Source organism: Chanodichthys erythropterus, chromosome 1, assembly GCF_024489055.1.
Source record: "Chanodichthys erythropterus isolate Z2021 chromosome 1, ASM2448905v1, whole genome shotgun sequence".
NCBI lineage: Eukaryota > Metazoa > Chordata > Actinopteri > Cypriniformes > Xenocyprididae > Chanodichthys > Chanodichthys erythropterus.
This window is the reverse complement of record NC_090221.1, coordinates 5,065,236-5,137,324: the sequence shown is the minus strand read 5'-3', so window position 1 is coordinate 5,137,324 and position 72,089 is coordinate 5,065,236. Positions and strand designations below refer to the sequence as shown.

The following is a 72,089-nucleotide window of genomic DNA, read 5'->3' as shown; positions in this document are numbered from 1 at the left end:
ACAAAACAGTTTACTTTGAGAAGCTAAAATGAGGATTAGCTTCAATATCATGATTCTTATAACACTTATCTTTTTTATGTTGTTGTTGTTGTTTTTTATATAAGCACAAGAAGTTTATTATAGAACACAATTCCTAGACCCGCATAAAATTACAGTCAAAAATAAAACTTATGCTGAAGTCGTTTTCTGCAGTTTGAAAAATGATTATACATGCTTGTAATCACATCTACTAACATTTTTATGTTTTTATATACATATATTTTATGTTAATATTTATAAAAATAATATAATATCTATCTATCTATCTATCTATCTATCTATCTATCTATCTATCTATCTATCTATCTATCTATCTATCTATCTATCTATCTATCTATCTATCTATCTATCTATCTATCTATCTATCTATTTATCTATCTATTGTTTGTCTGTGTCTAAGATCTGTCTGTCTGTCAGTCTATCTGTCTATCGTTCGTTCGTCTCTGTCTGTCTGTCTGTCCATCGTTTGTTCATCAGTCTATCTGTCTACCGTTCGTTCGTCTGTCTATCTGTCTATCATTCGTTCGTTCGCCTGTGTCTGTCTGTCTATCGTTTATTCGTCTGTCTGTCTATCGTTCCTTCGCCTGTGTCTGTCTGTCTGTCCATCGTTCGTTCATCAGTCTATCCGTCTATCATTTGTTCGTTCGTCTGTGTCTGTCCGTCTGTCTGTCCATCGTTCATTCATCAGTCTATCTGTCTATCATTCGTTCGTTCGTCTGTGTCTGTCTGTCTATCGTTCATTCGTCTGTGTCTGTCTATCGTTCATTCGTCTGTCTATCTGTCTGTCTATATATCGTTCGTCTTTGTCTGTCTGTCTATCTATCTGTCTGTCTATCGTCCATTCGTCTGTGTCTGTCTATCTGTCTATCGTTCGTTCGTCTGTGTCTGTCTGTCTATCTGTCTATTGTTCGTCTGTCTATCGTTCGTTCGTCTGTCTATCATTCGTTCGTCTGTCTATCTGTCTATCATTCATTCGTTCGTCTGTGTTTGTCTGTCTATCGTTCATTCGTCTGTGTCTATCTGTCTATCGGTCGTTCGTCTGTGTCTGTTTGTCTATCTGTCTATCATTCATTCGTTCGTCTGTGTTTGTCTGTCTATCGTTCATTCGTCTGTGTCTATCTGTCTATCGGTCGTTCGTCTGTGTCTGTTTGTCTATCTGTCTATCATTCATTCGTTCGTCTGTGTTTGTCTGTCTATCGTTCATTCGTCTGTGTCTATCTGTCTATCGTTCGTTCGTCTGTCTATCGTTTGTTCGTCTGTCTATCTGTCTATCATTCATTCGTTCGTCTGTGTCTGTCTGTCTATCGTTCATTCGTCTGTGTCTGTCTGTCTATCGTTCATTTGTCTGTGTCTGTCTGTCTATCGTTCGTTCGTTCGTCTATCTGTCTATCGTTCATTCATCTGTGTCTATCTGTCTATCGTTTGTTCGTCTGTCTATCTGTCCATTGTTCGTTCGTCTGTGTCTGTCTGTCTATCGTTCATTCGTCTGTGTCTGTCTGTCTATTGTTCATTTGTCTGTGTCTGTCTGTCTATCGTTCGTTCGTTCGTCTATCTGTCTATCTGTCCATTGTTCGTTCGTCTGTGTCTGTCTGTCTATCTATCTGTTTATCATTCGTTTGTCTGTGTCTGTCTGTCTATCGTTCATTCATCTGTGTCTATCTGTCTATCGTTCATTCGTCTGTCTGTCGTTTGTTCGTCTGTCTATCTGTCTATCATTCATTCGTTTGTCTGTGTTTGTCTGTCTATCGTTCATTCGTCTGTGTCTGTCTGTCTATCGTTCATTCGTCTGTGTCTGTCTGTCTATCGTTCGTTCGTTCGTTCGTCTATCTGTCTATCTGTCTATCGTTCATTCATCTGTGTCTATCTGTCTATCGTTCGTTCGTCTGTCTATCGTTTGTTCGTCTGTCTATCTGTCTATCATTCATTCGTTCATCTGTGTTTGTCTGTCTATCGTTCATTCGTCTGTGTCTGTCTGTCTATCGTTCGTTCGTTCGTTCGTCTATCTGTCTATCTGTCTATCTGTCCATTGTTCGTTCGTCTGTGTCTGTCTGTCTATCTATCTGTTTATCATTCATTTGTCTGTGTCTGTCTGTCTATCGTTCATTCGTCTGTGTCTATCTGTCTATCGTTCGTTCGTCTGTCTATCGTTTGTTCGTCTGTCTATCTGTCTATCATTCATTCGTTCGTCTGTGTCTGTCTGTCTATCTGTCCATTGTTCGTTCGTCTGTGTCTGTCTGTCTATCGTTCATTCATCTGTGTCTATCTGTCTATCGTTCGTTCGTCTGTCTATCGTTTGTTTGTCTGTCTATCTGTCTATCATTCATTCGTTCGTCTGTGTTTGTCTAACGTTCATTCGTCTGTGTCTGTCTGTCTATCGTTCGTTCGTTCGTCTATCTGTTTATCATTCGTTTGTCTGTGTCTGTCTGTCTCGTTCATTCATCTGTGTCTATCTGTCTATCGTTCGTTCGTCTGTCTGTCTCGTTTGTTCGTCTGTGTCTGTCAATCGTTCATTCGTCTGTCTGTCTGTCTATCTATCATTTGTTGTTCTGTGTCTGTCTGTCTATCTGTCTATCATTCGTTCGTCTGTGTCTGTCTGTCTATCGTTCGTTCATCTGTGTCTGTCTGTCTATCGTTCGTTCGTTCGTTCATCTGTCTATCTGTCTCGTTCATTCGTCTGTGTCTGTCTAACATTCATTCGTCTGTCTGTCTGTTTATCTATATCGTTCATTCGTCTATTTGTCTCATTCATTCGTCTGTCTCTCTGTCTGTCTATGTCTATCGTTCGTTCATCTGTGTCTGTCTGTCTATCTGTTTATCATTCGTTCGTCTGGGTCTGTCTATCTGTCTATCGTTCTTTAGTCTGTGTCTGTCTGTCGTTCATTCATCTGTGTCTGTCTGTCTATCTATCTATCTACCTATCGTTCGTTCGTTCATTCTTCTGTCTATCTGTCTCGTTCGTTCGTCTGTGTCTGTCTGTCTATCTATCTATCTATCATTCATTCGTCTGTCTGTCTGTCTATCGTCTGTCTGTCTGTATCTATCTATCTATCTATCTATCTATCTATCTATCTACTTTATCTAACGTCTGTCTGTGTCTGTCTATCGTTTGTTTGTCTGTCTGTCTGTCTATCGTCTGTCTGTGTCTATCCATCTATCTATCGTTCTATCATTGTAATATCTGTCTGTTTGCCTATCTATCGTTCATCTGTCTGTCTATCTCTATCTATCTATCTATCTATCTATCTATCTATCTATCTATCTATCTATCTATCTATCTATCTATCTATCTATCTATCTATCTATCTATCTATCTACTGTATCTAACGTCTGTCTACGTTTGTTTGTCTGTCTGTCTGTCTATCGTCTGTCTGTCTGTGTCTATCTATCTGTGTCTATCTATCTGTGTCTATCTATCTATCTATCTATCTATCTATCTATCTATCTATCTATCTATCTATCTATCTATCTATCTATCTATCTATCTATCTATCTATCTATCTATCTATCTATCTATCTATCTATCTATCTATCTATCTATCTATCTATCTATCTATCTATCTATTTTTATGCCTTTCCCTCTGACTTGTACTACAGTTTGTGTTTGGTGTGTAGCCTAGCATGGCTGCCTTGTTAGTTGGGATAGAGGTAATTTATTTATTTTTCAAAATTCATAAAGGCTGATGTGATTATTTAGTTTTGACTGTACATAATTAGCTTGAGATTATGGCATAATTTAATGTGTTTTATTAGTGTATTGTTTATGGTAATTTATTGTTCATGTACTCAAATATTGCGAGACGTTCTGCATTTGTCAATAGCACATTTGGGTCTCTAATTAGGTTGCATGGAGTTGCGAAGAAAATTGTGCGAAGATGATGACAGGCCTATCAACATATCTCTGAGGTTTATGGGTAACTTACAGTGTGAGAATGTGACTTGGATGACAAACAGAATGCCATGCATCTCAGCATGTATTAACATTCGTGCACGTGCTGCTTTTGCAAGCTGTTTTTATGGCAGTGAGGATACAACACACTCACACACTTGCACATACACAAACGACAAACAACGTGACTGTCAGGAGGTGTCTGTTTGTATCAGAGCTAAATCATTGGTTTAACTGGTTTAAAATCAATTTTCATGCAATGATTTTGAGTTTCTCTTATTACTCGCACTCACACGGGTTCAGGTGCCGGTTGTGAAGGTGTTATATGGGCTGTGTGAAATCGGGCACATTAGTCAAGGAGGCCCAACCCTCTCTCACCGGATGCCATGCATAAGGGAATTCTTTCTGATTCACACATATTCCCTCAAGCATCCCTCCATCTGAAGTCACTGAATCAGCACTATGCGGATTTAAAGGGCCCACACTTCTCAAATGGGCCTGACAGCTTCGGCTTTCATAGCTTTTTAATGTGACATTCTTGCGTCGTATTTTGTTTATTTTCTCTTCCTTTATGTCAGGACTCTCCTGGCGCTGTCGGTCCGGCTTACACACCTGCAGCGCCCCAGGGGAAGTGTATGGCTCAGACCCCACACCCCTGACACTCAACATCGAGGAAACGAGGAACACTTAGACCCGAGGAACCTTTCAAAGATCACAGAGTCTGGAGTTATTACCCGGCCGTAACAAAACACTGTCGCTGCAGTTCCGCTGCTCCACCTCAACGTCAACCAAACCTATCATCTCGAGCCAATTATCAACAAAGACAAATTGGCAGGAATTAAATTTACGGTAGAGGTTGCGTGCCACACATAAAATAAGGGAATGATGTTTAGTCTACAATCCAAATTAATGCCTGTGTTTTTGTTTTCCAGTCGTCTCCATATCAAATGAGCTTGATGGTTATACGGGATTATTCATTGTTTTTGGAATAACAGTATCTGTAGCTGTATGTACATGCTGGTCTGTTTGTGTAATGTGGCTCAAAATGGATTTGTAAAAATGTAATTTCATGCGATTTATATTCTGCCTTTTTTCCCTCGTAATTCTGAGGATTAAAGCAAGAAATCAGAAAAAAGTCAGAATGGTGGGGGGGGGGGGGGGTATCTTTTTTTTCTTCTTTTTTTTTTCAAGCTTCCATACATTTCAATATGGCAAAACATACTTTTTCAGAACATTCATTTTCCAAATATATGCCAAATATACACAAAAAAAAAAACAAGTTGGGTTGAAAATGGACAAACCCAGTGATTGGGTTGTTTTAACCCGGTGGTTGGGTTAAATGTTTGCCCAACCTGCTGGGTAGTTTTATTTAACTAAACTATTGTTTAAAAATTACTGTATTACTCGCTTAAAATGAACCCAAAATAAGTTGGAAATTAACATTTATTATATATTAATATTAATATATATTATAATATGTTTAATAAATGAATATTTATAAATTAGTTTAATGAGTAATAATAAACATTTATGAAATTGCTTATTAATAATTTTTCACATCTTGATTATTATTGTTGCTTCTAGTAATTATGTTTCTGATTTTTAATTTCCAACCTATTTTGGGTTAATTTTAAGTCAGCCATATAGTCATTTTTAAATAATAGCCGGGTTAAATAAAACTGATCAGCACATCGGGCAAACATTTAACCCAACTGCTGGGTTAAAACAACTCAGTCACTGGGTTTGTCCATTTTCAACCCAACTTGTGTTGTTTTTAACCCAGCATTTTTTAGAGTGTATGTTGTAAGCAACATATATTGCTTGGCCACTTTTTGTAGATTTTGAACATATATATATATATATATATATATATGTGAAGATTTCCATTGCAAAAACCTATAAGTGCCATCTGAAATTTTCTTCTAAAATGATAATTTTTTATCAGACTCCTATGTTTATGTTCAATTATTTCATTTTAATAGTAATGAAAGGACTTATTGATTGCCATTAAAGTGAAATTACTGAACCTAAACAGGAGTCTGATAAAAAATTATCATTTTAGAAGAAAATTTCAGATGGCACTTATAGGTTTTTGCAATGGAAATCTTCATATATATATATATATATATATATGTATATTATACATATCAGGGTTCCTACGCGGTTTGGAAAAGTATGGAAAAGTATGGAATTTGATTTGAGTAATTTCCAGGTCTGGAAAAGTATGGAAAAAAGAAATCAGAGTATGGAAAAATATTTGTGTTTCCAGACTATTGTCTCTATTCAGTTTTCTAATTTATTATACCTGCAAACTAGACACTTTACAGCGAAATTAGCTCTTTTGAATCAAAATACATAATTTATGTGAATCGTGTAGATCTGAAGAAGTTTTTTTTCAGGGCGAGCGCGTGTCTCAGGATTCTCACAAGAATCGAAAATGGGCTACTTTCCCATCGACTGGAGTGAGTCGTGATAGATCGCTGTAGCCATCTCTTCTGCTTTACTAGTTACAGCACAAAATAAACATGATTGAACATCCGAAGGAATGTTGAAATATAAAGAACTACTGAATTCTGTATCACATGCAATCGATCAATCATTGTTTCAACTGCAGAAAGGCATCAATAAAACAGCATGTAAAAATATCACATTTAGCCTACCTCAGAAAAGCCGATCAATGGCCAAAATCTCATTATTCAGCTACAAAAATGAACTTCAAGAGGAGCATTTTGCTAAATATGTGCACTATAGGCTATTGCATATTCATTGTATTTGTACTTAACATGTGTTTCGATATTAAATGTATAAATCTGTTTCATGACAGCCACCATTTAAATGTTTAGGCCTAAATAATAAAAAAAAAGAGAAAAATAATTGTCATTAAAAATTTATATAAACTTCCTTATGTGTAATTTAGCCTATATTAAAGTAGCTTGCAAATCAGTTTTAACCAATTATTATAATGATGTACCAGCTGTGGTTCCTTGTATAATTTACAGCATTAGTTGAATTTTTTTTTTCTTTGCGGAAATTTGCCATGTATTTGACCTGATAGGCCCCAAATGAATCAATATTGAATCGAAGGTAATCAAATCAAAATAAAATTTTCAAAATCAAAATTTTCAAAATCAAAATCAAGCAAGCTTCTGAATCAAAATCGCATTCAATTGTGAAATTTGTCAATTCTCAGCCATACTGTCAATAATTTATTATTATTATTATTTTTTTATTATTTTTTTTACTTGAAGGAAATGTTGGTTTTCCCATTTATGTTGTTGTCAGAGTGCACCAGAATGCTTCATTTACATGTTAAAATCACAAAAATCTTCTCTTGGGGGAGGATGCCCCCAAACCCCCCTACACATCACCTTTTACACCTCTTTTTACTTTGCAGATGTTTATAAACTTGTGAATTTCTAAAATATTTCTAAAACTGATACTGCGCTTTTGTAGACTACTCGTACTCGTAGGCTACTCTATAGAAATGTTTTGATACCAACAAATACTGACAACAGAACAGAATGGATAAATCAGAGAAGGATGTCCATGAAGTAAATGTGTCGAATTGTTAGAATGTTAAACAAATTAAATATTTACGCCTATGTAGCGAGTGGTATGGTCAGAAAGGGAAACAAAGTCACTACCCTTTTAAACAGGGCATATATTAGTACTTGTAAATTAATCCACAACAGAAGTCACACAGCAACGTAGTTTTAAGAAGAGAAGGGCCTAGACGTAAATACTAAATACAAAACTTTATTTCAACAATCAAACACTGATTTAAAAATCACTAAAAGACTGTAAGAACCCTACTACAAACATGAAGCAGAGAAAACATAGAAAAGGAGACAGAGGCTTACCAATGGCAGAAAAACGTTTGGAAGGAGGTCTGGAAATTTGAGTCTGGAAAAGTATGGAATTTTGAAATGGAAAATGTGTAGGAACCCTGATACATTTTCTTTTTTTTTTTAACCAAAAATAAAATTCTTATTGAAGCCAGTTTTGGTCGAAACTAGTCAAGATTTAGGGTAGAAAAACTGTTATACATTTAGAAATGTTTTATTGTTCTGGAAATTTTTTTTTAGGCAATAATATTTAGTCTACAATGCAAATGAATGTTTTTGCTCCTTGGCTGTGTCCGTATCAAATGAGCTTGGTGATTAAATGGGATTATTCTTTGTTTTTGGAATAACAGTATCTGTAGCTGTACATGCTGGTCTGTTTGTGTATGTGCGTATGAGCGCGATATCTTTGCATGTGCGTTTTTGCGTACGCATGTGCGATCTGCAGCAACTGGGACACCAGGCACACCAGGAACGGTCCCTTTCCCAGAGTGCCGAGCAGCAGTGCCCGCCTAGCTTTGGCACCTCAGCTGTCAGCCCGTTCTGCTGATGAGGAGAAGGTGTGGGGCGATGAAGCCGATAATGAAGGTACCATCTTGTTGTCACGACAGATTGTTTGCTCTGGGCTTTCCGAGGTGCCGGCAAGCTCCACCAAACTCCACGCCCCTTCTGCCTCGGGGCTTGGCACCTCTGCCAGGGAGAGGAAGGTATTTTTACCAAGCGTGCAACTTTCTGCACTCCTGCTCAGAGCAGCCATGTTAATATTTTGCCTAATGACTATCTATTTTGTAGATGTGCATGTGTTTTCTGTCTCCCTCGGTGTTAATAAACTGTAAGCGCACACACACAAAAGACTTTATTTTTTTCTTTGAACATTACGAGCGTGTAAAGATGGCCCTGAATTAAACTAATTTCTTTATCCGGCTGAGATTCAGATTTAGCGTTGAAATGGTTTCATGTGGGGTTTTTCGCTCTCTCTGAGGAGCTTTAGAACTGAAGACTCTGAATGGCTGTATCTGAGTGAGCCAAGACTTCAAAAGGGTGCTTTGTGGAATCTGTCAAGGATTTACCTCTAATGAGAGTTTGCCCACTTGATGAGGGACGCCCACTTCCTCTGGACTAAATGCCATATTCATTACCTGCTTGTCTCTGATATTGTGCTCTTTGTCTCTGACTTGTTGTATTGTTTATTATCTGCCACTCCAGATCAAAGTGATCTGATCTTTATGCTCTCTAAACACATAAGAATCCTTACAGAAGGGTGGAAATAGATGGAAGACAAGCTAACTAGCTCTAAAAACTAATAAAATATATGTAGACCTTGACAGAAGGGTCAAAACAGAGGAAAACTAACTAACTAGCGTGCTCGATAAAAACAGGACCCTCAAAAAAAATCTAAATCTATATCTAAATAAATAAATAATGATGCTTATTGTTCATAAAAACTCTCATATATGGATCCAAACAGAGCAAATTTAACTTACTTACTACATAATTAACTAACTAGTGATCTGATAAACACAAAAGCACCCTAGATATGGGTAGGAAGAACTAACCAAGTAAATAAATCCTAATAACTTTTAGGGCATTTATCCTACGAATGAAATGAATCATTTGAAGAAAACCATATGCAGAAGCATCTGCTTTCTGTGACTCTTAACTTGCTGAAAAGTCCAAACTCTCTCCAGAGTCTCTTGCAGCACACCAAACACTGTTTTGAAATGGAAGGGCCATCTGTCCTCCGCTCTTCCCTTGCGAGGGCTTTTCTTGGCACACAGGGATGCTCTACCTCCACCGCCGACACTCTGAAATAACTCTCTCCAGACAACTCCCAAAAGTGGTGGGATATGGACTGTGATTGGACGTTCTGTGTGTGTGAATGTGCTGAAAGTATTTGGAGAAGCATAGATCTCACACTAAATGTCACACAAAGTGAACTGCCAACATATGACTTGAAGTAAATATTTTCTCAGGCATAATTTCATGTGACCAATTAACTCCCAATCTGTTTCAGCTTTCGATGCAATAAAAGAGAGAACAATCTAAGAATATCTTCTCAAATATCTTCATTTCCTGAATCCTTTATGTCCATTCCACCTGTCACAAAAGTGAATCATCAAAGCCCTGGGGCTTTCAGAGAAAGACAGGCTTATTTAGGGACAACTAAAGGAAAGCTTTAATCTGTGTTCTTTTCAGGTCCTGAATGGTTGAGAGCTAAAGAGGCCTGTGGCAATAGGAGGCATGAATTGAATTGAATTGGATTGGATTGGACGGTCACAAACTGACCCTCTGGGTAGGTTTTAAATGAGAAAATTTTAAATAAAAAAAGTAATGAGCTATTAGCAGTCAGCCATGATTAATTTATTCAGTGAGCAATAGTGTCCAATAACGGAGATTTATTAAGCGAGTCATATTTGTGATCTGTGGTCATGTGATCTCAATGTGATCTCCCATCATGCAGTGTTATTTTAGAATTATACTAGTATTCAATTAGATTTTATTTTTTTTTTAATATTTTTTAGTTTTCATGTTTTACTAATTTTGTTATATGCTTTTGTGATATTAGTTTTAGTCATTTTAGAACAACAACTCTTGGAATAGTTTTAGCATGTTATTGAATATGGCATTGTTAAAGTATTTGGACTTGGTGGACTAGATCTGCTACACTGCTGTTGTTTATTGCTTCTGCTGTTCTGCACAGCAAGTATAGACTCGCTACTGCCAGTAGATACACAGACACGCTACTGTGAGCATGTAGATATGCTGTCGCTGCTGCATAAATAGACGTAAATTCAGTAGCAGATCTAGGCAGGTGGAGCTGGGGAGGTGGAGGGTTTCAGAGGGACTCTGATAGCGCACTTATAGCAAACACTGAACCGGCATGTATCAAACTGCCAAATCACGTCCCCCAGTGGTGAACCACTGAAATTTTGAAACACTTCTGATTTAACAAAGCCTCATTTACTGAAATCACGTGAATATGGCAGTTTGATGCACTGATTCGAAACAAAAGATTTGTAAAGCTTCATGAAGCAGTGTTTTGAAATCACTAGATATTGTTGAATAAAGTCGTTATTTTGTTTTTTTCCGCACAAAAAATATTCTTGTCACTTCATAACATTAATGTTGAACCACTGTAGTCATGTGAACTGTTTTAAAAATGTCTTTAGTAGATTTCTGTGCATTGAAATAATTATCTTGCTGTCAATGCAGGCCTCACTGAGCCATTGGATTTCATCAAAACATCTTAAACTGTGTTCTGAAGATGAACGAAGGTCTTACGGGTGTGGAACGACATGAGGGTGAGTAATTAATGACAGAATTTTCATTTCTGGGTGAACTAACCCTTTAAGAGTAGATTTAAAAATGTCCAATGAAGGAGCAGACCTCACATGATAGGGGAGACCTTTCCAAAGCTTGGGTCCAGCCACAGAAAAGGCCCGATCACTCTTTGATTTGTAGCGACAACGTGGCATCAAAGTCAAAGATCACTCCGAGGCTTTTGATTTGTTTATGTACATTGGTTGAGAGAGGACCTAACTGGATTTCAAGATCAGGGGAGGAATTTGCAGGGCAACCTAAAATTAAAAACTCTGTTTTATCCTCATTTAGCTGCGGAAAATTATTTGTCATCCACCATGAAATTATTTATGCATTTCAATAACACATCGACTGAAACAGTGGTGTCAAGCCTTACTGGAAGGTAAAACTGAGAATCGTCTGCGTAACAGTAATATGAAATGTTGTATTTCTGAAGAATGTGGGCCAAGGGGAGCATATAGAGGGGAAACAATAAAGGTCCCAAAACGGATCCCTGGGGCACACCGCACAATACAGGCGCTGATGATGAGGAAAACATCCCTAAATTTACAGAAAAAGCTCAATTCTTGAGGTAAGAAGCAAACCAAAAATAACTAAAAATAATTTGTCGCAGTTTTAGTTTTAATAAACAATAACAAAACTTCCATGAGGTGACATGAACCATATTAAACAAAGCTTTTATTAATCTACGAAGACTGGATTCTTCATCTCATGAGTGTATATTATTTTAAAATAGTTCATTCATTAATTTACGTGTTAAAACGAGGACGATACATGCGATGCACAATACATACTAAGCGCACCTTTAACTGGTCTTTCAGGGCAGGCATGTTTTCATATCACACCACATGCCATGAAAGTGATGACCAGATGAAAGGCCACGCAAACGCTGGAATGCCTACTCACCGCAGAGCTGAAGCCTAGGAAGTGATCGTTTGCGCTGCACTAATCACTCGTGATAATACAGTGAGCTCCAGTCCTGCCGCTCGTAATGAGGGAGTTGTTTTGGGAACCTGGGATGACGGCGGCTCCTGCAGGTGTCTATTGTATTCGCTCTCCATGAGAGGTTTAGGAGTGGGAGGAGTGGCGGCTAGTTTGAAAACGACCACTAGAAAAGGACCAGGCATGGATTAGCTTGTTCCCAGCAGTATGGGGCTATTTTGGAGGTAACGTCATTAGATGGCATTAAAGCGATTCACTTTTTTCCCCTTTATGCCTGAGTCTTTCCACAATAAGGGGAGGATTAGAGTAAAAGCAGCTTTAATTGACAAACCTCAATTATTGATTTGCCTTCAAAATAACGTTATCCTCCACCGCTCTTCAGTGATACCCCATATAAATGTTTAGCATTAGATCCATCTCTGTCAGGAGAGAAAACAAAGTATTGTATTCATGATGCAAAACAGCTTCTGACGTTCTGAAACCAATTGTGAATTTCTAAAATAACCATCATGTTTAGTTAGACAAAGTTGATTGTGTTTAGTAAAAGCTGTACGTGTTTGAAATCAACATTCAAAGCATTTTGCCAAAGTGTCAGGTTGTTTCATATAATGGCTTCTACTTGAAACTTTATTACCTGTCTGAAAAATTATGATTTGCCATCAGAACTGAGCCATTTTGCTCAAGTGAAGCAACTTCACCGTTCGCATAGCAGGAACAAGCAGCGCTGCACTAATGTAGCCCTTCATCTCTCTAGAGCCGCGCTGTAATTAAAGCATGATTAAGAGGCCGGGTCTGATGAATGTGTTTCTAAGTGCCCCATGCTGTGCTGCTGTTGGGCCCAGCATGGCGATTTTAATTGATTCGGGCTAATCAGTGAGCAGAATTAAAACAGTCACAGTTGTTTGGAAGAACAAGAGAGCAGGTCTGGGCACCAGGATGAGTGAAACCAGCAGAAGGCCTGATCCACGCTGGAACGGCTTTCAGCCCCGCATAAATTACAGTGGGGAGGCGCACCATTGCGCCTGGCAGTTTGGTGAGACAAATGCGAGCTGCTATTGTTTATTGTCCACAGAAATGCTCGGCAAAGAGAATGTTCTGCCTCGTTTTTATTCTTGGTTATGTCAATGTGTTGTCAGTGTGCGCCTGTACAATTTTTCTTCTTGACTGAAGAGTCGTAAATACAATGGAAATGAATTGTTCTTAAGATTGCAGTGGAGGCGATTGATTTATTAGCTTGATTGCTTTGGCAACGCACAGAAAATGTCCTATGGAGTCAGTTTAAACATTTCTAATGATTGCGGCAAGGCTGTAACCATGTCTTGAACATTGGGGGGGGGTTTAAATAAATTAAATAATTAAAGCATTAAAAGGGATTTAAGGGAATAAAGAAGAAATAAGAACAAAAAAAGAAGTTCTAGGTCTAATTATAGCCTATAGTAGTCCATTTAAACTCTTTGCAATAATATTTTATTTAAAAGTATGCACACATTTATTCTTGCTTGTATGTCAGAAATGTAACAAAACTTCCCACGGAATTGGGCTACTTTAACACTGTTGCTGTGTGTTGTTTTTCATGTCTGCGGGTTGATCCCAAATAACATGATATTTAGCCCCTGAACCCCACTAAAAACGCAGATTTTATCTGCGATTGGGCTAGTTTTGAGCAGCAATTGGGTGGATTTTTTTGTTGTGAAAACTTGGCAACCCCGGGCTCTTGTCTCATCACATTCAGTTAAGGCAGGAACACACCAAACCGTCGCCGACAAACTAATAGCGACGAAAGCAGACTGAGGGGTTGGTTCACGTCGGCAGCGTCTGGGTCCAAAGTTGCCCTGACTCGACAACCGACAACCAAGTAGCACGTCCGTTCTGCGCCTGCGTAAGATGAAATGCCTTTCCGTACCAGCAGGTGGCAGTAGCTGAACAGCCAATCAGAATGATCAGATGGCGTGATGAGCTCCGACGTCGATTCAACATGTCGAATCGGCCGAAAAAAAGGGCGATGAGGACCAACTTCAGCCGACGAAACTTAGTCTATTGACGAACAAAAACGACCGTCGGCTTGGTGTGTTCCTGCCTTTATGAATGACAACATTTAAGGGTGCCCTAGATTGTTTTTTTACAAGATGTAATATAAGTCCTAGGTGTCCCCTGAATGTGTCTGTGAAGTTTCAGCTCAAAATAGCCCATAGATTTTTTTTTATTAATTTTTTTAACTGCCTATTTTGGGGCAGCATTAACTATGCACTGATTTTTTTCAGCACGGCCCCTTTAAGAGATGCGATCCCTCTGCCCCACGAGCTCTCGACTATATATACATCGCATAAGTTCACACAGCTAATATAACCCTCAAATGGATCTTTACAAGATGTTCGTCATGCATGCTGCATGCATGCTTCGAATTATGTGAGTAAAGTATTTATTTAGATGGTTACGTTTGATTCTGTGTGAGTTTGAGGATATGCTCCGTGGCTAAAGCTAATATTACACACTGTTGGATTGATTTATAAAGAATGAAGTTGTGTTTATGAATTATACAGACTACAAGTGTTTAAAAATGAAAATAGGGACGGCTCTTGTCTCTGTGAATACAGTAAGAAACGATGGTAACTTTAACCACATTTAACAGTACATTAGCAACATGCTAATGAAACATTTAGAAAGACAATTTACAAATATCACTAAAAATATCATGATATCATGGATCTTGTCAGTTATTATTGCTCCATCTGCCATTTTTCGCAGTTGTTCTTGCTTGCTTACCTTGTCTGTGCACAGATCCAGCCGTTAATACTGCCTTTCCTTGTCTAATGCGTCGAATGGGCTGGCATTATGCAAATATTTGGGTCATACATATTAATGATCCCAACTGTTATGTAACAGTCGGTGTTATGTCGAGATCCGAGTGTTTTCCGGAAATCTTTAAAAAAAATGAGATTTACATAAGAAGGAGGAAACAATGGGGTTTGAAATTCACTGTATGTCATTTCCATGTACTGAACTCTTGTTATTCAACTATGCCAAGGTAAATTCAATTTTTGATTCTAGGGCACCTTTAAATGATTGCACATTTTCAATTCAAAATGGAGAAATTCCATTAAAAAATTGAGTAGTTTGCATTACTGTATGTTACTGTGGGTCTTTAAACAAATCCATCCTAAAACAGTTGTCAGATGTTAAACATTTAGCTACTTATATCTTACCACAAGTGTCACATTTGAATTCACACTCGTCTTCAGTGAACAATAAGCCCCGCCTTCTTTGATCTGATTGGCCATTATTTTGACATTGACGAGTTCTATTAGAATACTGAGGCAGACCAGCCTAAAAATGTAACTTTTTAAACTGTCTGTCATCCTTACAACATAAAGAGTGATGCATAATGGATTAAGAAATATCAAATATTGGGGGGGCAATTTGGCCACTTCCAATTATCGAGGAGGACTTGCCTATGGTGGTTAAGGCTCTGGATGCGGGGTTGCAGAATGTCAAGTCAAAGGAGTCTGTAAGCTCAAACCTGACAGGCTGAGGAGTCTTTAGTTGGTTTAACCCCCCTGTTGTGGCTCTAGTGTTGGCAGGGGGCCCTGCTGCTCAAGAAGAGGAAGTCCTGATGATGTCCGTGACAGCAGCCCTCAGGGCCTGGACTGGAGCCAGAGAGTCCATAATGACACGCAGTCAGATGGACCAATGACTTCACAGTACTTAAATTACAACGTTAAATCACTGGAGGGTCATCTGTGTAACACCACAGCAATCAGATAAAGTTATGTATGATGAAATGATCCTCTTTATGTTTAAAACATGGGTACGATTTACCAGGATAGGTGAACACTCACCTTTATATTGTTCCAAACCTGTATGACTTTCTTTATTTTTCACTGTAAAAAAAAAGCAATTGCATACTTTACAGTTGACAAAACCCTCTGAGTCACTAAAATTAAGATATGTGAATATTTCAAACTACATAAAACCAAAAGAATTCAAGTCAAACACTCTTCATATTGAACAATATGTTCACAGCATGCACTGCAGAATGACTACATTATACAGGTACTGCTACAGGATTATTATTTAAACTTTATTTAAACTTTTGTTGCTCATTTTTTTGTCCATACATTGAAAGTCAGTGGTCTCCAAGCTGTTTGGTTATCAACATTCTTCAAAATATCATCTTTTGTGTTCCACAGAAGAACAAAACTGACAGGGGTGAGGGAATGATGCTTTTTGGGTGAACTATGATACAGCACTAAATGACTTTGCCTATTTTAGTGAATTTGCTCTATTTGTGTCTACAGACCAGTTCGGATTATAGTTCCCCAACAAACACGGTGTACAGTAAAGACAGATGTTTTGGCTGTGAACATGTCGTCTGCAATAGATAATGGTGATCTAATGAGAGAAGCCAAGCTGGCTGTACAGATGGCCGTCCTGAGGTGGCTAAAACATCCAGTACGAAAGATGTCACAAGATCTGCCTCCAAGGCCCCTATTAGAGGAATCATACAATTAAACACCGTTTAGAAACTCACTGGTAGAGCATAGTGAACTAAAATATTACATAATTAGTATGTTTAGATTATCTAAAGATGATTCAAATTATGTTTTAGCACATAAATGAATTCAAATGTGTCCCAAAAGACTAATCGGTTTCCTGGTGGAAATTGTATATGGAGCTTTAATTGAATACACCATTTAATCCTCCTGACCCGGCTAAAAATAATCCGTGTTTTATGCTTTCTGTGAAGTAAAATTTAGAAATGATTGAAGTCAACATGAATTGCAGTTCGGAAATTAATTTACCTCTGTATTGTGATGTAGTGCAACAGGATATTAAACGGGAAAACATGCAGGTTGGGACTTGGTTTTATCCACCGGGAATTGATTGGAACAATGAATTTACTGAAACAATGCCTTAATTAGCATATTTGTTAACATTACACTCTAAAAAATGCTGGGTTAAAAACAACCCAAGTTGGGTTGAAAATGGACAAACCCAGCGATTGGGTTGTTTTAACCCAGCGGTAGGGTTAAATGTTTGCCCAACCTGCTGGGTAGTTTTATTTAACTCAACTATGTTTAAAAATTACTGTATTACTTAATTAAAATGAACCCAAAGTATGTTGGAAATGAACATTTATTAATGTTCAATGAATAATTATTAAACAATAAACATTTATTAAATTGCTTATTAATAAATTTATATTAATAAACTATTAAACTATTAAATTTATATTAATAAAATATTAAAGCTTATTAATAAACATTCACCTTTTGTCTATTATTGTTGTCTCTAATTGCATCTGGTTTTTAATTTCCCAACTATTTTGGGTTCATTTTAAGCTAGCCATATAGCAATTTTTAAATAATAGTTGGTTTAAATAAAACTACCCAGCAGGTTGGGCCATCATTTAACCCAACCGCTGGGTTAAAACAACCCAATCACTGGGTTTGTCCATTTTCAACCCAACTTGGGTTGTTTTTAACCCAGCATTTTTTAGAGTGTATCAATCAGCCCACATGGTCTATGTGACATCAATGGAAAAGGTAAATTTCAGTAACACTTTAGTATAGAGAACACATATAATGTACTGCTTATCAATAGTTAGTAAGGTAGTTGTTAAGTTTAGGTATTGGGTAGGATTAAAAATAAGGTCATGCAGAATAAGGCATTAATATGTGCTTAATAAGTACTAATAAACAGCCAATATGCATGCTAATAAGCAAGACCCTAAAATAAAGTGTTACCAATTTCTTCCCGGCAAGTAATTATATTTAAAAATATGGTAGCACTTTAGTTTAAGGTCCAATTCTCATCATTATCTAGTTGCTATTAGCATGCATATTACTAATTATAAAGCACATATTAATGCCTTATTCTGCATGACCTTATTCTACATCCCTTACCTAAACTTAACAACTACCTTACTAACTATTAATAAACACTTATTAGGAGTTTATTGAGGATAAAAAGTCATAGTTAATAGTTAACAGTGAGAATTGGACTCTAATCTAAAGTGTGACCAAAAATATTTTATGATAAAATCATCTGGTAACACTTTAGTTTAGGGTCCAATTCTCACTATTAACTAGTTTCTTATTAGCGTGCATATTACTAGGATATTGGCAGTTTATTAGTACTTACAAAGCACATATTAATGCCTTATTCTGCATGATCATATTCTACATCCATTAATCTACCCAATACCTAAACTTAAAGGGTTAGTTCACTCAAAAATGAAAATTCTGTCATTAATTACTCACTCTCATGTTGTTCCAAACCCGTAAGACCTTCGTTCATCTTCAGAACACAAATTTTGGAGCGTCAAAGGCTGTCTATGGAGGGTAAGAAAGCTCTAAGATTTTATCAAAAATATCTTGATTTGTGTTCTGAAGATGAACGAAAGTCATGTGGAACGATATGAGGGTGAGTGATTAATGACAGAATTTTCATTTTGGCTGCATTTTTACTTACTATTAATAAGCAGTAATTAGGAGTTTACTGAGGCAAAAGTCATAGTTAAACTGAGAATTGGACCCTAATCTAAAGTGTGACCTGTCATCTTTATTTATCTGTTTGGAATAAAGTGTGCACAATAAGAAAAAGAACATGTTGGTCCATTTTGATTCTCTGATGTCTTTAATAATGATCAAGACAGATGATCAAAATCACACTGGCAGTCGTTTTTCTTGCTGCAAATATGTATTTATGCCCCCCCTCTCACACCTGTACACACACACACACACACACTCCTCACCTCCCCAGTAGGTCTGTGCACTGTAACAGGCACACCTGGAGACGCTCGAGTGCTCCTTGTGTGAAGCCTGCATTATGCTAATTGTGACCCACGGGCACTGTGTGAAGGCTTGGTATAATTATCCGTGTAATTGTCTCGTATTTTGTAAAGTGCCAGATCGTTTAATTCAGGATTAACATTTCTTCACCTCCAACGGCCAAAGGCTTTACTTTGACTCAACCCCCTCCCCCCTGTTAGCAACTTCACAATATTCGTACGTTTGATTTTCACACTAGCTCTCTTTCTGTTTAGTGTGCATTAACTTATATATAGTGCTTATAATACAAGGGAGAAATCGTTTCTCTGTGTGCCCCACAATGGATGTTGATGTGTACTCTTGTCAAAGGAGATGACAGAAACGCTTTCATTTAAGGCAGCGTCAGTTTTCACATGCTTGATGCCTTAATCCCTCAACCGTTTTCTTGTGTGGCTGTTTGGGGAGAGTTTTGTCTCGCAGCCACTGTTTCCAACATGACCGGAGAAGCAACCACAAATTGAAGCCTTATTAGTCACTCACGTTGTGGTTTGTTACCGAAGCCAAATGACATTAACAATTGCTCTGACACTAAATGATGTTTAGCAGCATGTCACCTTTTACTATTGAAGTAAAACATTGTTATGATTTCTGGAAATGTCATTTTTCACTTTCTGTCTGTGATACTGAAAGGTGTGTCTTAAACTTTTAATCTAAAAGTTTGGTGTGTGGCCAAGGCCTTTGTTTCTTAATAATTTGCTGTCTATCTGTTGTGACATATACCAGTTTTACTTACATTGTCTTTTAAACAAGGCACGGCACCAACTCTTTTCTTTGTGTGAGAGACCTCACATTCCATCAATTTCTCATCAATGTCCCTTCAGGCGCAGATTGAATGATTCTTTCAAGTCTAATTATACATTGAACAATCATAGTCTATAACCCATATGTCTGGGCTCACCCATCTCCTGTCTAAAAATAATAGACGAGTTACTTTAGATTCAGCAAGAAAAAAAGAAAATTGCTTTAAAAAAACACACACATTGAATTGTTTTGTTGACTGTAAAGTCACCATGAAATGTTATTGTGAACTATTCATGCATGCATGCCTTTCAATTATTTATTTATTTATTTTACATTTTAGACCGTAATTGGATTTATTTGATTGGATAGACTTCTCTCTGGTGACCTATATGGCGGACTTCTCCAATCATTTAGTACACTTAAACTCACTTTCTTACAATCGACTGCAAGATCACATTCAGATCTGCCTTCATCCAATCAACAACTGATGCTTAGCACCAAATCCTACATTTTCTTCTTTTTGATAATACGTATTACTCGGACGTACATCACAATATAAAAGAAAAGATCTGTTGCGTCTTCTCTTTCATCATGACAGACTGATATAAATAAAATGGAAAACAATATGTAATTCCACTGCCAAATTAGATAATTACAATAAATACATTTAAAACAATTCTCACAAACAGTGTGTTTACACTGACTTTTTAATGTTTTTTAAATGTTTAATAAATGTTTTTTATTAAAAATGCAATTTGACAACTGGCCTTATGTTAAGTAACAATACTAAACAAACAAAAACTGAGGTAACATATTTCATTCATTAACATTTGTTGTCTTTAACTAAACATTATACTTTTTTAAATTCAGCAGCAGTGTTTGCGGAGTCACTGAACAACTGAAACACTGTCAGAACATTTTAGTAGGTATTTCTTTCGCATTAACGGAAGAATGCACATGCGAGAATGGCCAACCATACCAAACGGCTTCTCAAATAAGAAAAAATGTAGGACTTAATTTGTCCATGGGGAATTAATTGGATGGTTGTGGGTTGCTATTGCTGTGATATCATGTGAGTGACAGGTTGCCCCGCCCTCCCGCCAGTAAAAACATCATCAGAGAAGAGATGAGATGTCGCTGCAAGAGGGAGGGGAAGTTATTTAGGATAAAGAGTGAGGGCACATGAAAAAAAAGTACAGATAAATCATTTATAATAAATACTAAAGAGGACCTATTATGCCCCTTTTACAGGGTGTAATATAAGTCTTTGGTGTCCCCAGAATGTGTCTGTGAAGTTTCAGCTCAAAATCCCCCACAGATCATTTATTATAGCTTGACAAATTTGCCCCTATTTGGGTGTGAGCAAAAACACGCAGTTTTTGTGTGTGTCCCTTTAAATGCAAATGAGCTGCTGCTCCCGGCCCCCTTTCCAGAAGAGGGCGGAGCTTTAACAGCTCAACAACAACAAAGCTGGAGAATCTCACACAGCCAAAATGATGATTGTCAGTAACGGTGTTCATCCTTACATTGTTCAAACCGGAGTCAACACTGATGGAGAGACTCAGGAAGAAGTTACAACTTTTAAAATGAAACTGGGCTGCGTTTCCCAAAAGCATCGTAAGTTGATCGTAAAAACGATCGTACGAGTGATCTTAATATTAAGGTCTGTTTCCCAAAAGCATCGTAACTTAAGTTGCACTTGAAAATGATCGTAGATCTACGAGTGCTCAGGAGTAATCGTTAAGCCCTAAGTGCATCGTAAGAAGACAGAGTTATGAAGTCACCTACAGGACAACCGGCAGATTTCACCTTTATTCAAGTGCAATGTGTATAACATAGCTAAGGTTTTGACTGTATTCCTCTTAAATCCTCTTTGTTGTTTAATATGAAAAGAAAACGGAAGAAAATAAAAAAATAAAAATACACATGATGTCATAAATAGTGCTGATAAAACATGTACACCTGTAGAAATTGGCTAGATGAAGTACATAATTTGTACTACTGTCACCCTATATACACTTTATATAGGCTTTATATAGGCCTACCACCCATGGCCTAAAGCTCTATGAAATACTATAGGAGTTCTTCCAAGTGTTTCTGAAGTGACTGACTTTTTTCAACTATAAACTAAATTTTAAAACATAAACAAGTTTAGATATTAAATTCAAAAACACTGAATCACAGTTTGATTGATTTCACACACACACACACACACACACACACATACACACACACACACACACACACACACACACACACACACACACACACACACACATATATATATATATATATATATATATATATATATATATTAGGGCTGCACGATATATCGCATGAGATTGTCACGCGCATTTCGTCAGTAAAGCCGGTTCCCTGATTACCGTTAAATCTCCATCACCTGCTTTCAAATGGAGCGGCATTTAATAGACAGAGCCGTAGATCACTGAAAAGCCACGCAATATCGCGTTCATTATCGAAGGCGATTCATCTGCGATATGAACGCGATATTGCGTGGCTTTTCATTGAACTACGGCTCTGTCTATTAAATGCCGCTCCATTTGAAAGCAGGTGATGGCGATTTAGCGGTAATCAGGGAACCGGCTTTATTGATGAATTGCGCGTGACAATCTCATGCGATATATCGTGCAGCCCTAATATATATATATATATATATATACTATAATTAATTTAAGTTAAATATAGACACTATAGTTAATTTATGTAAGTGAGAATGACAAAATAAAGTAAACTGTGACATATTATGCCCAAAAATTCTTCATACAGTGGACTACCAGTAAAATTGATACAAATTTGGAACCAAAAATTATTCAGACACTTTGACCTGACCATGTTTTGCTAAAGTGTTATTTGAGATCTTGTCATATTTTACTACCATTTAAAAAAAAAAAAAAAAACACTATAGTGAATAATCTGTAATAATGAATGAAATGTTCAAGGTGTCTGAATAAATTGTGGTTTGACTGTGTGTGTGTATATATATGAAGACTTCAGATGCAAAAGCCTCTAAGTGCCATCTGAAATTTTCTTATAAAATGAAGTTTTATCAAGCTTGTAGGCCTATGTTTATGTTCAGTTATTTCACATTAATGGAAAAGAAAATGACCTATTAATTGCCATTAAAGTGAAATTACTGAACCTAAACATACAAGCTTGATAAAAATGCTAATTTTAGAAGAACATTTCAGACGGCACTTATAGGCTTTTGCATCTGAAGTCTTCATATATATATATATATATATATATATATATATATAGCTTAAAGAAATCGTCTGAAAATTACATCTTTGTTTAGCTCTACCTCCTCCAGAAGAACATTAATTTAATCTTTTTGAAAGGTATATTTATTTATTTATTTATTCTAAACCACATCAGGTGACGATTATTAGGTTAAACGTTAAAGGATACGATTTTATAAGGTAATATTCAGCACTTGAGAAACGGACAGCGACTCTTAAGTAGCACGTAGAGCGCGTTCTCGCGCGTTCATGTTAAGGGCATTTTTGGGAAACGCACGTGGAATTGCAGCGAGCGTTCGTAACCTCGCATGTAGAAAGCCCTCTTGAGAGCTAAGATACATCGTTATTGGGAAACCCAGCCCTGGACGTTTCTGAATGGTTAGTGGATAAATTGATGTAGTTGTTGTGGAGTTGATTCAACTCATCGACTAGCATGTGCCGTCATGTTAATATTTTGTGCAAATCCAGCGTTGAATTGACCCTTGTTTGTGAAGCAGTCCGGCATAAAATGACGACATGACAACAACACTCTACTACAACAACTCTTCCTCTTCTCTAAAGCAGCCCAACATGGCCCCGCCCCCTTTGTTGCATGTTCTCAGGGGTGGGGTTTATGTAAATGTTAGGGTTAGTGATGTCACTAACCCAGGAAGAAGCTTGTAGTCCCTACCAGCCGTTTGTTGTAGTCCTTAAACAGCGATTTCTGTAAAAGAAAATTTCTCTCTTTGCATTGAGTGTCGTAACTTTGCAGATGTTGTTTATGCTCAAACAGCAACATTACACACTGACTAAAGTTCAAAAATCATAATCAACCACCCCTTTAAAAATTCTGATTTCATGGTGATTTTAAAGTAAAAACCAGTTCTGGGTTCCCAACCCTAATCAATCATAGTATGCTATTAACATTTGTGTTTTACATCACTAGCAATTACAAAATAGCAATAAGAACATTTCTGTTTCTTATTAACATGTGAAATTGACATCTGAAAAAAGACATTTCTGGAATATACTTGAGAACGTGACATGAAAATCACTCAACCACGCAGGATTTTATTTCAACTAATCTGACAAATGAGCAGTCTAGAGCAAAATGATTAGGCCTCCAGCAAGACGAGGCAGACTCTGCTGTCTCAGGTGACAAAACTCTGACAGGCATTGAAGCACCTGACATTGAGGAGGTTTTAATTTAAACAATACTGAGTAAACAGTCCTTTGCTGATGAAGGGTTACATAATTCAAGTTTGGACTTGAAACACTGTCGACATAAAGTGTACATTTACTTGTATTTGTCTTCAAGTGACTCAGCTCCCCTTGGCATGGTGAGTTTTCACATTTCCCAAAATCCATGGGAGGATTTCAGTAATAGTCATTTGTCACCGTGATTTACAGTGAATTACAAGCATTAAGAGATATTTGATCTTGTCAGCCTGTACCGAGCACACAGAGATGCTGTCTTTCAAACGTCTGAAGTCCTGACATGCTTATAGGTCATTAGAGAGGAAGCAAAGTTGGAGAATTTTCCCATTCATTGAGAGATGATGGCATACAAATTGCTTGACTGAACATGTCAATATTTAAAAAAAGACAGACACCACATAAGATTACTGAGCTCTGATATCTCTAAGATGTTCTTCCAGATTTGCAACACGTCATAAACCTGTTGTACCTTCTGTATGCTATGACTGCCAAGTCGTCCTACAGAAACAACAACAAAAAAAAAAAATCATTCCTCATGCTGGGTAAGAGATGAATCTTGGGTTTATGAAACTCGCTGTATCCATTAGCAGTTACATGACATTCTGCATGTCAATATCTTTGATTCATCCGTGTTTTTTATTTGCGTTGGGATGCGTCCAACATCAAACAAATGCTCTTTGTCAGTGTTTATGACACGGTATGTTTTTGTTTCCTCCTGGTGACTGACAACTAGCATGTTACCATCTGCACTGCGTGTTTCTAAAAACACTCCAGTGACGCAAAAGGGATTCTGCTGCAGTCAAATCAACTGGCATAACTACTTTGTCTAACTTATAGATGTTGGTAACAGTGGTACAGACAGAACATCTAAATATTAGTGGTTCAAACTCTTGTTAAAGAAAAAACAAAAAAACAAAGTGCTTTCTGAAGTGTCATGTTTCAGCACTTCATTTGGTAGTGGTTAACGACCATGATAGACAACTTTCAACTGAAAATTTCAGTAATGCTCTCGACCGCCTCTGTGACTAATACAATGATTGCAGACCATGCTGGAGCCAGACTTTCTTTAATGTCAAATCACTTCCCATCAGGTACTTTCATTGCATGTTCACACACTAACTTGTCATTATATTCAGGTGAGACAGGAACTTGTTGCTATGTTGCTCGTCTGTTTTTTCTTAAAAATAAAATAAAACTATATACACTATATTGCCAAAAGCATTGGGACACCCCTCCAAATCATTGAATTCAGGTGTTCACTTCCATGGTCACAGGTGTATAAAATCAAGCACCTAGACAAGCAGACTGCTTCTACAAACATTTGTGAAGGAACGAGTCTATCTCAGGAGCTCAGTGAATTCAAGCGTGGTACAGTGATAGGTCGCCAATAAGTCCATTCGTGAAATTTCCTCACTATTAAATATTCCACGGTCAACTGTTAGTGGTATCATAACAAAGAGAAGCAATTGGGAACAACAGCAACTCAGCCATGAAGTGGTAGGCCATGTAAAATCACAGAGCGGGGTCAGCGCATGCTGAGGCGCACAGTGCGCAGAAGTCGCCAACTTTCTGCAGAGTCAATAGCTACAGACCTCCAAACTTCATGTGTCCTTCAGATTAGCTCAAGAACAGTGTGTAGAGAGCTTCATGGAATGGGTTTCCATGGTCGAGCAGCTGCATCAAAACCTTAAATCACCAAGTGCAATGCAAAGCGTCGGATGCAGTGGTGTAAAGCACGAGCCACTGGACTCTAGAGCAGTGAGACGTGTTCTCTGGAGTGACCAATCATGCTTTTCTGTCTGGCAATCCGATGGATGAGTCTGTGTTTGGCGGGTGCCAGGAGAATGATACTTGCCTGACTGCATTGTGTCAAGTGTAATGTTTGGTGGAGGGAGGATTATGGTGTGGGGTTGTTTTTCAGGGGTTGGGCTTGAACCCTTAGTTCCAGTGAAAGGAACTCTTAATGCTTCAGCATACCAAGACATTTTGGACAATTTCATGCTTTCATGCTCCCAACTTAACAGTTTGGGGATGCCCCCTTCCTGCTCCAACATTGATTATATTAAATTATATTAATTAATGTTGTGTCTGATGTTGTAAAGAGCGATACCATTGTGCAGCGTTTACCTCAGTAAGTTGACCGAGTGGATCTCTGAGCTGACTTGAGCAAGTGGAGGTGGGGCTAATTTGCATATTCATTGATCTGCGTATATTAAATGAGGTGAGGGTGTAGAGTTACATTCAAGCTATTTTAAGGCATGAAATAATTTTTTTTATAGGAAAAAATGTTTAAATATGTAATTTTGATGATCAAAAATTAGTTTTAAGGGATCAAATTTTTGACTACGGGGGGCTTTAAAATCAGCTAAAGTCTACCTTCATAGTTTCTGAATTCTCACCTGAATGAATTTTACTGTCCACAAACATATTCTAAATTTTAAATGGGGTTTTGACACCAACCTACACAACCACTGCTAGAGAAAACACACATTTGTGTAATTGAACTTATGATGCAAAACCTTACAGCTCTCTGTGTGACAACTAGCCCCGCTGTCCTCTACAATAGAGAGTGTGCTAAATATATAGTTACTTTCTCAGTTCATTCCTGTAGTGAATCTCTGCCACACTGGCCCTGAAGGAGGGGTGGAGGGACATCAGAGTGGCTTTATCTGATCCAGACCAGACACCTTTAGAATTTCCAAAGATAAATTACCACCTAAGTAGCCATAAAAAAAGATTTATTGTCCTACAGCTGCAATCCTGACAGCTGGAAGGTTCACTGCAACACTTCTAAAATACTGAGAAAGTGATACAAACTGATAAATATCAATAGAACTTCAATAGTCACCAATTACACACATACTGTCTCAAGTTGGACTTTATTATTATTATTTTTTTTTTTAGAAAAGTTTGAGGCTACAGATCACACAGACCCCATTAGTATTGTGCCCAAGGACTTAAGAACACTGATCCATGCTGTCAAGTGAGGTCTTTCGGTTGCCTACCTGCTGGCCCAGGTTGAAAGGTAGTTTATTTGACACCTAATGTGTTGACAGGTGTCAAGGTAGGGTGCCTCTCCTTTGTAAAGGGGAGATGGGCGAAGGGGTGGAGGGGGGTGTCTCCGTTGCCCCTGGGGTCTTCCTGTGGTGGCGTATGTTTCCAGTGAAATCCCTAAAGGTGACGAGGCTTTAAATAGAGGCTTTAACCAGTCCAAACGGCTCCCCGGTGTGCACAATTAAGCCTTTGTACATCTCTGTTTGTTTTGCTGTTTTCATGTTGATGCATTGTTTGTTTTGGTGTTACGTTGTGTTTTACGACGTCCTCTTCATTCAGATCTTTCGCTCTGATGTTTGAAAGGTGTAATCTTTGAACTGGGCATTGGTTTTTAATGTAACATGTTTTTGTATTATCCAATATTTACATTAAAGGGACAGTTCATCCAAAAATGAACATTCCATCATCATTTATTCACCCTCATGTTGCTCCAATACTGTATAATTATATATATATATATATATATATATATATATATATATATATATATACACAAACCAAAATTTATTCAGACACCTTGAACATTTCCTTCATTATTACAGTTTATTCATTATAGTTTAACTAAATGGTAATAAAATATGACAAGATCTCAGAAAAAAAATAATGTTAACTATGTCAGATAACATTTAAGCAAAACATGGTCAGGTCAAACTGTGAATAATTTTTGGTTTAACTACATATATATTTTATTTTATTTTATTTATTTTTTATTTTTTTGAAGAAGAACTGTTTGAGTTAATGGGGTCCCAAAACAACATTGGACCCCATTGACTTTCATTGTACGAAAGAAAAAAAAGTGTTCCAAATAAAATAAAAAAGAAAATTAAAGAAAATAAATAGCCTAAATATAATAAAATAAAAAATAATAAACATGGAATTAAGAATTACTTAAAATTTTGACAGTCAATTTATATTCATTTGTGTTCAAAAAAAAAAAAAAAAATATATATAAAAATAAAATAAAAATACAATAAAATAAAATTAATAAACATGGAATTGAGAATTACTTCAATTTTTGACAGTCTATTTATATTAATTTGTATTCAAAAATAAAATATAAAAAATAAATATACAATAAAATAAAATAAAAATAATAAACATGGAATTGAGAATTACTTAAGATTTTGACAGTCAATTTATATTCATTTGTGTTCAAAAATAAAAAAAATAAAATATAAAAAAATAAAATAAAAATACAATAAAATAAAATAAAAATAATAAACATGGAATTGAGAATTACTTCAATTTTTGACTCAGTTTCTCTAGGCACACACCAAGTCATGACTACAAAGAAAGTCAATGGGGTCCAAAAACAACACTGGACCATATTAACTTTCATTGTAGAGAAAAAAATACACTGAGACATTCTTCAAAATATCTTCTTTTGTGTTCAACAATAAAATAAAATAAATTGGGAATGATTGTTTGGCAAGTCAATTTCTCTATTGGTACACACCAAGTCATGACTACAAATTTATTTTGGACTCTAGTGACTTTCATTGTAGGGAAATGAATACTCTGAGACATGGTTTACAATATCTTCTTTTTTGCTCCACAGAAATAAAATGAACATAATAATAAAATAAACATGATGGAGTCAGATTCGCTTTTGCCAAGTCATGACTACAAAGAAAGTCTATGGGGTCCAAAACAACATTGGACCCCATTGACTTTCATTGTATAGACAAAAAATACAGACATTTCTCAAAATATCGTTCCACTGAAGACGGAAACTCATACAGGTTTGTAACGACATGAGGGTGAGTAAATGATGTCAGAAGTTTCATTTTTGGGTACAAGTCTTTTTGCTCTAAACTAAATGTCTCTAAATGACTCAGCTAGTGCTAACAGGTTGATCGAATATTTACTCAGACTTTGAAAAGCATCCGTGCTGATGATTGACTTCAAATTAGTTTCTTCCTGTAAATATGATATACGTCGACATGGCATGTACCGCAGGGAGAGAGAGGGGACTTGCGTATGGAAGGAATGTAGCTAAGCTGCATCTCTTGTCCATCATCCACCACTGATGTAAGGCACGTCACTCACACTCCTTCCCGCTCTCAGCTGCCGCAGGCCAATCCTTACCCAATACTGGCACCAATACCACATCTGACGAGATGTATGGTGCCCACAGCTGAAGGACTAAGATGACAACAAGCCATTAATCCTCACAAATATTGTTAATATAAATAAGTTGATTACTTGGGCAGGTGAGCGTTCATGTGTGTCGTTAAACAAGAGTTGAATGTGCAGGAGATGATCAATGATCGCTAAACCACAATGCACTGCAACCTCAAACACAGTGGTCTATTGTGCATCCAAAAAAAACAAAAAACGCACTCGTGAGGACGATCCCTGGTGGCAGTTTCATAAAGCACACACACTTCCTGGACTAAGTAATTAGTCTGCCTGTATCAACCAAGACACTCATTAGGGAGTCACCTTTTAAGAGCACACCAGTGTCCTTGAACCCATGAGGGCAATACAGCAGTCTATACTGTGAGCATTAGCAGTACTAATATGTGATAGTGTCATTTTCATGCCCAACTTTGTCTAGAAGTAGTAAACGATAATTGATGTTTTGTTTCATGGGACAGTTTGCTTCAGGGTTGGTGTACCATTCACTAAACTGAATCTCGTCTGCATGTTTTCACCTGTATGAGAGCTATGCAAAAAATGCCATAACTCACCGTATCTTTGGGCAACTGAAGACATATGAAGGAGTTTCTGAAGACCTTGAGCACATATTTCAAAGAGACAGTAACAACTCATTCACTACCTCATCTAAGCTGTCAGTCTATCTCTCTTGTGTAAATTTGGGGCATTTGAAACTAGTAAGTGGCAACCATAATGACTGTTCAGAGGTTAAAAGAAAAGGAAAATAAGCATATTACATATAAAAAGTAGGTATACGCTATAAATAGTATAAAACCGACCACTTATAAGAGGTTAATAGGTTAAAACACAGCCTGCTACACTGTACTTTCACTATCTCATAATGAATCCTCCGCATATGAATACACATGTAAAGATTATAAAATGAATTTATGGGGATGATTTACCTGAAAGGTGGTATCGTTTCAATAATCAGCTTTACCCATCAAATCTCAAGATTTATTAACCAACCAACCAGACAGACACATGGCGCTATCATCCCGACAAATTAGACGAGTAGTCAGTGCAAACATGTTGTATCTTATCTGATTTGAACTGTAGGAATGGAGCCAAACACGCATGTCTGCAGCACGGAGCTCTCTAGTGGTCACTAATGGCGTTACACCCGAGCAGCCTGTATTACGTGAGCACGAGACCCTCAAACCTTTCAGTTTCTATATGAGGAAGTAACGTAATGCATTGAACATACCAGTTGATTTTTTAGTCCTATAGAAATGTGAAGGACTTATGAAGATTAATGGTCCTGATCAACAACAAATGAGGTTATTAAAACTAAGTAACTGTAGTACTAATCTAGCTTAAAATCACACGTTTTTTTATCAATACCATGATATGAGTCAAGAAAAAGAAAAAAAGTTTTAAAACAAAACTTCACTGTTAAAAAAAAAAAAACAGATTTAAAAATCTTTTATGAAGAATTTGCGAAAGAGATTATGTAAACATTTATTTCCTCCCGTAAGGATTTCAGCCTATCAATTAGACTTTATTCGTTTTTATCTCACACTATAAAAAATGCTGGGTTAAAAACAATCCAAGTTGGGTTAAATATGGACAAACCCAGCGGTTGCATGGGTTAAATGGTTGACCAACCGCAGGGCAGTTTTATTTATAGCTCAACTATTGTTTAAAAGTAATATGGATTAAAATGAACGCATAATAGATTGGAAATTAAAAATGAGACACATAATTACCAGTGGCAACAATAATAATAAAAGGTGAATATTTATTAATAAGCAATTTAATGATTATTATTTCATTAGGCCTATAGCCTATTTATTAAACTTAAAAAAAAGTTCATTTACATCATATTTTGGGTTCATTTTAAACTAGCAATATAGTAACCTAATTTTTAAACAATAGTTGAGTTAAATAAAACCATGCACCCAGATGGGCAAACATTAACCCAACCGCTGGGTTTGTCCATTTTCAACCCAACTTGTGTTGTTTTTAACCCAGTATTTTAGAGTGCAGCACTCTCACACAACACAGACGATTACAAAATATCAAAATTAATTTTCAGAAATTGAAAAATTAATTCAGAAATGGCAGACAAGTTCATTGATGAACGTGTATTTATGGGACATTCTAAAACGCTTAATGTGAAAAAGGCTTAACGTGGCTTAATGTACTAAGACAGTGTTTTTAACAGACCAAACTTACTAAATATCATTATAATAAAGTATACTATGTGCAAAAAAAAAAAATCATATGAGCCCAAAATATGATCTTAACACGTTTTTGCACATAGTATACTTTATTAGCATGATATTTTGTAAGTTTGGTCAGTTAAAATCACTGTCTTAGTACATTAAGCCACGTTAAGCCTTTTCTTATAACGGTTTATGGGAGAAAAAAGCTTAACGTGTTATAAAACGCGTTAAGATCATATTTTGGGCTCATATGATTTTTTGCATATAGTATACTTTATTAGCATGATATTTAGTGAGTTTGGTCTGTTAAAATCACTGTCTTAGTACATTAAGCCACGTTAAGCCTTTTCTTATAACGGTTTATGGGAGAAAAAAGCTTAACGTGTTATAAAACGTGTTAAGATCATATTTTGGGCTCACCTGATTTTTTGCACATAGTTTACTTTTATTATAATGATATTTAGTAAGTTTGGTCTGTTAAAATCACTGTCTTAGTACATTAAGCCATGTTAAGCCTTTTTCACGTTAAGCGTTTTAGAATGTCCCGTATTTATGCAATGAATTTATGCATTTGTGAAAAATAAATCTGAGCCTATTATGTCATTGCCCCTTGCGTAAAACACAAACGTGTAAAGTGGTTTGATATCGGTCAAAACAGTTTTTTCTTGCTGCTCAGTGTGAACGCGAATCCCCTTATCAAAGCATTGAGGTGGATGAAACCAATTAGCCTAAATATCAGATTGTTTGTGAAAAGATCCACCGGTCTGAATCCGATCCAGCCATGTCGTGTTTAAAATATGATGCTGCTGTACTGAAACAGGAGTTTAAGAAATCAAGCTGATTATGGTGTGTAAAAAGTGGGGTGATAACCAGCCCCACACCTTTTAATCAAAGCTGTTTTCCCGAGGGTGCAATTTTCACCTTTTTTGTTCTAAGTCAAAGTGATAAGGAACAACTCAGCAGCCCCAAATAGCAATCATCTTATTTGAGAAAATTCATGTCTGCCTCCAACCCTTGACAATTTAAAGGTTATCTTTACTGTAATAAACGGAAATTGTAATAAATAAACCTCGAAAGCGCGCGCATTTCGCAGAGGAGCAGATGTAAGTCAATAGCAACACATTATTTCTACACTGTTAATGCATATGGGGACGCGTCAGCCGGGCAATTAACAGATAATGGAATGAAAGACAGGTATTGTGTTACATGATGATGATGATGTCATAAGGGACAGCGGAGAAACTCAGGTGAGTCAACTCGCGCGCCTTCCCGCCATATCAGAGGAGATTTTCTCTTTCAAAAATACAGTTTTATTATACTCTTGTATTAAGCCGGGCGAGTTTTTCCTTTCATTATGAAAATAATTTATATTATGCAGACAAGCAAGAAAAAATCATGCTATAAGATAACAAATTATTAGATTTTTGGCAGGCAGCACACTTATGTCTCCAAGATTAATTTTAAAGAGCGCTTCGTCTGGAGGCATCTGCTGTGTCCAAATAACGCTTTAAAAAATAAATTTAAGTACATTGTAAAACAAACTTCTGAAAGACATTTTCTATAAATGTCTAATTGACATCTGAGAGGATACTCAGACACATTGCAGACGAGAAACACTCCAGATGAAAACATGCACATAAAACAGCATTTAATCGATGTATGTGAGTTATCGGGACATTAAAAATAATAAATAAATCAATTGTATGCCTATATTAAAGTGTTAGGAAACATATTTAGTAAGCATGCTAATAGGCTACATTATGCTAATGACTTTTGTAAATATAGCACAAAGATATTTTTAACGATTTTCCTTTTAAAAGGTGCAAGGCTACAATATCACCCTTTTCTTACAATACAAACTGTGTTATTATTGTTATTATTAGACAAATAATAAAAGCCAGTTAGCTAATTAAATAAATAATAATACAAAAAGAATGTAGTTGTGTGTACCGCGCCTTTATAGAAGGACAGTTTTAAAGCTGTGACAATGTAGCCTAAATAAAAATATATTTTTCAGCGCGAAAAATCTAAAATGGCGGCCTGACATGATCTGCAAAAACGCTTTTGAACGCAATTTGAATATTTATATATAGCCTATATATATATATTATATATATATATATATATATATATATATATATATATATATATATATATATATATATATATATATATATATATATATATATAAATATAATGTCAAGCATGTTTTAGGCTAAATGCTTTCAAATTGCGATCCTTTTCGCAGATCCTCGTCAGGCCGCCATTTTAGATTTTTCGCGCTTAAAAAAAACAAATCTTAAGTTACGCTTGACGTCAAACCGTATATTCCTCACAACCTTTGTATTAAAATAATAAATGTAGTAAATATCTTAGGCTATTGGAATTATAGGTAGTCATGCTTATTGATATATAGGAGCAAATGCACATTCATCTTGGTAGGCTATTATACTATTATAGCCTACCTAATTATTACCAAAGTAGGCTATGCCTACTTTTTCTGCAAACATGAAATTGCTTATTAGTGCTGCTTTTTCGTATAATAATTGAATGAAGAAGTTATTTTATTAACACTATCACTTAACTCGGACACAAATGTCGTCTTGTTAGTGTTCAGTAAACACTTGAGATTGTCCCAGGTGGCTGTTAAATGCTCTGGGAACCTCCTGACATCACTACAGGGGGCTGACCTGTGCTTATCTTCTCGGTTAGGCAGGTATTGTCCAAACACGTCAAACAGTCAGGGAAGCAGTGAACCTAACATCCGCTCAACCAGCAAAAAGAGCCAGCTCTTCTCAGTGTTAAGTGCTGGTGTAGTCTAATAGGGGGGCCACCACGGGGCAAACGTCTCAATCTGTCAATCAGCCTGGCTTTATGCTCTTATTTGTCACGAGAAACACCCACCAATCAGTGTCTCATTACATGCAACAGTGAAAGTTGTGAGGTGAGTGACCTTATACATGAGGGGAAAAGTCAGTTTTCAGCTATTTGGGTTAAAAAAGGCTTGTCTTTACATCTTTCATACTTTTTTAATATATCATAATGTGTGAATGAGGCACATGACGTAACAGCAAGCCAGTCATTTCAGAGAATTTCTGATTGAAGAATGACATACATGTACCAACATTTAACTCTCCTGCCAAATATATATCGAAGTTAAACACCCAAACAACTTCAAAACTTGTCTGAACACAAAACACTCACCTGATTTTATCTTGAGTCATCGCGCCCCCTAGGGATAAAGTCTGTGTATTAACATCTAAGCCCTTGATATGCAGTTGGGATGTTTGAATTTTATGATTGTGAAACATAATGTGACCAAATCTGAGATTTATTCTGGAAAAACAGAATCATAAAATGTAAAAACATGCCTTTTCCCACAACCACTTTTCTAATCAAAATTCCCCATTATGTTCTCATTTTTATCATAATTTGTGTGGTTTAAATATTCTGTTCTGTAATAGCTATGCAGAACTTCAAAACAATACCTCTGATGCAGCTTTTATTGCTTGATTTTTCCAGGAAACATCTTACACCAAAGGCACTAATTTGGAAGTAAACATATATATACACTGTATGACAGAACATTCAGAATAATTCACAAAATAAAAAAAAAAAAAAAAAAAAAATGGGCACAAAAGGCAATCTTTTTACCACTTATGCTTTTAAAATGGCAAATCAAATCACTGCAACTTGAAGGCCATCAGATGTAGTGTAAAATGCTTTAAAAATAAGAAATGAAATAATTTCAAGAAGCTCACAGTTCAGAATGTTTCAGATTTTAAAAGTTGGTTCTGCCAAAGTAACAGAACAGAAAACGGCTATTATCTTCTTGAAATACATGTGTACTGGCCAACATTGTTTGCCTGAGCTAAAACCACTGGATTTTATCCAATACGACACCAGTACTTTACCTACTACTGAAAAGCAGAAGGATTTAAAACAGAAATACTGTGGCAAGATGTGCAAAATGTAGGAAAAAGCATATGGGTAAACACCAAAAGCCCATTATTATCTCTCTAATGAATAAAAACACTGATATAAAAGTGCAAGTGCATCTGAAAAAAATCCCGAATATTCATGCTACATATACAAGTGCTTTGGCTCTAATAATGTCTTAAGGCAAGAAAATAACTTTTTTGCTAACAATACCTGCTTGACTACCGTTTTCTGAAAAGAAATACAAATAATAAAAATGATATGAAAAATTGGCAAAAACTACTACACTGACTGTGTACAATAACAGACTTGAATAACTAATGCATATATCCACAGCCATTTCAAATAATAAATGCAACCAAAAAATCCTGATCAAAAGAAATGTAAAAATGTACAAAAACATTTGTTTTGCCAGTTAAAATGATCATTGCAGTGAGTAAGTCCATGTCAGCACTGCATGTTCACAGCACTCCATAATAAACTGGCATTAAAAAAAAAAAAAAAAAAAAAAAAAAAACGCTGCTAAGGCACCGAGGCCAGGCAGGATGAGGACACAGTGACGAGGGTTAATGTCGCAGTCAGCTGGGCAGCACCTCTGTGGGAATGACTGAAGGAAGGTGGAAGGAGGAGCACGAGTCTCTGCGGTGTATGAGTTTAAAGAGCAGCTCTTCCTTCTCCTGACTGAGCTTCTGGTTCTGAAGAGACTGTTTCTCTAGCGCCTCCTGCAGCTCATTCTGCTCCTTGGACAGTTGTCTGAAAAAGGAACACAAAGGTTTATGGAGTACACACACACACACACACACATACATGCATACAGTACAGTCCAAAAGTTTGGAACCACTAAGTTTTTTATGTTTTTAAAAGAAGTTTCGTCTGCTCACCAAGGCTACATTTATTTAATTAAAAATACAGTAAAAACAGTAATATTGTGAAATATTATTACAATTTAAAATAACTGTGTACTATTTAAATATATTTGACAAAGTAATTTATTCCTGTGATGCAAAGCTGAATTTTCAGCATCGTTACTCCAGTCTTCAGTGTCACATGATCCTTCAGAAATCATTTTAATATGATGATTTGCTGCTCAATAAACATTTATGATTATTTTCAATGTTGAAAACAGTTGTGTACTTTTTTTTTTTTTCAGGATTCCTTGATGAATAGAAAGTTCAAAAGAACAGCATTTATCTGAAATACAAAGCTTCTGTAGCATTATACACCGTTCAAAAGTTTGGGGTCAGTAAGAATTTTTTTTTTTATTTTTTTGAAAAGAAATTAAAGAAATGAATACTTTTATTCAGCAAGGATGCATTAAATCAATCGAAAGTGGCAGTAAAGACATTTATAATGTTACAAAAGATTAGATTTCAGATAAACACTGTTCTTTTGAACTTTCTATTCATCAAATAATCCTGAAAAAAATATTGCACACAAATATTTTGTACAATTGTACACATTAAATGTTTCTTGAGCAGCAGATCAGCATATTAGAATGATTTCTGAAGGATCATGTGACTGAATTTTCAGCATCATTACTCCAGTCTTCAGCTTTGCATCACAGGAATAAATTACTTGGTTTTCTATTTGAATATATTTCACAGTTATTTTAAATTGGAATAATATTTCACAATATTACTGTTTTGTTTGTATTTTTAATCAAATAAATGCAGGCTTGGTGAGCAGAAGATACTTCTTTTAAAACATTATATATTTAAAAGAAGAATTTATACACACACACATACATATTATATATATACATATATATATATATGATTTTTATACAGTACAAATTATATATTATATCCCCTACCCCTAAACCTAACAATCAGACAACTTTCTGCATTTTTACATTTTCAAAAAACATCACTTAGTATGATTTATAAGCAAAGAATGACCCCACGAGGACAAGGATTTCGCATATTGCCATTTTGTGCCCATAACGTTCAATATACCCGAATCACACACACTTATAATAAAAAAATTAAATTTGAAACTCATTATTGGCCTATCATGTAAATAGCAAGGGAAATGTCAATAAAAACATCTAAAACGCCAGGTGGCGCTACATACAAAGATTTGAGCTAACAAACGTTCAATCCAAGAATAAAATTATCCCAGGAAAGCTCAGAATTAACGCAATTTATTATATTTGGAGGAAGTTAAAACTACACACACACAAACATCCATTCAGTCTATTTGGAGTCTTCATAAATTCCTTTTAAACTTGCAGAGATAATGCTTTCAGTCTTTGTGGTACTTATATTAGCAAACAAAACTGCTAAATTTCATGTTATTGTCTGGACAAATAGTCCTGCCCCAAATATGTTTGAGCTGGACAACAGTGTTTTTAAGAGAGAGATCAACTTAAAACACATGATATATTTACAGTAAATCTAGAAAAATTCTCTTTTCTCCAGTCAAACCTTTTCTCCCTGGAAAGAAGCGTAAACTTTGTTTCGATATTTTAAAGTGCCCCTATTGTGGCATTTTAAAGGTTGCTAATTTTGTTTTAGAGGTCTCCTAAAATAGGTACACAAAAAACCCCCCACTATTTTTCTCATAATATCATTGCAGCATTTCCTCTTTTTTCACAGTATCTGAAACGGTTCAATGAAGGATCGAGTCTCTCTAAACCCCTCCTTTCCAAGAGCCTACTCTGCTCTGATTGGTCAGATGGTCCAGTCTGTTGTGATTGGCCTACCGCTTACAATGCATGTCAGAAACCAAACGGCCATCTGAATTTCAGCTTCCTCAGCACTTGAAATGATACGAACAGTAACAAAAGCGTCGGTTTTACCAATTTATCAACTAAAGCCCGAGTCTTCAAGTGCATACAAAGTGGATTTGTTTAGCAGTGCAGCGGGCTCTTCTGAATACTCAAACTGATGCTTCCTCATTTCCTCGCCCATGACCCGGAAACAGATCATACTCCACCATTTTGAAGGACATCTCGATTCTCTAATTGCACCACAAGGAGGCGAGGAACGAGGAAGCTTCCTGAGGAGTTTTTCTCTCACATCCTAAGGGGGTGGAGCTAAGACACAAGGAACGGAAGTGAGGAAAGGAAACGTAGATGCACAAATAAGAAAGAGGAACCAAACTCTTCTTGTCTCAGCTACAAATACAGTGAGGGTGGGTCAAAGTAGATGTTGTTCACAGGCAGCCAATGAAGACCATAGGCTGGCATTATGCAATTTTGTTACAAACCTACATAGATGTGTTATGTAAGCGAGACTTGAATTACTGACGACTCGTTTCAGGTAGTTAAAAATCGGTTCTTTCTTTTGGGAGACAACATTTATCTGCACTTTGATTGTTTGATTCACAAACAATTATATTACACACTACATGAAAGGAAATATCCGATAAAGCATAATAGGGGCACTTTAAATAATAACAGTTTGCAAAGAGAAGCAAACACGTACTGTATGAGGCTCTGGTAGTTGTCTATCCGGACCCTGTAGTCCTCACTCTGCTGGAGAGCATGCAGGAGCTGATCCTCTAATGACAGATTCTTCTCCACCTGACAATCAGTATTAAACAAGCAGGAAAACAGTGTAAACCTTGATGCACTTTTTTCTGCATCAATTTGTTTAATAAGGTAAACCTAAACATTTTTTTTTTTTTTTAGATAGTGGACCAAATGTGAAAATGCAAGAATCTGCTATTGAAAAATGCATATTAATCAAGCACTAATCTGGTCAAATTAGATATATCAATAAAAAGTTACCAGCGTTTCCATCTGCAGCAGCTTGCTCCCCTGGTCCTGTAAACGCTCATGCTTCATTTCAATGACAAATAACAGGCTCTCCTGCTCCTGCTCCCAGAATTCACCAGGGCTGCCATGAGTCTGGGACGAAAATACAGACGAAGCTGAACACTACAGCTATCTGAAGCATGCTTTGACAATAAATCTCCATTCTCCTAACAAACCTCAATATTTCTCTGAAGGTCTCTCTTGAGCGTGGACTCCTCCGCTTTGCGCTTTAACTCGTTGAATAGCTTCAGCTCTGCCATCAGCCCTTCAATCTGATCCTGAGTTCATAGAAAGTTCAGACCAATCGCTTCAAAGTCAAGTCTGGCATGAATGGATTGACTAGGGAACTATATTAGATCAGTTCTCAATCAAATGAATCAAGTCAAATCAGAGAAGTGATGTTACTAATAGACATGCTTTACCTTCAAAGCATTCTCAGCTGCTGCATGAGCCTCATTTAAAACGTTCTTCTCTTCATTGTGTAATCGCTGTAGCTCTGAAAGGTAAATTATTGAATATTAGTATTTAAATAGGTTTATATTTACGCTCTTGGTAGATGTGTGACTTGGTACATCACATTTATGCATTTGTGTCAGTACATGGAAGTTGTTAGTTTAACAGAGCTGCTGTGCTCTGACCTTCTGTTGTGCTCTGATGACGTTCTAAGGTGCTCCTCATCTGTTTTTCATGGAGATCATTTAGATCTGTGGTTATCTCAGTCTTTACCTGTTAACAAAAGACATGTCATAGCAAACTCAGTGTAGCATAAATTAAAAGAGTCATAATAAGAACACTTCAATAAAATAATAAGAATTATATACAATAAAAATACTTACAACAGCATAAAAAGAATAGCAAGCTGTTTAATTTGGGCATTTGATAGAAACTTTACAATTTGTAATTTTCCCACAAGTCTTTTAAAATTTGTTCATTAATTAAATTTTCTAATAAAACCATTCAAGACATGATACAAACATCTCCATCTAATTAAAAATGTAATAATAGTTATTAATTACCTTTACAAAAGAGGCGAATTAAAATAAATAAATTGACCAAAATCTAAATATATCACACATACACTACCAATTCAAGGAAACCAGACTGATTTCTTATGAAAACCGTATTACCTTGTAGAAAAAAAAAAAAAAAAAAAAAAAAAAAAATTGATTATTAAAAATGCCCAAGTAAAAATGTATTTACAAAACTAAATTGAGCTAGAATGGATAGTGAAGGGACCAGTCTATCTTATACACAACAATCACATTGAAAGGTGCCCTAGAATCAAAGATTGAATTTACCTTGGAATAGATGAATAACAAGAGTTCAGTACATGGAAATGACATACAGTGCATCTCAAACTCCATTGCTTCCTCCTTCTTATATAAAACTAATTTGTTTAAAAGACCTCCGAAGAACAGACGAATCTCAACATCGTACGGAAAAAGTCGGGATCATTAATATGTACGCCCCCAATATTTGCATATGCCAGCCCATGTTCAAGGCATTACACAAGGGCAGCCAGTATTAACGTCTGGATCTGTGCACAGCTGAATCATCAGACTAGGTAAGCAAGCAAGGACAACAGCGAAAAATGGCAGATGGAGCAATAACTGACATGATCCATGATAACATGATATTTTAAATGTTTTGTTAGCATGTTGCTAATGTACTGTTAAATGTGGTTAAAGTTACCATCGTTTCTTACTGTATTCACAGAGACAAGAGCCGTCGCTATTTTCATTTTTAGACACTTGCAGTCTGTATAATTCATAAACTCAACTTCATTCTTTATAAATCTCTCCAACAGTGTGTAATGTTAGCTTTAGCCACGGAGCACTATCAAACTCATTCAGAATCAAATGTAAACATCCAAATACTGTACTCACATGATCCAACGCATACATGCAGTATGCATGATGAACATCTTGTAAAGATCCATTTGAGGGTTATATTAGCTGTGTGAACTTTGTTTATGCACTGTATTATAGTTGAGAGCTTGGGGGCAGGGAGCACGTGATTTAAAGGGGCCGCAGCCTGAATCGGTGCATAGTTAATGATGCCCCAAAATAGGCAGTTAAAAAAATTAATTAAAAAAAAATCTATGGGGTATTTTGAGCTGAAACTTCACAGACACATTCAGGGGACACCTTAGACTTATATTACATCTTGTAAAAACTGGTTCTAGGGCACCTTTAAAGGGGTCATGAACTGCGTTGTTTTATAGTTTTATAATGTTTCCTGGGGTGCACTTATGATGTTAGTATGCTTTTTACATCCAAAATTTATAAATAAAATTATGGACTTTTAGTGGACTAACAAGGAAGTTTACAGCTCTAAAACTTACAGGATATTCTTAAAGTATGATGATCGCTTATATATCAAAAGCTCAAGGAAAATTTGATTTCACCCCTTAAAAACTAAATTTTTAATAAGCACAGCTATTTAAACCTCGGTCAAAATTATGCTAAATCTGACAAAACCTCCTTTTGGGGATGTGTTCATTTGTAAAAAAATATAATAAAAAATTATAAGTGCCCCTATTATGTTTTTTTCTTCTTCAGATTTTAGCTTTCATGTAGTGTGTAATATAGCCGTTTGTGAATGTAAAAGGTCTGCAAAGTTTCAAAGATCAAAGTGCAGACGAATGGAGTTTTTGTCTCCTAAAACAAAGAACTGGAATTACTGACTAATTGTTTTAGGCAGTTCAGAATCAGTCTCACTTCCTGCAAAAACCTACATTTATAAATTTGCATAATGCCAGCCTCTTCACTGGCTGCCTGTGAACAACATCTGCTTTGACCCGCCCTCAAACACTGTAGTTGTAGCTAAGGCTGGAAGAGTTTGGTTGAGAAGACGGCGTTTTCTGCACAGCGTTTCCATCGTTACTGTTCATATCACTGTGTACAAGTGACGAGGAGCTGAAATTCAAATTTGGTAATGGGCTTTTCATTTCTGATACGTGCTGTAAGCGGTAGACCAATCAAAACACACTGAGCCACTAGACCAATCAGAGCAGAGTAAACTCTTGGAAAGGAGGAGTTTAGAGAGACTGAATCCTTTATTGAACGGTTTCAGACACTGTGAGAAAAGAGGAGATGCTGCAATGGATATTATGAGAAAATTAAAATGTAAACCAATGCATGTAAACCTATAGTAGGAGAGACCTCCAAAACATAATTAGGAACTTTTAAATTAAAATAATTGGGGCACATTAAATTATGAAAATGCAGAGAGTTTTCTGTTAATGTGTGGGTTTGATTATATTATAGTTCAATTCAATTTAATTCACATTTATTTGTGTAGCGCTTTTCACGATGCATATCGTTTCAAAGCAGCTTTACAGAGAATGCATGTCAACATTACAATTTAGAGAATGCAGTTAGCTAATAATGTAATAATTTAGGCAATTTAAATTACAATCACTTAGCAGTTTAACTGAAGGTAGAAGCAACGAGCACCTGGGAATAATTACATATTAACAATAATTAGGATATATAGAAATTTGGGAATGTGCATAGTATAGTATCGTAACAAAACAGTAGAAATCTATGGAATGTCCCCATTTAAATAGCCAAGTACATTTCTGTGTGTATGTGTTTAACTCAACTAGTTTAAAGGTGCCCTAGAACATTCTTTCACAAGATGTAATATAAGTCTAAGGTGTCCCCTGAATGTGTCTGTGAAGTTTCAGCTCAAAATACCCCATAGATTTTTTTTTTATGAATTTTTTTAACTGCCTATTTTGGGGCATCATTAACTATGCACCGATTCAGGCTGCGGCCCCTTTAAATCTCGCGCTCCATGCCCCCCCACAAGCTCTCGACTATAATACAGTGCATAAACAAAGTTCACACAGCTAATATAACCTTCAAATGGATCTTTACAAGATGTTCGTCATGCATACTGCATGTATGCGTTGGATCATGTGAGTACAGTATTTGGATGTTTACATTTGATTCTGAATGAGTTTGATGGTGCTCCGTAGCTAAAGCTAACATTACACACTGTTTGTGTGTAAAACTTGTGTTTATGAATTATACAGACTGCAAGTGTTTAAAAATGAAAATATCGACGGCTCTCTTGTCTCCGTGAATACAGTAATAAACGATGGGAATTTTAACCATATTTAACAGTACATTAGCAACATGCTAACGAAACATTTAGAAAGACAATTTACAAATATCACTAAAAATATCATGATATCATGGATCATGTCAGTTATTATTGCTCCATCTGCCATTTTTCGCTATTGTTCTTGCTTGCTTACCTAGTCTGATGATTCAGCTGTGCACAGATCCAGATGTTAATACTGGCTGCCCTTGTGTAATGCCTTGAACATGGGCTGGCATATGCAAATATTGGGGGCGTACATATAAATGATCCCGACTGTGGCGTCACAGTCGGTGTTATGTTGAGATTCGCCTGTTCTTCTGAGGTCTTTTAAATAAATTCGATTTATATAAGGAGGAGGAAACAATGGAGTTTGAAACTCACTGTATGTCATTTCCATGTACTGAACTCTTGTTATTCATCTATGCCAAGATAAATTCAATTTTTGATTCTAGGGCACCTTTAACAGTGATATATATATGTTTATATAATAAATAAGTCTCCAAAGTTTTAGACTACAAATAAACTCTTGGTAAAAGGTAAAAAAAAAAAACATGCCATCTTTTGTTCTCTCTTGTTAAAGCAAGCAGCGTTCTATGGCATTTAAACACACAAGCCAGTCTCTTTATAGGCCAATGAATAACATCCCTCCCTGCAAACAGGTTTAGCTTTGTTGGTCAGAGGTTAGCTCAAGGACAGATGTACACAGCACACATTCCCAAACCCTGTACAGACAATCAGAACAACAGTGCACAGAAACGGCCATGCTCTCAATTATGCTGTAATGGAAAAGCATGTCTTGTTTATTGCTGCTGACAGCTCCATAATGTATAAGCTGCTGACATAATCTGGGATCAGAATACTAGCCTTTCTTGAATGGCTACATGAAGCTACATGTACTTGCTATGAGTTATATTCACAAGACAAAAAGAAAAGGCTTTCAATATGAAGAGATTTTGCATCATACCTTCTCTGTAATGCTGTGGACTAAAGTGCAGATGTCTCCAGGATGGTCCTTGAGGAGCTGCTCTCTCTCCTGGTCTCCTGAAGCTGTCAAAACTGCATGTAGTATCTTTAGCTGCCACTCGTAAATCTCCAACTGATTCTCCAAACCAGAGCGTTGCTCCTCAGAAGAGTTTATACCTAGGGGAGAACAATTAATCGTAATTGACTTTTTGATTTCGGCTTCCAACGATAATGAAAACAAGATAATTCTTTGTTCCTCACACACAAAAATCCCAAAATGCCGTTTTGCAGAGTATCCTCGTAAACACAGTCGGTTATGTCTTAAGTGATTGTAAACAGTTGAGAAAGAAAACGCATGTGTAACAGTATATTGGATCCGTGCAGCTCTTAAAGTGACAGCAGCCTATAATAAATCTGCTGCAGTCATTAATGTCAATCAAAAGACAAAAGACAGTTTAACCGTCCAAAGTCCAATACAGTAATTTCATTTGTGATTAAAATATCTTAAAAATGTAATAAATTTATTTTTTTTTTTTATTCTGGCATGATTTTATAACATCATATAACAACATAGTGCAAAATGGTATTAAAATTGTGTGTAGAAGTTGTTGCTTTGTTATGAGAAAGAATGTCCGGAAAAATTAATTTCATTGATGTCATTTGGAGTAATCATTTTGGAACAAGTCATGCGGTCAATATCATGTGACAGGATGTGAAATCATTCAGACACCTGCAAAGGACCAGATGGTCGTGAAGCAAAGCAACTAACTCTCTCTGAAAAATTCATGTTTTCACTTGCTCATACGCATGTCCCGAAACATCAGGTCATTCGGTACAACCGCTATAAAGCCTGGAAAATGTAATAATATTTTAAAAACTTGTACTAAATATAAAATGTTTGATTGTCCTTTTGTTAGCTAGCTAAAAAGCTAAGTAGCTAGCTCGCATTGTTTGAAAATATCATCAATCAGTATAACCAAAAGTGCCATTACGTAAAACTGAAATTTTGGTTAAACAGAATGACTTTTTTGGTGACAAATTTTTGTCCATCTTGAATTTTTTTTTTTTTTTTTAAAAAGCAGCGTTAATTGATTATAAAAACCACAATCTCATTGTTAACACTTAATAAAACTTCTCCATTATGTTTTTTTTACACTTTTATAAACCTTATTTTTCAATGAACCTTATACAGCAGTGTTATTTTACATTTGATTACTTAATTCAGTTTCTTTTGTTGGCTATCTGAATACCACGGTTAGTGCATCTTCCTGAAAAACCTAACGCACGGTTTTGTTTGTAATTTGTTTCTTTGTTCTTATTGTATTGCTGACGGTTTACTTATCTTCTGTGACTGTTTTGAGGACCTTAAACTTACATTAGTTAAGCTAGATTTCGTTTCTGCTGAAGTATCCATAATTGTGAAATTTCAAAATGACATGCATCATGAAATAAGACTTTGATCATATCACCCAATAATCATGATTTCAATATTGACCAAAATAATCATGATTTTTGCAATAATCAAGCAGCCCTACTCAATGGTACATCTGAAACAATGTCTCCATGAGCGCAAGCCAGGATTGCCTACGGCCAGCAACACAATAATATTAACAGGTCCCTGCAACCCAACATCAGCACTACCAAAGCCTGTGCTCTGCCAAGAACAACACACTTCACAATGGGATCATGGGACATTCAAAAGGCACTCAATCATACGCATGAAAAGCACACATCAATAGATAATAACCGTGGTACATCCATCATGCACATGTTCACATGACATTATTGGGAGAAAGCACTTACCACTTGCATCTTGAAGTTTGATGTCCTTTATGTGCTTTTCACCTTCTTGTGCTTTTTTCTGAATGAAGAGAAAAAAAAAAAAGGTTTTATTTATTGCATTGAAGCTAAACGCAGCAAACACATGATTAATCATTCAAAAACTAGCTGACAAGTTGGATCAACATGTGCAACTCTTTAACATTTCACAAGTGTCTTATGAATTGATATTTGTTGCATTCCAAAGAAGTCTTACATTACCGGTGAGATATGCACTCGAGATTGCACAACCATGACATCATCGACAAATTACTTGCAGTAGTTCAGCATACTTTGAAAACTTGACTTGTATTTCTCAATAGGTAGGACGAGTGATCTCTCATTTACTTTTAATTGCTAAACAAACATTTTTACAAATTTATATGCTTATTCTACACTGATCATATTAATAAGAACAAAGACAGATGAAAAAAAATATGATGGTCTATTCAAATACTACAACATACACTACTGTTCAAAAATATGAGCTGTTTTTTTAAAGAAGTCTCTTATGCTTTAACATTATAACATTGTGAAATATTATTACAATTTAAAAAAATAACAGTATTCTATTTGAATATATTTTTAAAATTTAATTTATTCCTGAATTTCACACATGATCCTTCAGAAATCATTCTAATATGCTGATTTGCTGCTCAAGAAACATTTCCAATTATTATCCATGTTGAAAACAGTTGTGCTGCTATTCGAAATGGAAATCTTTAACATTATAAATGACTTTACAGTCACTTTTGATCAACTTAAATTATTATTCAGCAAGGATGCGTGCATTAATGATTATTTCATATATCTCTTATTGAACAAAAACTTTTGAATGGTAGTATACATTCAGTAGTAGTGTAATGGTAGTGTACATCCAAAATTAATACTATGCTAAAGCAGAAGACAACACAATGTAACTTCTCAAATGGATGGCTCTATTTTTGATGAAAACATTAACACGCTTATTGTTTGGTTTATTAGCATGCCCTTAGGCTCTACACATTTAAAAAGCACTGAAATTCAAGAAGAACACTTTCATATGTACACTATCAGGGAATAAAGAATGTGCCATTCTAGTAGAGCTGCACAATTAATCGTTAAAAGATATACCGATTAAAAAAATTAAAATTATCACAGAAGTACTGGGATAAAAGCTTATAGTTCAGATATAAACACTGACGTCTAAGGCAGATATAGAGTAAATAAGCTTTTGAAAGAAACTTAAAGCTGCTGTCCGTGATTTTTGGCCCTCTAGCGGTAAATAAACAGAACTGCATGCGTCTTGCAGAAGAGCATCGTAGCCAGAGCTACTTTTCTCCGTGTATGTCTATGGCGAGTCACGCAGTTAATGTGATACTCTGCGGCAGGTCCTACCAGTCTGGTCTGAAATAGTCAGAATATAAACACTAGGGATGTAATGATTCACTCAACTCACAATTCGATACGATTCACGATACTGGTTTCACGATTCGATTTTCTCACGATTTTTTTTAACAAAATGAGATTTAAATGAGAAAGTGTCTTTTTATTATTTCTTAGACAAAATGCTGTATATTTCTTTGTGAAATTGAAATATCTTTATAACAACTAAATTGAAATTTTAAAACAAATCCTAAATCAAATAAATAAATAAATAATACAGATAAAAGAAATCTCTTCATATGAGTACATGAACAAGACGTTTATTTGCTCTATTACAGGCTGAACTATCTGTAACCATTTAAAATTAGAGGCAACCACTGCATTTTAATCACAATCCCAACAAAGATGCTGTTTGAGCAGTTTTTAATTTAAATTAGATTGTATAATTTTTAACATTTGAAGCAAAAACAGAATGTTCAGACTTTAGCTTTGTGAAATTATGCTACATAAAACTTCATAAGAGCAGAAGGGCTGCATGAGAACGCAAATTCACTGTCTGACAGCAGGTGGCGCTTATGGAACAGCGGCAATACAGCGCTTCCATGGTTACCGCTCTAAACAAACAGTGCTGTGCGCTAAAACTATTTTAAAAGCCATTGTATGGAAGTAAGATGAAAAGAAAATACCATCTAAACTTTTCTGAACACAGTCAGTTCTCCTCAGCTATACATTCATATAACCCCCCGCCCCCAAATGTATCGCGATTCATTTAGCATCTCAACCGACTTGAATCGTCACATATTTTAATCGATTTTTAAGCGGTTCCAGATGCATCGTTACATCCCTAATAAACACTTATTATAAGTGTACCATAATGATTCAGGATAAGAAAAAAACATGGTTCGGAAAATTGATTCACGTTGTATATTCTTATATAATTTTTGTAAATTTTTAACACAAAAAAAGTTGCCGACTGCAGCTTTAACACTTAAAAAAAGAATGCATCAATTACATTGTTACGCCAGTAGGTGGCGACAAGCGACTTCATGTATTTGTCATTGAATCATTCATTCAAGAGACTATACGAATCAGCGTTTTTGAACAGTCATAACGGCTGTGTCCGAAATCGCCCCCTATACCCTTAAATAGGGGTTATTTTTAGGGGACAACCATTTGTAGTGGTGTCCGCCACCATAGTGGACGTCATCAAGTGCACTCATTCAATCCCACAATGCACCGCAATAACTAGTGTACAACCGATGTATGCTCAACGGCTAGAGAATTATTAATTCACTGTAAGAGTTGCGTGCGGAAAGAGAATTCCCGCGTCTGAACATAAAATGGTGGCTATAGCGTAATATCATACAGGTATAAATTCCTTTTTAACTGAATAGTTTAATTAAGGTTTATATATAAACCTTTTCATCTTACTAATGGAGCTGCCAGTTTGCGAAGACACAAATTAAACTGAAAGCACAAACTATGCAAAAGCGACAGCCCTTCCGGCACACTCAGTGTCCGGATCACTCGTTTTCATTCACTCCTTTGAGTCAACTATATTAGTGGACTAATGTAAGGAACGGTGAATGAGGGTATAGGGGGCGATTTCAGACACAGCCATGAAGTCGTTATGAGGGAGTCATTGAATCATTCATTCATTTTTTTAAATAATTACATTGTTTATTTAAAATATAGACTACAATAATTAACATTTTGTCAGAACCTCTAGTAAATTACGTGTTTATTGAGAATTGTGCAGCTCTACATTCCAGTGTGAATGTTTGAAGATGGCGCTCAAAGCCGGCACTGTTCACAGGTGATTTAACGTTTTGAAGCTTACATGCCAAATGTCTGCTGAGATACAGCCTGCATACACAGCCCCAAAAGTGCAAAATGTCTCTCCGCTGAGAGCAAAATCCCCAGTTTACTTCAGGTTAGAGAAGTGTTTCTCAACACTGTTTCTGGAGCGTTTCACACAAAAACAATTTTTATAAACACAAATAAGATCTGAGAGCTGTGACTTAATTTCACTTTAACTCATCATACAAAGCAAGTCACATATCTTCAGTATGACTTTGAACCAATATTTTTATAATCTTGTTGCTTTTAATTTTTGGGGCTTGAACCTTTCTCTTTCAACGTATTGAAAAGAGCAGCATCAACATTATGCTAAACTTGTGCTCCATATGATAAAATAATACTAGCTATTCGTCAAAGCCAACACCCTCAATCAAGAATGACAAATAAGAGTCAAATCATCCTGGTTAATAACAAGTGAGATTCTCACTGCCACGTGAGACTGTTTAAATGAAAAAGCAATCTCATAATTCAGTTTAATCCACAACAACACTATTATGCATTTGCTGGCTCTCTGTGGCAGGGAACCAAATGTTCTGGAACTTTAATGAACCCTCGGCTTTATTGCACTTCACAGTCATGTGGTTATGTGCTTTTGATGCAACTCCAATAGAGGCTGTAATAGCGAGTGTAAGGCTTTCTCTGTTTAGTCTTCAGAGACTTTTCACACTTCTCCAGTTGTCCATGTCAAGTATACTGACACATGGCTATGTGATTAACAGGACCAAAAAACTCTGTCTGTTTATAGGTCACATTAAAACTTGCAGGGAGAAATTTGGGACCCTGTGTATGTCACATCCGAGCCCAGTGAATCTAAATCCTTCAGCAATCTGGGCTAATGAAAGCTTGACCCTGTCACTATCAAAGCCAGATTTCCCTTGTATGTTTCAAGGCCCCAGGCATTTGCATTTGCAAACGTCAATTTTAAAGAGTAAATGAGGTACTTCTATTATAAATGGGCCAATGAAGAGGAACTTTATTTGTTTTAATGCATGCAAAAACATTCATTCAAATAACCTGCTGTATATGCATTTCCTTAAATGCATTTTAAAATGCTGAAATTCTAGAATATTATAGTTGATGTATATTTTAAAACATTAAAATATAAAAACTAAGTTTGAGTAAGCTGTGTACCCAAGTATATTCATTAAAAACATTAAGCATTATAATGATAAAAAGGTTTTCAAAAAAATATATGAAACTAACAGTTCATGCCTAAAAACTTGGCAAATAAATGTTTCAAAGATGTCACTTTTTTAATCACCTCATACATCCTGATTTGTCATTGATCGAAATGCGGAACAATTTAAAACTGAGCAAAGTTATCACATTTAAAATACAGGATAACACACCTTAAATTAGTCATAACGGATGTCAGCAGCACATTTTAAACAACAGTAGATCTCATGTGCTGAACCCGTCATCTGTTTCTAATTAAAACTTTCACAAGTCGACAAACTAACATGGGAGCTTTCGCATCGACTAACGCATTAGGGAGGAAGTAACAAGTGATTTGAGAGAACAAAACAAGGCAGGCTCCCTTAATACAGATACATTTACACGTGCTGTATTTGTAACATCTCTAACGTTGCTGCGGGTCTCATTGCATTATTTATGAACATACTAAAAAAGTTTGAAAACCACCTACCTTTTTTCGGGGGACCTGGCCACAAATTTTGCTATTGTGACAACCCATACTCCTCTGCTGTATTTTCCACTCTATCTTCGACAGTAGCTTTGTGACTGTGTGCCGCAGTTCAAATATGAGCTCTCATTGATCCGCTCGAATAGGCTGACTGAGACTGGGGCAGAGGGGCGGGGACTGGAGGGTCAGGGCTGCGTTCCAGAAACGCAGGCTGCATTTACATGAACAATTTGCACCGAGACACGCGGGAAATTGGTGAATCCGTGCACTGCTGCTGTGAAAGTGATGTAGGCTACACCGCAGCTTCCTCGAATCTAGTGCAAAAGTGCAAATGGCTTAGAAAAAAATATCTTAAAGTCACTGTGAAATCAAAATTGACTACCTTTTAAAAACATAGAATATTATAGTATTTATTATTAATGATTTATCAGTGTACATTTACACTGAGTTCAAGCTCTTTAAAGGATTAGTTCACTTTTAAATAAAAATTTCCTGATAATTTTCTCGCCCCCATGTCATCCAAGATGTTCATGTCTTTCTCCTTATAGTGGACTTCAATGGGCACCAAACGGTTGAAGGTCAAAATTACAGTTTCATTGCAGATTCAAAGCATTCTACACAATCCCAGATGAGAAGTAAGGGTCTTATCTAGTGAAACCATTGCTCATTTTCTAAAAAAAAATTAAAAATTATATACATTTTAACCATAAATGCTCATCTTGAACTAGCTCTCTTCTTCTTCTTCTTCTTCTTCTCTATTTGAATTCCAGCAGTGTAGGCACTGCTAAGTGTATTACTGCCCTCCACAGGTCAAAGCTTGAACTAATTGTTATATACTTGCACTAGCATATTGCACCATCATTTAGACTTAAATACAAAAGTATATAAATAGCCGACACATAAATTTGTAAATTATAAACACACCATGTATCAGAAGGTTATTATAACAATTTGTAAAGTTAAAGGTGCCATCGAATGTTTTTTTACAAGATGTAATATAAGTCTAAGGTGTCCCCTGAATGTGTGTGTGAAGTTTCAGCTCAAAATACCCCATAGATTTTTTTTAATTAATTTTTTTAACTGCCTATTTTGGGGCATCATTAACTATGTACTTATTCAGGGGCTGCTGGCCCTTTAAATCTTGTGCTCCCTGCCCATCGAGTTCGCGACTCTATAATACAATGCATTTACAAAGTTCACACAGCTAATATAACCCTCAAATGGTTCTTTACAAGATGTTTGTCATGTATGCTGCATGCATGCTTCGGGTCATGTGAGTATAGTATTTATTTGGATGTTTAATTTTGATTCTGAACGAGTTTGATAGTACTCCGTGGCTAAAGCTAACATTACTCACTGTTGGAGAGATTTATAAAGAATGAAGTTGTGTTTATGAATTATACAGACTGCAAGTGTTAAAAAATGAAAATAGTGAGGGCTCTTGTCTCCGTGAATACAGTAAGAAACTATGGTAACTTCAACCAACAGTAGCCTACATTAGCAACATGCTAACAAAACATTTAGAAAGACAATTTACAAATATCACTAAAAATATCATGATATCATGGATCATGTCAGTTATTATTGCTCCATCTGCCATTTTTCACTATTGTTCTTGCTTGCTTACCTAGTCTGATGATTCAGCTGTGCACAGATCCAGACGTTAATACTGGCTGCCCTTGTGTAATGCCTTGAACATGGGCTGACATATGCAAATATTGGGGGCGTACATATTAATGATCCCGACTGTGGCGTCACAGTCGGTGTTATGTTGAGATTCGCCTGTTCTTCGGAGGTCCTTTAAACAAATGAGATTTACATAAGAGGAGGAAACAATGGAGTTTGAGACTCACTGTATGTCATTTCCATGTACTGAACTCTTGTTATTCAACTATGCCAAGATAAATTCAATTTTTAATTCTAGGGCACCTTTAAGTCTCCGTTATCTTGTTCTAAAACTCATCAGAAAAATTAAGCCCACATGAAAAAATACTATAGTATGTGTTTTTGAACCATATTATAGTAAAGTACTTGAATTAATTTGTTGTGGTAAAATAACAACTATAGTAATATAACCAAATTACTTTACCCAATACTGTACTAAGTTTTCTACATTTATAGGGTATATTATACTACTATACACTACAGTTTACTGCTACTGCAGTTGACTATAGTTAATACTACAGTATGCTGTAGCATTCATTAACAAAGTGTTTTAAATATAATACACTTTGTTAATGTATAAATACTATAATATTTACAGTATACTACAATTTACTATATTATGGTTCAAAAACACTAAAGATTTTCAAAGCATTCATGAAAAAATACTAATAAATTACTATAGTATTTTTTCATGAATGTTTTGAAAATCTTAAAGTCTGAGGCTTAATTACAGGCTATAGGCCTTACAGACAGATATAGTTACCGTCTGCTATTGCCAGCTGGAATAAAAACATTAAAATGAGCAAATTTATTGGACGTTTTGTTCTCTAAGCATAATATTGGTCATCTGTCTCCAAAAAACTAATATGAAGTCTGACATTAAATTGACCATATTATGCTGCAGGTTAAACTGAGAAGTAAAAATGTGAGGCTCACGTGTCAACAGAGTGAATATTAAATTGTACTGTATTTTACTTTTTGCTTTAGAGGAATTCTGTTTAGAGAATCTGTCAAAACAGCAGTGATCCATAGTCAGTAGCGAGGTATGTGGATGCACATGCTGAATGTAAACATAACAAGGTTTATACTGGCTGCCAGTTGTGGTTTCATCACCAATGTCATTTTAATGATAAATGAGTGTAAATTTACAAAGAGAGACAGATGGGTATTTAAACCTTTCTCCCAATCTGTCACTGCCTATCATAACATAAAATATTGTTAAATGTTCAGTGGACAAAATATAAACCGACACGTCTGAGCTGATCACATTCATTGCTCTATATATGGTATACAGTAGAATGTCAGAGAGAGATACAGCTATTTTTGGCCTCTTGTTTGGTATACTTAGCGCTAATATATGATACATCGACTTTGGATCATCTGAGACATTGAGACTTTCCTTTTTGTCTATTTATAGTAAGGTCTCTAATCTGTCATAAAAACGATAGAGCAGTTGCTGCTGAGAAGTGTGCGTCATGACAAACTTTCCATTGACAGTCAGCTGCAGGGTCTTGGCGGCTTAGTGGTGACAATAATAAAGTGAGTGGTCTGGTAGGTCAGGTCTCCAGTTATCTACAGGAACAAAAACACTGCAATCGCATAAAGCAGTTTGTTTGGATTTACCATAGGATTTGCCAAAGTTAACAGGCTTATCACACGTATGAGGTCAGGGTTTTAAGGGAAAACAATAAATCAAGCCTTTTTTCTTTAGCACTCCATCAGGACACACCTCTTATACATGGCATGAAGTCTGAATTGTTATGAAACCCTCTTTGGAAAATAATATTTAGGGCCCGAGCACTGATGTGTGAGGACCCTATTGTAATTGATTGGTCAATTCTTCTTCTTCTCCCAAATAAAGAGTATTTTTGAGGGCCTAAACATGCTTGAAAACACACAAAACTTTACACACGTCAGAAATAGTGAAAATTTACATCTGATATGGGTCTCAGAATTAGGTGTGGCAAAATGGCTCAATAGCGCCACCTACACAATTTAAATTAAGCTCCTTTTGCACTACGTTTCACGTACAAGTATGAAATTCGGTAGACAGATGTAACAATACCTATAAAAAAGCCCCAGGGTACAAAATCTGTAAACCCAACAGGAAGTGAGATATTTTGAATTTTCTCTGTAAAATTGTGTGTTTTTTTTTTTTTTTTTTGCCATTTCCAGATGTTATACTTTATCAAACTCCTCCTAAAGCTTTAAACAGATCAACATCATATTTGGTCAGTCCAATCTAATGGCCTTTGTGATGTTAAATCGTGAAGATCTTGAGTTTTTACTAAAGGGCGTGTCCGTGGCGGCCAAAGATCAATGTTTCGCCATGAAACAGGAAGTTGTTGTTATTCGGGCATACAATGTCGATCTGCCTAAAATTTCACATGTTTGATAAGAGTCCTGGCCTGAAGACATCTACATGCCAATATTCAGATACAGTCATAGCGCCACCTGTAGGCAACTGGAAATTACATTTTTTACACTGTGATTAACTGCTTATTGTAATTTAACATTATATTTGGTCAGTCTAATCTTAAAGTCTTAGCGATGTTAAATTGCGACGATCTTGAGTTGTTGCTAAAGGGCATGTCCGTGGAGGCCTGACAAAGTCTGATGTTTCGCCATGAAACAGGAAGTTGTTGTAACTCAGGCATATAATGTCCAAACTGCCCCAAACTTCATATGTGTGATAAGAGTCTTGGCTTGAAGACATCTACATGACAATATTCTGCTGGCAACAGGAAGTGACGTTTAACACTGTGATGCACTACTAGCAACATGCTAAAATATGCAATTGAGTACTAAACATGCTAGAAACATTCTAAAACATGCTTGCAACACTTAAAGGCAATATGTAATATTTTCTGTCCGCTAGAGGCCTATTCAAAACAAAGGCGTAGCTTGATGATGCCAAGTTTGAGTGCGGAATCTTGGGACATGTGGTCCTCACTTCAACGGATGGTGCAAAAGAATCGGGATAGGACTCGGGAAGAAATCATGTTCATGGATGTGATTATTAATGTTACTGTAGTGTGAAGCAGAGCAGAACCGAGTGTTGTGGAGCTGAACGAGGAGCTGGAGTGATTGCACAACACACGCCTCATGAACAGTGTGACTTTTATTATGCCGCAGTCGCCGGCGCCGCTTCCACTTTTCCAGTCATGAGTATGAGGAAACGCAGCTCTGTTTATCATATTAGATACATTTGAGTGTTGAAAATGATGTTATAACGTTATTCTGCGCAGTTTTCTCATGATTTACAAATAGCTGCAAACATTTGGGATGTTGTAAGTACTCAAGTGAACGAAATATATAACACTGGCCTAGTGCTTTTTGGATATTTTACTGCAATATTCTTACATACTGCAACTTTAACTGAGTGCTATTATCGTCATGAAACAGGAAGTCACATGAAAGTTGTAATGCAAGTATACAATGTCCAATCTACTTCAAACTTCACGTTTGATAAGTGTCCTGGCCTGAAGACATCCACACACCAAAATGTAGTTATAGTCACCGGGTGGTGGTGGCACGGGTGCGAGGGCCCTTTCATCGCTTTATTTGTATTTTGTGATGAAGCGGATTGAAAAAAAGAGCAAAATTACCTCAAAACAATTTGTTGAATATCTCAGTACATTAAGTTCATTGTTCAAATTCACACAGTGTATTTTTCTGTTTTTAATGTTGTTTTTTTGCATGGTAAACACATGTAGTGTGCCAGACAGAAGGAGTATGTGCCACAAAGCTTTATGAACGTGCTTTGTGCCACAAAGCTCTTAAAAAAACAGACGTAGCCTCTCAGTCAGCCAGGAGATAACATTCTTTCCATTGCTCCCCCTCCGACCCCAGGCATGGTGTAAGCCTCAAGGCCTCGGAAAAAGAGGATGAAATAAAACTTAGAAGTCCTACTGAGAGTTAAGCATCTGAGAGAACCATTAAGTTGGGTTTAATTAAAAGCGTAAAACATTAATGTGCAAAACAATACATGATGATCACATAGTGCTGAAGATAAGTTTATATAGAGTGCATTTTAATAATCATCGCATTTCACATGAAATTTTTACAAGTGATGGTACATCTGGGTTTAGCTATCATCAGAAATGAAGAACATGGCTAGTCTTGCTCACGGTGGAAATCTGCTTTGGTTGGTATTCCACCTGGACATCTGGATTGAGGGATCTTGAAAGACAGCCTGAAAAATCAGGAATGCAAACAATGTTTACAGGAGGAGAACAAACTTGGGTGATGTTTTGACCGTATGAACATATCCTGGTAAGAAATCTATATATCAGCATAATGAAATGTCAAAGCTTTTCATTACCATTCCTAAAGGCTGGAATACACAACTTTTGCCCTGATTTTTGCTCCAATAAGTCAATGCAGTTACTAAAAAAGCTGGAAAACACTACACGACTATTGGAACAGATTTTAAAACACTAGGCATCCTTGCCGACTTTGTAAATGGTTATAGAGAAAAACTAGCCACCACTAAATGACTGATGATCACACACTACCAGACATTCAAACTAACACAGAAACATGTGCCTCAATGCTAGGAGACACATGACAAATGAACACAATGTGCTCAAAATATCAGACATGTTTGATATCCTTTGACTAGATGTAATCATAGTCTAAAGCTAAAAATATTGTCTGAGAATCTGTGTCCATCATTCACTATGTGATATTCTATAAACACTGACGCCTAAAATCTGCATATTGGCTCTGATTTAGACTGCAAATCAGGGCAAAAATCTGTACAAAAGTCCAGCCTTAAGTCAGAGTCAGTCAGCAGATTTGCATAGTGTATTATGGGCACAGACTTTGTATTTTTAGCTTTAGGATATCTTTATACTTGTCATGCGTTCCCAAGCAATGAGGCACATATTTCTTGATTTTTTTGTATCCAGAACAACTTGAAAGTCTGGTAGTGTGTGATTCCCAGTTATTTTTATCTGTTACCATTTAAAAAGTCACCAAGTGTGTTTTAAAATGTTATCAGATTTTAAAAGTCACCAACCTGAATATGCATGACTGACTTTCTTCTGTGGAAAGCAAAATATTTTGTGCACTCTGGCTCCATAAAATGAAGTCATACAGGAACCAGGGGCTATCAAGCTAAAAAAAACTACCACTGCAGCTTCTCTTTAGCATTTGCATATATTTAAACTTTTGGTTACACATGAGAATAGCATTTTGCATCACAGACATCACTGACATGATGGTGCGAATGAGATTTGAGAGTGGAAAGCTTATCAGGCTTAAAAATAAATAAACTGGCAGAGCATCTCAGACTTGCTGGAAGAATTTAATACATAACTAATGATTTGAATGTTTGTTCAGAACAAAAATTATATAGAAATTCCTTTTTTTTATGAATTATGTAATTTTTATGTTCTCTTAACCCTGTTTATTGTTTGTTTACTACTATTAGTATGCCATTCATTGACTTATATTCCCCACTTATCCTCCCAGACACCATCAAGTCCATTCAGATCTGTCAATCTCTTTCCAACTCAACCTATAGTGAGAATTTGGGGCGTGGCTACAATAGCAGGCGGAGCCAAGTGGTGCTCACTGCAGTGTCAAATGATATCCAGACCGCTTTGAACCTAATGGGTGGAGTTTAACCTAATTTGTTTAGGGAGACAGTAAGCTTAGAGTTAGGAGTCGTTCACACAGAAAGCATTTTTACATCCCAATGCGCTACTTTTCCATTGTTTTTCTATGTAAACGCGCTAGACGGAAGTGTATGACCATATATGTCTTTTGCAGCGTCTTGCGCATGACACAGTGTTCTAAAAACGCCGTGCTCAAGGTAAAATCAGTTCAAATTTTAAAAAACGAGTCTCGAGACCTTGTGTTTTCCCCCATTGTGCTGCCCGCGTCTCGCATTTTTCAAAGCAAAAACATGTTCTGTGTGAACCAACCCTTATTAGGGTGTGGCTGGAACTTCAAGCTCCACCAATTACATCCAGAGAGGCGGGGCTGCAGGTCAAACTCCACCCACTGGCCCTGCAGTGAGCAGGTTCTCTGTTTAGCCAGAGCGTTACATGGGAAAAGACATTTAGCTTCGGGTACAGGAGTGCAAGCCAAAATTCACAGCATTTAGACGATTCATAACCACGTCAAAACCAAGTGTGCCACACAAGTCCTGAAAAGTGAAGCTAAAGCATCTCGTATAGGTCATAAACCCCACCCTCTCTATGTAATGTAATAAACGTAAACAGAGATAAACTAAACAGTCAAATCTTTTTTGGTTGATTTGAAGATGGTTTCTCTCATGTTAGGCAGTTTTTATCACGCTGATGTTAGTTAAAGTGTTCTTTCTTTAAATAAGTTTGTTTTAATTTAGTTATTTGAGGCTATAAAAACATGGGTTTTGATGTCATGATTAACAGTTGCGATTACAGCTTCTCTGAGCAAAATCATAACTGAAGCGCAAACGGATGTTTCTCTGGATCTTCAGGAGGAGATTGGAGCTTTAACTGCATTTCCAGAACTGTTTATTTCACACAGACATAATGTGTTGCTCTGCAGTATTAACCGATTCTGCGGGAGTGTGGGCGGGACCTTGATATCGCGGGTCCATATACTGCGCAGACTCGAGACGCTCGAGACTCAAGATGTCAGCGCCATATTCACACATTGGCGGCTTCAGTTACTACAGTGGAAGAGAGTGAAGGTGTGTTGTCCCTCTTTTTTACAGTCTATGGTCAAAACGAACAAAGGTTTGAGATGCAACACGCTACAGTGGACACTTTAAAGGGGACCTATTATGCAAAATTCACTTTTGCATGGTGTTTGGACATAAATGTGTGTTGCAGTGTGTGTACACAACCACCCACTCCTTTTTTTTTAATCCCCATAAATCATAAGCAGTGTCTCAGAACAAGCAGTTTCCAGATCCCTGGCAGTGTGACGTCATAAAAGCCACAGGCCCCGCCCACAAATGTTGACAGACACTGAACATAGAACCGCCCTGAGTGCGTTCACAGCGAGTGCGCCATTGCTGCACTGACGAGAACGTCTCTCAAGCGTTTTAGGTGTTCTGTAGCTGGATGGATTAATCCACATAGCTCTCTCCATTTACTACATAAATCTGAGCTGCTGAAAATTAGGTGGATTCATTTGTTTTCCAGGAAAATGCTCCCTCAGTTCTGCCGAAATTCGTTTATGTCTGCGCGAATCATTTCACACCAGACTGCTTAGTGAACTAATATCAATACAAAGGGACAAAACAAAACAGAGACTGTGCTAAAAATGTGCTACTCAAGGATATACAAGTAAAAACTGTTCGTAATCCCGCTTAAAGTCTCCAGAGTGACACTGGATACAGCAGTATTGAAGGTAAGAGCACTTTCTAACAGTTCATAGGAGTTTATTTACGGCTATAAAGTTAAAGGTGCCCTAGAATCAAAAATTGAATTTACCTTGGCATAGTTGAATAACAAGAGTTCAGTACATGGAAAAGACATACTCTGAGTTTCAAACTCCACTGCTTCCTCCTTCTTATGTAAATCTCATTTGTTTAAAAGACCTCCGAAGAACAGGCGAATCTCAACATAACACCGACTGTTACGTAACAGTTGGGATCATTAATATGTATGACCCCAATATTTGCATATGCCAGCTCATGTTCAAGGCATTAGACAAGGGCAGCCAGTATTAACGTCTGGATCTGTGCACAGCACAGGGAGCGCGCTGTTTAAAAGGGCTGCGCACTGAATCGGTGCATATTTAATGATGCCTCAAAATAGGCAGTTAAAAAAATAAAAAATCTATGGGGTATTTTGAGCTGAAACTTCACAGACACATTCAGGGGACACCTTAGACTTATATTACATCTTATAAAAACTGGTTCTAGGGCACCTTTTATTAAGCACCACCTGAAAGGCATAAGGTCTTTATAAATTCGTTTACTGTTAGTTGTAACGAGTGTTTCTGTGTTATTCGCTGTGTTGGTGATGATAATACAAGGGAAAGGGAGAGTTTATGGATAATATTTTAATGCACACTTGCACTGTGTTTTATTAAGCTCTTACAGAGATTTTCTAGAGTGAAAACGGACAATTCATCTTTTGTGTAAAGAACAATAAACGTTATAAAACTCATCGGTAAAGTTTTGGCCATCATTCCGAAGGATAAAACAGACTTGTACTAATGTAGTGCGTCCTGACTGAATCCTGACAGGGGAGAACGAGCTCTTGAAGCTCCGCCCTCTTAGGCCATCGCAGCAGCTCATTTGCATTTAAAGGGACCACACTGAAACGGCTTGTTTTTGCTCAACCACTAAAAGTGGCAATTTTAACATGCTATAAAAAATTATCTGTGGGGTATTTCTAGCTAAAACTTCACATACACACTCTGGGAACATCAGAGACTTATTTTACATCTTGTAAAATGGGGCATAATTGGTCCCCTCTAATATCATACAGCACCATCACGCACAAAGACAAATGTACCAGTTTATAATGTTTACGTATACAGCATCATAGAGTTGTGCCGCATCGTGTCAAAAAATACACCCCCAGTGCAGATAAGTTGGACGGGTTTATTAAAAGCGAGATGATTGTGTTCACTCTATTCAAATGCATACTCATGACACATAGCAGCAGCAACTGTGTTTGTGATGTTTGAGTTGGCATAAATTCTTACATTTACAGCTGATCTGAAAATGTTTACAGCAGTTATTAAAACAAGCTGATGAGATGTAGATTGCTTGTTAAAGTGTATTCTCATGATGACTTAATTTACTGCAGGTACTGTAGATTAGCTTCTTGGTTTCGTGGCTCTTGTCACTTTCCCAAAGGCCAGGAACAGAGCTGTAGGACAGCATCCACTACATTTCATTGTGTTGGTTGAGTAGTCCTGATGCCAATGAGAAGTTGACTTTAAGGCATCCCAGTTCTTTATTAGAGTTGCCTAAAATTACCTGTAATCTGAAATTGGTCAGTTTGTCAGGCAGTGAAAAATTTGGTATGTAGATACCAGATGTTGGCCAAACGTAGTCACCCTAAAACAACGAGATACATGTTAACTTCAATGACACAGATAAAGTTGACGTGAACATGTGAATCAGGCAACACTCACAGCTTTGAGCGGGCAGCGGCAGGATAAACTACTAGGACTAAGAGAGTAAGGACAGAGTCCTGTCAATGTCATAAAGACCTGGACCAACCGGTCACAGGCGTCAGGGTAATAACAACTTCCTCGGTCATCAACACAAGGTATTTTTACCCACGCACCAGCCACTTCTTTTTCAAGTGTCACGTTCACCTGAAACAAATATAATAGCGTCATCCAAAAGACAGGACATGGTGTTGGTGAAATGCAGTCATACAGGTTTACAGTCTCTTATGTACATAAATCTCAGACATAAAAACATTTGTGACACCAAGAGTTTGTTAAAGCTGGCTAATAATGAGAATAAATGGGGTACTAACTCAATACAGAGGTTTATGATACCATGGTTACAGTTAAATAAAACAATAAATGTTAATAAATGCCAATGCAACATTTCTCATTTTCATTTATTTTAACTTGATGTAGTAAAATAATTTAATTAAAAATGAAATAAGAGTAAATAAAAGCTATATGACCATTAAATCACTTATAAAACTGACAAAAATGAAGATAAAAATAAAAACTAGCATCTCAATGATACTAAAAATGACACTGAATGGTACAAGATCACCGTATCAGACGTCACACTTCAACTTACAGGCAGAGGAGAGAGCAGATCTATTAATGTGGTGGCTGATGCAGGTGCTAAAACATATCCTGGTGAAGGAATTGGGTTTGGATACACATGTAGAGTCTTCACATGTATGGGGTCATCAGGCTTTCCACAGCTTTCCCAGGAAAAGCCCTTAAACTGATCAATAACACAAAGTATCACATGGCAATACAAAGAAAACAAAAAAAGCATCAGATTTCAATCTCATGTTCTTACCTTCTGAAAACGGCTCGAGACTTCCAGCAAAAAACAGTTGGCCGAGAACAAAACGATAAACAAGGAAATGCAGCTTTTCTTCATTTCACACGGTTGTGTCACCTTTAATTTTAGATTAGGTTAATTATCGAAGAGGTATTTAGCTACTAAAAGTTAAAGATATGATAATCTGAAAGACTGCTCATTAGACACAGTTTAGAAAGTGTGTCATGTGAGTTTGTTCTGTTAATGAAATAGTTTTTTTTCCTCCCGTGATTCTTTATGCTTTTATAAAAACAATTACACAGTGACCTCTACAGGCTGATTCACACCATGACAACCCTTAAGAAACACCAAAGATGATAGGCTAACTACAACAATAATAAAAATCTAATGTTTTACAATTTACAATTTTTTTAAATTTTATTCCAAGGAAAAAAAAAGTTAATTAACTCAATTTTTCTCTTTTAAATATTTAAAGAGTTTAAAACACAGTTTTTTCACTGAATTTTCACAGGCAATTTGCAAAATATTGGTTTCTTTAAAGGGTTAGTTCACCCAAAAACGAAAGTTCTGTCATTAATTACTCACCCTCATGTCGTTCCAAACCTGTAAGACCTTCGTTAATCTTCAGAACACAAATTAAGATATTTTTGATAAAATCCGATGGCTCAGTGAGGCCTCCATTGACAGCAAGATAATTAACACTTTCAATGCCCAGAAAGCTACTAAAGACATATTTAAAACAGGTCATGTGACTACAGTGGTTCAACCTTATTATGAAGAAAAAAAACGACTTTATTCAACAATATCTAGTGATGGGCAATTTCAAAACACTGCATCATGAAGCTTCGAAGCTTTTTGAATCTTTTGTTTCAAATCAGTGGTTCAAACTGTATCAAACTGCCAAAGTCACATGATTTCACTAAACAAGGTTTCGTTATTCGTTAGTGTTCCGAAATTTCAATGGTTCACCACTGGGGGGCGTGACTTTGGCAGTTTCATACGCAAATCTTTTGATTCGAAACAAAAGATTCGTAAATCTTCAAAGCTTCATGAATCAGTGTTTTAAAATCAGCCATCACTAGATATTGTTGAATAAAGTCGCCATTTTGTTTTTTTGGCACACAAAAAGTATTCTCGTCACTTTATAACATTAAGATTGAACCACTGTAGTCAAATGACCTGTTTTAAACATGTCTTTAGTAGCTTTCTGGGCATTGAAAGTGTTAATTATCTTGCAGTCAATGCAGGCCTCACTGAGCCATCAGATTTTATCAAAAATATCTTAATTCGTGTTCTGAAGGAGAACAAAGGTCTTACGGGTGTGGAACGACATGAGGATGAGTAATTAATGACAGAATTTTCACTTTTGGGTGAACTAACCCTTTAAAGACAACTCTGTCACATTTGTTGAGGATTACAGTGCAAACATGTGATTATTATAAAAGCCTAGTGTGTGAACTGAAAACTATACACCCTTCACTCCAACACACTGACTCTTTATCAAACATGTTTCTAAAAATATAATGATGATCATAATGATGTGCAGTTACAGCAAAAAATTTAAGACTCAATGAGAAAGTGTAAAACAACTACTAAAAACTTGTGTTTGAATGTTTATTAAGAACAAAAACAAGACATTTACCTTTTAAACAAAATGGATTCAGCTTCGCTTTGACACTGAACTTTACTAGTAACAAAAACCAACATAAATCATGACATTCATGTTTAATTAAAATAATTAAAAAATGTGCAGTTTATGATCTAAAGATTTTCCCAAGAGTCAGAGCTGTCCAACTTTGTACAGTGGTCTGTAATGTAACCTGAAGTAGGAATATTTACAGCTTTATTTACCAGACATTTAAAAACTGGTAGTTAAAATGAATTGTGCTCAGACTGACTGAGAAGTCAAGTTATGAAAGAGACACTCAATCTATAGATTAATCACAAACAACCTTTCACCAGAAAATGTTTTGTCTCATCTTACCCAAAAACCAGTGCCATAGGACAGTAAATTATCTCTGCTTGATAATGTTGTTACTTCGAGGAATGCAATGCGAAGCTGATTTTGAGGCATCCCAGTTCTTTCTCAGAGCTTCCTAAAACACCCTGTACTTTGTAATTGCCATTGGTCAGCCAGCCAGGCAGTTCAACGTCTGGTATGTAGATATCTGACGTCGGCAAAGAATAATCACCCTGGAAAAAAGTAATCAATGTTATGCCTGATGCACTTTTGTGTTCTTGTATGTCCAATAAAATCAGGAGACACTCACAGCTTTGAACGGGCAGTGGCAGGGCAGGCCGTATGTATGCAGAGGCTCAGGACAGTCCTGTCCAGGGGGGATCAGCTGATCGAGCAGGTCACAGACATTAGGGTAATGACAACTTCCTATTTCATCCAGACAGGGTATTTTCACCCAAATACCAGCTACTTCTTTTTCCAGCGTCACGTTCACCTGAAACGGATAACGGCGTGAACAGGGAATGAAGACGCCTTATGAAGACACAAACTATAAAAAGTGATAAGCTTGGAGGTTTACAAGCCTCTTGTGATAGTCACAAGACACCCAACAGAGGTTTCAGGCATGAAGACATTTATTTCACTTGCAGTTCATGAAGGCATAAACAGGGTCAAAGAATGAACTGAATTCAGATGTTCATGGGGCAAGGTACAGTATAGCCTCCTAAACCCCATTTTTAAAAAAATGTCATAGTATTTGGAGGATACAAAATACATTGTCCTGAATAAGATATTTTACATAGCAGATCTTTCCATATAGTCTACAAGACGACAAAAAGAAAAAAAAAGTTAAATTTATAAAAATGACTCCGTTCAAAAGTTTACATACCCTTGATTCTTAATACACTGATGATCCATGAATCCATATGGAAACATGATAAAAAATATGATATTTAAACAAAATAAGGACAATTTACACATCTTCACCCTGTTCAAAAATTTTCCTTATGTTTCCTTCTGGAGCATCAGTGAATGTCTGAACCTTTTTTAATAGTGTTTGAGTCCCTCAGTGTGAAAAGACGGACCTCAAAATCAAAGTCACTGCTGGAAAGGGTTCAAATATGCAAAAGATGCTGGAAAACTAAATAATTTGCAGAATCTGGAGGATTTTTCTGAAGAACGTTGGTCAGTTTAACTGATCAGAACAAACAAAGGACTCATGAACAACCATCACAAAACAAAAAAAAAAGAGCCGTGGATCATCCAGGTAATGACACACGAGCAGGGTCATTTTTATAAATTCAGATCTTTTGTTGTCTCGTGGACTACATTTAAACATATTTTATGCAAGATGTCTTATTCAGGAAAAAATATCACGCATTTTGTATGATCCCTCTTATTTTTGGTTAAAATAAAAAAATTTCAGATTCTGCAAGGTAAGGTTTAAGCAAGACTGTATAAAATTGTTTTTTTCCTATGCAGACTAAAAATGCTTATTTAAATAGCCCTTTAGTTTAAAAAGTGATTCATATTTTCTTAAATATTTTATGAACAGGGTTGTCAAACAATTAATCGCATACAAAAAAAGTTTGAGTTTGCATAATATGTGTGAGTACTGCGTGTAATTAATATGTATATATAAATACACACAATGTATATATTTAAGATAAATATGTTATTTATACACAAAATATTTTTATATATAATAATATAAATACATAAACTTGTAAATATTTATCAAATATGTACATGAATGCGTTTGTATTTACATATACATAATTACACACAGTAAACCCACATATATTAGGCAAACTCAAACTTTTATTTTGTATGTGATTAAATCGCGATTAATCGTTTGACAGCCCTAGTTATGAATATTATTACAAAGTGATTTTATAAATTGTATTATTTATTCCTGATTTGTCACACTAGTATTTGTGTTAACAAATTTGGGTGTTTCCAACCTTAAAGTCAATTTTTTGTATCAACAAGAATTTGGGTCAATGGTCAACTTGTTATATAAGCAATGTAATAATTGGCAGTGTAATAAATTTCATATTCATAGGGATATATATATATATATATATATATATATATATATATATATATATATATTTATTTATTTATTTATATTAGGGGTGTGACGAGACTAATATGTGACGAGGCGAAAAGTAGTCTCATGATGTTGCCATGACAGAGTGTTAGGATGATTAGGAAAGAATATGCCACCACTTCGTTTACATTATGCCTCCACTGTCGTTTTGCTTTGTATTTAAATAAAAAACATTTAATTCAGTTGGATAACGGTTGCCGCCGCTCCATATTATTTACAGAGTTATGCGCGATCGCTAAAAGTGAAAGTAAACGCGAGTGCGCATTCGAATGCGATTTCAATACCCCGCATTTTGAAAGCGGCTCCCTGATGAATGCAAATATCTCTCAATATGAAAGCTATATTAGGCTGGGCAGTGTACCTGTAGTTGTAACCATCTCTAAGCTCTGTATCAAAGAAAAAGTGGGTCTTGTGTGCACTTTGAATATTGAGAGAGTATGATGGTTGCACTTATTGTAAAGTGTTACCATAAAAATGAATAACAGTTTTCTCTTAATCTTATTAAGCACACACATAAGGTTTCATTTGTTAACATTAGTTAATGCACCGTGAACTATCATCAACTAACAAGGAATGATTATTTTTTATTAACCACATAAACAAAGATTAATAAATACTGTAGCAAAGATATTGCTCATTGTTAGTTGATGTTGGTTAATACATTAATGTTAATAAATGAGACCTTATTGTAAAGTGTTACCATTTTAATTTATAATGTTTTAATTTCTATGATCAGTTTGTGGAAAGGAGTTCAGTTAGGAGGTCAAAAGTTGTAGAAGCTCATAAATCATGTACAGTAAGATCTGAAGAGACTGAAATCATACAGGACAGAAGTCATTCGGTTGAGTTAGTGGCAAAACCTTTTACAGTGCTTGAGTATTGTTGTCTTTTACTGCATATGATAATTCATACTCAGAAATATATATATATATATATATATTTTAAATGTTATGTTTTTAAAAAATCTAATACAAATGTCAATCACAAATAGGTAATTAGATTTCATTAGTTAACTACTTTAGCCTGAATTAAGAATGAACAATACTTCTACAGCATTTATTAATCTTAGTTAATGTTAATTTACTTAAACATTATGGAAATTTATTTGTTATTCAAACGCGATTTCAATACCCCGCATTTTGAAAGCGGCTCCCTGATGCATGCAAATATTCTCTCAATATGAAAGCTATTTTAGGCTGGGCAGTGTACCTGTAGTTGTAACCATCTCTTAGCTCTGTATCAAAGAAAAAGTGGGTCTTATGTGCACTTTGAATATTGAGAGAGTGCGATGGTTGCACTTATTGTAAAGTGTTACCATAAAAAAATTAATAACAGTTTTAATCTTCTTAAGCACAAACGGTAAGGTTTCATTTGTTAACATTAGTTAATGCACTGTGAACTATCATGAACGAACAATGAATGATTATTTTTATTAACTAAAATAAACAAAGATTAATAAATACTGTAACAAATACGTTGCTCATTGTTAGTTCATGTTAACAAATGAACCTTATTGTAAAGTGTGACTCACAAAGCAATGCATGTAGAGTTCCTCTTTCCACAAAAATACGGAATGATGAGGTTACCTTTTTAACCAAAAGGAGGAAGTTATGACTTCCGGCTTTTCTGAAAATACTACAGAAGGTCTTTCAGAAATATCTACCCTGACATATGCTTTTAGAGATAAAAAAAAATAAAAATAACATAGTCAATAATCTTGATTCTTTAACTTACTGAGAGAGGAGATGCCAGCTCTACTGATGTTGTGCCTGATGCATCTGCTGTTAACTGTCCCGGAATGGGAATGGGATCTGGAGATATATTAAGAGTCTTCAATCGTGCAGGATCATCTGGTTTATCGCAGTCTTGCCAAGAAAACCCCCACACCTGTTCAATGATAAAAATGAACAATGAAGATTTTAATATGTTTGCTGTATGATGCACTGACCCATATTGAATATAGAAGTACATCTGCAAGATGTCTGTTAAAGATCATGAAAACATCTGCTGTTTACAAACATCTGATAGACATCTTAAAAGGGTTAGTTCACCCAAAAATGAAAATTCTGTAATTTATTACCTACCCTCATGCCGTTCCACACCCGTAAAACCTTCACTCATCTTCAGAACACAAATTAAGATATTTTAGTTGAAATCCGATGGCTCAGTGAGGCCTCCATAGCCAGCAATGACATTTCCTCTCTCAAGATCCATTAATGTATTAAAAACATATTTAAATCAGTTCATGTGAATACAGTGGTTCAATATTAATATTATAAAGCGACGAGAATATTTTTGGTGCACCAAAAAAACAAAATAACGACTTATATAGTGATGGCCGATTTCAAAACACTGCTTTAGGAAGCTTCAGAGCGTTATGAATCAGTGCGTCGAATCAGCTGTTCGGAGCATCAAAGTCACGTGATTTCAGCCGTTGGCAGTTTGACAGCCGATCCGAATCATGATTCGACGTGCTGAATCATTATGCTCCGAAGCTTCCTGAAGCAGTGCTTTGAAATCGGCCATCACTAAATAAGTTATTTTGTTTTTTAGCGCACCAAAAATATTCTTGTGGCTTTATAATATTAATATTGAACAACTGTAGTCACATGAACTGATTTAAATATGTTTTTAGTACATTAAAAGGTGCCCAAGAATGCTTTTTCACATGATGTAATATAAGTCTAAGGTGTCTCCTGAATGTGTCTGTGAAGTTTCAGCTCAAAATACCCCATGGATTTTTTAAAAATAATTTAACTGCCCATTTTGGGGCATCATTAACTATACACCGATTTTGGCAGCGCGCCGCCCCTTTAATTCACCTGCTCCCTGCCACACAAGCTCTCAACTATAATACAGTGCATTTACAAAGTTCACACAGCTAATATAACCCTCAAATGGATCTTTACAAGATGTTCGTCATGTATGCTGCATGCATGCTTCGAATTATGTGAGTAAAGTATTTATTTTGATGTTTACATTTGATTCTGAATGAGTTTGAGGCTATGCTCTGTGGCTAACAGCTAATGCTACACTGTTGGAGAGATTTATAAAGAATTAAGTTGTGTTTATGAATTATACAGACTGCAAGTGTTTAAAAATGAAAAAAGCTACGGCTCTCTTGTCTCCATGAATACAGTAAGAAACGATGGTAACTTTAACCACATTTAACAGTACATTAGCAACATGCTAACAAAACATTTAGAAAGACAATTTACAAACATCACTAAAAATATCATGGATCATGTCAGTTGTTATTATTGCTCCATCTGCCATTTTTCGCTGTTGTCCTTGCTTGCTTACCTAGTCTGATGATTCAGCTGTGCACAGATCCAGACGTTAATACTGCGTTTCCTTGTCTAATGCCTTTAACATGGGCTTGCTTATATGCAAATATTAGGGTCATACATATTAATGATCCCGACTGTTACGTAACAGTCTGTGTTATGTTGAGATCCGCGTGTTTTCCGCAAGTCTTTTAAACAAATGAGATTTATATAAGAAGGAGGAAGCAATGGGGTTTGAAACTCAATGTATGTCTTTTCCATGTACTGAACTATTGTTATTTAACTATGCCGAGGTAAATTCAAATTTTAATTCTAGGGCACCTTTAATGGATCTTGAGAGAGGAAATGTCATTGCTGGCTATGAAGGCTTCACTGAGCCATTGGATTTCAACAAAAATATCTTAATTTGTGTTCTGAAAATTAACGAAGGTCTTACGGGTGTGGAACGACATGAGGGTGAGGAATTAATGACAGCATTTTCATTTTTGGGTGAACTAACCCTTTAAGATGTCAGTTTTAAAAATTCAAAATCATAAACATCTTAAAGACATTTCCTAAACGTCCATCTGACAGGAAACGTCCTACAGACGTATTGCAGATGAACAAACACTCTTCCAGATGTAAACACAAACATCAAATAGATGTCTCTGAGAGGTGCTATTAAGTTTAATCCAAGTTTTGTGTAAAAAAAATGTATTTATTAAAGTTATATATATATATATATGCATTTCTCTTAATGCTTTAATTGCAGTTTCGACAGTTTAGTCATTTCTCTTCTATTGAACTTATCACACAGAAATGTACATGTAAGGTGTTATTTGAACAGGTGGTTAGAGATGAAACAGATCTAAATCTTTGCTAGACATATTAAAAACAGATTTGCTTCTGTAGACTGATAGCACTCTTTGCACAGAGCTTTTATAGTGTTATTATAAAAACTAGACCTGATGTAACTTGTTTTGGGGTGTGTTTAACTTAAAGCAAACACAAATTATATAGTCACCCATAATAAAGTCTGATTAGAGCATGTCACTCTTACCTTGGTTAATTTAGAGATTTCCTTGCTGAGCAAGTGGCTCGAGCCTTCCAGCAAAAAACAGTTTGCAGCAAAAAGAGCGATGAACACGGAAACGCAGCTTTTCATTTTGCACGGTATTAAGTCAAAAACACGAAGTGTAACTTTGAATTTTGTTTAACAACAGAGCTTTACGAAATCACAAGCGAACATGCGTGCACAAAAACAGGCACTGCACAACGAGATGTGACTTAGAGAACACCTGAGAGAACAATTTGATAACAAAACGCGTTGAAGACAATTAAAAGCGTCACTTCAGGAACTATCAGTTTGTGTCATGTGAGTGTTGTGGTATTTAAATGTTTTGCCAGTGATGAATCTTTCCGCATTAAATACTGCGAGATACGGTGTTACAGCGACCTCTGACGGCCGGAGGAATATGAGCAAGTCCATTAGCAAACAGGTACTGTTTAAACAACAAAACGACAACCTCTTATTGTAATGTTCAACACAGGTGCTTTTTTGGTACTTACAGCTATAAAAATACAGTTTGGTCAACACTGGCAGATATGCATGAAAACATTTGAAATAGGGTAACATTAAAGTAAATCTTCCATATCAACCCGCTATGAGATCAACAAGGTCATAATGCCTCTGGTGAGTTTACAGTGTATATAATGAAATTATTCTGTGTTATATTCTTAATTTTAAGTATATTTTCTTTTGTTCTGGACTTTTAGTTTTCCTCACTTTCTGTAGGTCCTGTTCATTTCTAGCAACATCAGATATCAAAAGTGGCTTCTGTGTTTAATATGTTTGCTGTATGATGCACTGACCCATACTGAATATACAAGTACATCTGCAAGATGTCTGTTAAAGATCACGAAAACATCTGCTGTTTACAAACATCTGATAGACCTCTTTAACATGTCAGTTTTACATGCATTCTAAATTATAAACATCTTAAAGACATTTCCTAAACGTCCATCTGACAGGAAATGTCCTATTTCAGATGAACAAACACTCTTCCAGATGTAAACACACACATCAAATAGATGTCTCCGAGATGTATGTTTGCTATTACGTTTAAGTTTTGTGTACTAAAAATGTATTCAATAAAGTTAATATATATATATATATATATATATATATATATATATATATATATATATATATATATATATATATATATATATATATATTTCGACA

At 36.1% G+C, this 72,089-nt stretch overlaps 3 protein-coding genes across 4 annotated transcripts; all 3 read right to left on the bottom strand.

The window, feature by feature from the left end:
- Positions 1–34,561: 34,561 nt before the first annotated feature.
- ccdc69 (coiled-coil domain containing 69) lies at positions 34,562–51,058 on the bottom strand. Its single transcript, XM_067368418.1, has 9 exons — positions 50,904–51,058; positions 46,019–46,076; positions 44,217–44,392; positions 39,778–39,865; positions 39,562–39,635; positions 39,316–39,417; positions 39,113–39,232; positions 38,808–38,905; positions 34,562–36,132 (listed from the first exon to the last, which is right to left on the bottom strand). The coding sequence occupies exons 1-9, from the start codon at positions 50,949–50,951 to the stop codon at positions 35,958–35,960; spliced, it is 939 nt and encodes a 312-aa protein (XP_067224519.1). The 5' UTR covers positions 50,952–51,058; the 3' UTR covers positions 34,562–35,957.
- A 9,543-nt stretch (positions 51,059–60,601) lies between these two features.
- LOC137006981 (ganglioside GM2 activator) lies at positions 60,602–62,802 on the bottom strand. 2 transcript variants are annotated; one of them, XM_067368233.1, is made up of 4 exons: positions 62,524–62,802; positions 62,293–62,445; positions 61,662–61,847; positions 60,602–61,584 (listed from the first exon to the last, which is right to left on the bottom strand). In XM_067368233.1, exons 1-4 carry the CDS (start codon positions 62,605–62,607, stop codon positions 61,411–61,413), a joined length of 597 nt encoding a protein of 198 aa, XP_067224334.1. In that variant the 5' UTR covers positions 62,608–62,802; the 3' UTR covers positions 60,602–61,410. The 2 variants fall into 2 exon arrangements, with proteins under 2 accessions (XP_067224334.1, XP_067224411.1); XM_067368310.1 differs by having other exon boundaries at positions 62,293–62,439.
- A 1,288-nt stretch (positions 62,803–64,090) lies between these two features.
- On the bottom strand, positions 64,091–71,268 carry gm2a (ganglioside GM2 activator). Its single transcript, XM_067368100.1, has 4 exons — positions 70,905–71,268; positions 68,313–68,465; positions 64,779–64,961; positions 64,091–64,701 (listed from the first exon to the last, which is right to left on the bottom strand). Exons 1-4 carry the CDS (start codon positions 71,007–71,009, stop codon positions 64,543–64,545), a joined length of 600 nt encoding a protein of 199 aa, XP_067224201.1. The 5' UTR covers positions 71,010–71,268; the 3' UTR covers positions 64,091–64,542.
- Between the last annotated feature and the right edge of the window lie 821 nt (positions 71,269–72,089).

What these genes read in the sequence shown, in the direction of transcription:
- ccdc69 (XM_067368418.1), bottom strand. Translation starts at nt 50,951, where the DNA reads ATGGGTTGTCACAATAGCAAAATTTGTGGCCAGGTCCCCCGAAAAAAG. An exon ending in TCCACAGCATTACAGAGAAG is followed by an intron (nt 39,866 to 44,216) that starts GTATGATGCAAA and finishes TTTTGTTAACAG; the next exon opens with GTAAAGACTGAGATAACCAC. An exon ending in ACCTTCAGAGAAATATTGAG is followed by an intron (nt 39,233 to 39,315) that starts GTTTGTTAGGAG and finishes TTTTCGTCCCAG; the next exon opens with ACTCATGGCAGCCCTGGTGA.
- gm2a (XM_067368100.1), bottom strand. Translation starts at nt 71,009, where the DNA reads ATGAAAAGCTGCGTTTCCGTGTTCATCGCTCTTTTTGCTGCAAACTGT. An exon ending in AGCTGGCATCTCCTCTCTCA is followed by an intron (nt 64,962 to 68,312) that starts GTAAGTTAAAGA and finishes TATCCGTTTCAG; the next exon opens with GTGAACGTGACGCTGGAAAA. An exon ending in GCCACTGCCCGTTCAAAGCT is followed by an intron (nt 64,702 to 64,778) that starts GTGAGTGTCTCC and finishes ACTTTTTTCCAG; the next exon opens with GGTGATTATTCTTTGCCGAC.
- LOC137006981 (XM_067368233.1), bottom strand. Translation starts at nt 62,607, where the DNA reads ATGAAGAAAAGCTGCATTTCCTTGTTTATCGTTTTGTTCTCGGCCAAC. An exon ending in TCTCGAGCCGTTTTCAGAAG is followed by an intron (nt 62,446 to 62,523) that starts GTAAGAACATGA and finishes GTTATTGATCAG; the next exon opens with TTTAAGGGCTTTTCCTGGGA. An exon ending in ATCTGCTCTCTCCTCTGCCT is followed by an intron (nt 61,848 to 62,292) that starts GTAAGTTGAAGT and finishes TATTTGTTTCAG; the next exon opens with GTGAACGTGACACTTGAAAA.